The sequence below is a fragment of the Peromyscus eremicus genome, chromosome 4 (assembly GCF_949786415.1).
Source record: "Peromyscus eremicus chromosome 4, PerEre_H2_v1, whole genome shotgun sequence".
NCBI classification, from domain to species: Eukaryota; Metazoa; Chordata; class Mammalia; order Rodentia; family Cricetidae; genus Peromyscus; species Peromyscus eremicus.
Window position 1 is genome coordinate 142,464,783 of NC_081419.1, and position 71,865 is coordinate 142,536,647.

Genomic DNA, 71,865 nt, shown 5'->3' on the forward strand with positions numbered 1-71,865 from the left:
GAGGGGGGGGGAGAGAGAGAGAGAGAGAGAGAGAGAGAGAGAGAGAGAGAGAGAGAGAGAGGTGACAGGCAGTGGTTCTCAGCTGTGAGCGTGCAGCTGGGCCCACCTCTAGAATTCTCCGGGGGGTGGGGGGGTGGGAGGGTGCGCTATGGCAGAGTTGCCGATATTTTCCCATTTCTAACAAGGTCCCAGCTGCTGCTGCTGGTCTGGGGATGACACCTGATAATTTGTGCTTGATAAGAAATGAGGAAAGTGGTTCAGAAATGCTAAAGGTCAAAGGGCTGGAAGTTTCTAGATTATTCCAACCAACACTTACCCATCTGCTGGCCCTGGGAAGGTGAACAGTAAATCTTAGCTGCTCAACAGTTCCCACATTAAAAAAGAAAACCATGAAGTTTGGGAGAAAATTTTAACTTCACAGTAGCCGTGTCTGAAAGCGGAAATCCAAATGAGGTGTTAGACAATAAACAGGTAGCCAGCTAGTGAGTTACAAATTCTGGTTGTCTCTCTAGCTGTGTGGCCCCCTGAAGTCAGTTGCTCAACCTCTCTGTTTCTCAACTCCTACATCTGTAAAAAGGAAAATGTGGCTTCTATCATAAGTTCACTGCTACATATAAAAGAACTCCACGCACAAGTTGGCACACTTCCAATGTAAACTTAAAAAAACAGACAAAAAGCTGGGGGTTGTGAGGCCATGCCACTCTAGAATTGTGGGTCACCTTGGCAGACTAGGCTGGTGTCCCCCGATGTCTAGTGGCCCCTTTGTTATTTATCTGATATAACAGGCATTTACTAATTTTTAAAATGCTATTATTTATTTAATTACTTTTTTTTTTTTTGAGATAGGGTTTCTTTGCATAGCCCTGGCTATCCTTGAACTCAGAGATCTTCCTGCCTCTGCCTCCTGAGTGCTGGGATTAAAGGCGTGTGTCACCACCCGGACAGGGTCTCACTAAACAACCCTGGCTGGCCTGGAATCCCCTATATAGACCAGGCTAGCCTCAAACTTACAGCCGTCTGCCTGCCTCTGCTGAGATGTCTTGGCGTTGTGAGGCCTCTGGGCAATTAACAGTGGTTGGGCCTTGAGGGAATAGAAAGGTCTTTCGCTGGGTGACACTCACCTATGAACCACGGTGGGGAAGCGGGGACCTTGGGTTCCCCAGAGCGAGCTGTTTGCAGGGACCGGCAGCAGCTCAGCTCAGCGCCCCACACGGGACTTTGCATTCCTGCCCCTTTGCATTCCTGCCCCGGGTCGTTCAGAAATCTTCCCTACAGTGTTCTGCTTCCCCTCCCTCCTCCCACCCCCAGCAGGGAGGGTCCCCTAATTTAACCAGCCTGTGCCAGCTGGACTTCACGGTGGCTGGCTTACGGTGCCCCTTATTAGGTTTTAGAATATAAACTACTTGAAAGAGTCCTCGGCAAACCCCCCCCCCCATACACACACACACACACACACACACACACCAGCGCGCCTCCTGGGAGAGTAATGCTCACCCGAGCCGGGCCAATTCACCGGGCGAATCTTCCCAGAGGTTGATGGGGGATATGGAAACGGAGTTTGAGATCAGAAACGCACAGAGTACCCCCCGCCCCCCACACACACCCCGAGAAGCTGCAGGTGGAGAAGGGAATAAAGTCCATTTAAAATTCCTGTCCCCTCCCCTAGCTTCAGAAAGAAGAGACGGGAGGAATCTACAAAGTGCTCTAGGAGTGCCGAGCCCCAACCTCCCTGGGGGCACGTGCCCGAGGGTGACTGAGGAATTCATAGACTTATAAAGGCTCCCCTTTCCTTGGCTCTTCTGGAGTAGGGATCCTCTAGCGGGGGTGGGGGGCACGACCTAAGATACTCAGAAAGGAGTTGTCACTTCACCGCTCCCAACTGGTCCACCCGGCAGAGGAGGGGGGAGGGGGAGCGAGAGCCTTCTGGTTTCCACCGTGCTGCCCAATTCGCCATGGCTCCACGCACTTCCCAGGGGTATCCCGACCTCCATCCACCAGGCCCCAGCCTCTCAGCTGCCCTGACAACACTGTTCACCCAGTCACTCACCCCCTCACACATCCTTCAGGTCCTTGGAAGATTCCCTCTCCGGGAGGTGGATAACAAACGCACTTGAAATCCATCCCACCCTGGTCCTAAAGCCTCCTGGGTTCTGTCTTTGGGTGGAGAAGAGCTGGTATCTTGTCCTTGGCTCCAGCTTCGTCCCTCCCGGCTGTACGCATCCCTCCGGCCAGTGTGGGAGGTGAACCCGCGGTTCTCAGTGCTTTCCCGGAGAGGAGCAGCGGACCCGTGGAGGGTGTAAGCGACACGCGCGTCTAATTCACAAAGACCCGCTGGACGCGCCCAGGTCTGGGTCTCCAGGCTGGAGCTGGAAGCTTTGCACACCATCACACGCCCCCCCCCCGCCCCCGCCCTGACACCTGCGGGGGTCCGGGGACAGAGACTTCAGACAACTGTCTGCAAGTCCCAGGACTGGAGCTGGAAGCTTCGCGCACCATTCCACGTACTCCCCTCACCTGACATCTACAGGGGTGCAGGGACAGGGTCATTAGAGCAGCTGTCCTCAGGTCCTTGAGCTGAAGCTGGAAGCTTTTTGCACCCTTCCACTCACCCCAGTCTCCCCCTGCCTAGATATGATACTCATGGGGAGGTCCAGGGACTGGGGAGTGTTGGGGGACATCAGAGCAGCAGTTCCCTCGTCCAGGACTGGGGCTGGAAGCTTTGAGCACTATTCCACGCGCCCCTTCCTCCGTCCAGACCCGACCCCACACAGTTCCCGGGGTGGGGAGAGAAACTGGGGACGTCGGAGCCACTGTCCCAGGCGTCCGGGGGCTACTCACCCCGCTCCCCGGCTATGCGCGGGGCCGCTCTGCCCGGCTCGTTGCACTCGGGCTGCGGCTCCAGCGAGCGCAGATGCTGGGGCTTGGCTTGCTTGCGCCGCGACATGGCGCGAAGATGAGGCTCCCGGCGTGTCCCCAGCAGTGGCCTCGGAACAGCGCGCGTTTCCAGACTTCGGAGGCACACCCCCCCGACAGGCCGGATCGCGCATGTCCCGGCCCCGCCGCCCGTCAGCTCGGTAGGACGATTTATCAAGTGTCCTGACAGTCGCTTGGCCGGCAGCCAGGACCTCAGGGGTCCCGGGAACCCCGCTCCCACGCACGAGCTCCAGCTCCACCCCGGCCCCGCCACACCAGAATCTGCATTTTAACAAGCTCCCCAGGTGATGCGCGCGCACGCTCAGGTCGGAGAAACCCTGTCTGCATTTTAACGAGATCCCAGGTGATTCGTTGGCTCATTAAAATTGCAGAAGCGCCAGCCCTCTTCCGACTTTAATGTGCTCCCCGAGTCGCTGGGGAGCTCGTTAAAATGCAGATTCTGACTCGGTGAGTCTGGGGTGGGGCCCGCACGTCTGTGTTTCTAACGAGCTCCCACGTGAGGCCGTGGCCGCTGCCACGCGGGCTGGAGAGCTTTTACAGTCCCTCTTAATTGGTCCAGCTTGGGACCGCGATCCTAGAATATTTCTCACTAAACCTCGCAGGGGTTTTCTCATGCACAGGCAAGGTGGAGAAGAACCTGGGCTCATGGCGCGTCCGCTCACCTGCGCATCCGAATATACAGTTTAAGGAGAACAGAGTGTCTCCAGTTTGCAGGATGCACTCTTTCCTGCGGCCAGTTAAAAAAGAAAAAAGAAAAAAAAAAAAGTAGATGGGACTGGCCACATGGCTCAGCGGGCAAAACCACTTGCCACCAAACCTGATGACTTGAATTGAATCCTTTGTCCCACATGGTAGGAGAGAACTCATCCCTGTAAGATGTCCTCTGGCCTCCACAAATGGGACAAAACACACACACACACACACACACACACACACACACACACAAATGCAATAACAAATTAAAAAGCAGATTTTGAAAGTCCTGCATTCAGGAGGCGAGGCCTGTAACTTGTACTATTTTATCCTGCCCTCCGTTCCTGTCCCGGGACTCAGGACCTAGGACCACACAGGAGAGGCCTTTGGGGCCAGCCAGGGCGCAGGCCCCACCCACTGTGTGACTGAGGCGCGGTCCCGTCCCGGGGGTTTTGGCTAATTGACTTTTCGTGCTCAGACTAGCTGGGACCTTGTGGAGACCCGAGGGGGACCCCTCCTTCCACCTTCTGAACGACATCCAACAAGGATCGGGAAAGCCACCTACGTCCCCTCAAGGTGTTTACTTTCTTCAGATTGGGAAGTTACTTAAAACAGGGCTGTGCCCCAAGCCTGCCCAAACCTGAGAATCACGTGGTGGCCACCGCTCAAGAAGACCCAGCAGTACTCAGCGGCGAACTCTTGAGGTGGGGACCTGAGACTCGGTATTTTTACATCAAGGCAGATGTGACAAGTTGAACAAAGGTGGCTTTGCAGGCGCCGAGGGCTTAGCAGCCAGACGGACCCAGGGCCACGTGTTCGTGCGTGAGGGTATTTGGCACTGGCAGGGCTGGCTTTCTTAAGCTTCCTTTTGGATTCCAGTTGTCAATCTACTTAGGCATGTGTAAGTAATGCTGGGTGAAGTCACTTAAGGTTAAACTCCAAGACATAATTTAATAAAAGTTTTCTTTGGTATATGTGTGCAGCTGTACCTATGCAGAACGATTTAAATTTTTTTTTTTTCATTTTTTTTTCCCCCCGGAGCTGAGGACCGAACTCAGGGCCTTGCGCTTGCTAGGCAAGCACTCTACCACTGAGCTAAATCCCCAACCCCCTTAAAAATTTTTTAAAGATTTTATTTTTAAATTCTGTGTATGTGTGTGCGCCTGGTGGGTATGTGCATTTGAGTATACATGTCTCCAGAGGTCGGAGGCATTGGTTTCCCTGGAGCTGGAGTTACAGGGAGTCCTGAGTTGGGACTGAACTCTGGTTGTCTAGAAGAACAGGACATGCTCTGCACTGCTGAGCCATCTCTTTGATCTCATCCACACTCTTTACATCTTTTTTTTTAAATTAAAAAAACAGGTCAGGTGTAATGGCATGTGTCTTTATTTAATCCCAGTACTTGGGAGGTAGAGGCAGGAGATCTCTGTGTGTTCAAGGACAACCTGTCTACATAGTGAGTTCTAAGCTAGCCAGGGCTACATAATGAGATCCTGTCTCAATTTTTCCCCACACACACTTATTTATTTATTCATTCATTTACCTGTGTGTGTGTGTGTGTGTGTGTGTGCGCGCAGCGCGCGCGCGCGCGTGCATGCAGGCTAAAGGAAAACCTGAGAGTCGTTTCTCTCCTACCATGTGGGTTCTGTGAACCCAGTTCAGGTTGTCAGGGTGGTGTCTAGTCTCCCTTACCTGCTGAACCATCTCCCAGCCCATAAGCAGACAGACTTGAAAACACACACATGCTTTGGTTTAGTGTCTCCCAGGACTGTCTCAGGACCAGAAATCCTGAGAACAGAAATCCCCTCAGGAAACCTGGAAAAAGGGTACATTGAGGGTGACATCCAGAGACACTTGATACTATGTTATACTTACTCGGGCAATGGGATAAGCCCATTTCCTGTCCAGCCATCTCACAGGACCCAGAGATCCCCTTTTCATTCTTACTGCATAGTATCTGCTAAGATCTCTCGTCTTTCTTTTTTCTGTTTTTTTGAGACAGGATTATTTCTCTGTGTATCCCTGGCTGTCCTAGAACTCACTCTGTAGACCAGGCTGGCTTCAAATTCAGAGAACAGCCTGCCTCTGCCTCCTGAGTGCTGGGATTAACAGCGTGTGTCGTCATGCCTGGCTGGATCTCTTGAAATGCTGTCACTGTTTATAATCATGGTGTGAGGACACCATCCTCTACTCACTTGCTCTCCTGGGCAGCGGAACTTCTGCCAGGCCTGCCTGTGCTAGTGTGGACTGGGCTGCCAGCATGCAAGGTCTTCCCCAAGAGTGTCCTGGTTTCTCTTGAGTGAATGCAAGCACCACACTAGAATGCCAGAAGAGAGGATGGGAAAATGATCACACCAATCTCCCCGCATCCCAACAAGGGAGAGGAGACAGACCATGGCCTGACATCGTCTCCCACACACACTGCTACCAACTGTCTTAATTCTGTTAACTGTATTGATGAAAATGGTCACTCAACATCGCAATTTTCTCTGCATATTTGATTCTAAGAAAAGATAAAATGGAAATTATGTTTTCCACCAATATTAGGGCAAGAACTCCTTAGTATTTATTTGTTTATTGAGACAAGTCTCACCATGTAGCCCTGGCTGGCCTGGAACTCACTTTGATTGTACTCACTGAGATCTGTCTACTTCTGCCTCCTGAGTGCCAAGATTAAAGTTCCCTTTCATTCCCAGTGGCCAGGTCACTTAGGCATGTATAGGTAATGTACTTAGGCATGTATAGGTAATGTACCACCAGGACTGGAGAGACGGCTCAGCAGGTAAGAGCATGGGCCACTTTTCCAGAGGACCTGGGTTTGATTCCCAGCACCCACTGATGGCTCACAACTACCTATGACTCCACTTCCAGAGGATCTGATGACATCTTCTGGCTTCCTTGGGTACCAGAAATGTGACACACAGACATGTGCAGGTGACACACCCATACAAATTAAACAAAAATAATAAATAAAAAATTTAAAGGCATGTGCCACCATATCCAGCATTTGGTTTGATTTTGAAAGGATGCTATGCTATTTTACAAGCTATTTAAAGTTCTAGCCAGTCTGTCTGTCTGCCTTTCTATTCTCTCTGCTTTCCTTTCTTTTTGTTTTTGTTTGTTTGTTTTTTCGAGACAGAGTTTCTCTGTGAAACAGTCCTGGCTGTCCTGGATCTCACTCTGTAGACCAGGCTGGCTTCGAACTCACAGAGATCCACCTGGCTCTGCCTCCCAGTGCTGGAATTAAAGGCTTGGGCCACCACTGCTGGGCAATTATCAAGTTTTCTGCTCTCCTTTCTTTCTTTCTTTTTAAATTTTTTTAAATTTTATTTTATGTGCATTGGTGTAAAGGTGTCAGATCCCCTGGAATTGGATTTATAGACAGTTGTGAGCTGCCATGTGGGTGCTGGGAATTGAACCCAGGTCCTCAGGAAGAGCAGCCAGTGCTCTTAATCTCTGGGCCATCTCTCCAGCACCTCTGCTGTCCTTTCTTATCCTCTCTTTCTGACAGGGTCTCCTGTGTAGCTCAGGCGATCTTGGAATATGCAACCAACCTCTTACCTCAGTGCTCAGTACTGGAGTCTCAAGCCTGCTTGACATCTGGTCAAAGTTCTAGTCCTGCGTTTATTACTACATTTTATACTGAGTTTATTACCTTTTTTTTTTTTTTTTTTTTTCAAGACAGGGTTTCTCTGTGTAGCTCTAGCTGTCCTGGAACTCGCTCTATAGACCAGACTGGCCTCGAACTCACAGAGATCCGCCTGCCTCTGCCTCCTGAGTGCTGGGATTAAAGGCTTGGGCCACCACTGCTGGGCAATTACCAAGTTTTAATGACTTGATTTCAAGGATCATTACTAAAAATTGTGGAAAACAAACCCCAGGGCCTGTGCTCAGGAGCCATGGTTTTTACCTTTTGCCCAGTTTTCACATCAACTCTTTTTTTTGGTGGTTGTTTAAATCTAGCTGATAACTTTTGAGTGTGTATGTATGTGTGTGTGGTTCGTCTGCACATGTGTGTACATATGTTCAGAGGTCAGAGGAGGACATCGGGTGTCCTGCTCTGTCACTCACACTGGGCTGTCACTGAACCCGAAGCTAGGCCAGCAGGCAGCAAGCCTCAGCAGTCCATCCCTGTATCCTCTCTGCTCTCCCGATGCTGGAGCTGCAGATTTGTCCATGGACCATGCTCATTCTTACATGGGTGCTTGGATCTGAACTCAGGTCCTTCTGCTGTGCGGCAAGCACGCTTCCCCAATGAGCCATCTCCCCAGCCCGCAGCCGATACATTTTGATCCTTCCTGATAATCAGGGGCTTTTGCAAATTCAACTGAAGAGGAAGTTACTTCTGACCCTTGAAGGTTTTGAGATGACACCTAAGTAGACTGGGGAACTCTGCTACTGAGTCCCAACACGCAGAGGGGGTCTGTACAAGTGACAGCAACATCTCCCGGAGGTGGGTGGGGGCCCATGGCATGGCCAAGCCTGCATTTTCTCACTCCTAACAGCTGCTGGAGTTGCTTCCTCATTCCATTCCGGACAGACCCATCACCTCCCTCTTCCCTTCCTCCATAGAGAAAGCCAAGCCACTTGCACATAAATGATTGGTTGGCCAAAGGGTAATAGTGAGAGCCTATGGCTCTTCAGAACTCAAGGATTCTGTCAGGAGACAGACAGCACACTTCTGCCTTAGGAGAAGACTCTCCTGGTCCCTCTGTGGTGTGTGTTGCACATATATTAGTGTATGAGTGCACGTGCCCACTCAGGAGCGCGTGGAGCCAGAACAGGATGTCTAGTGTCTTCCTTTATCGTCCTTGACCTTCTTGTCTTGAGACAGGGTCTCTCAATAAGCCAAAACAAACAAACAAACAAACTAACAAACAAACAGAAAACCCCTCCTCATTTGGCCAGTGAACTCTCAGGATCAATCTGTCACACCCCCAATGTTGGGGTTACAGGTACCAGCTTTTTATGGTGCTGAAGATTCAAACCCAGGCCCTCACACTTGTAGCGCAGACAGTCCGACCACTGAGCCATCTCAGCTCCTGTGTGGTCTTTGAAAGCCGCCATTTGTTCCCCACTTTCCGTCGATGACACAATAATGCTGCTACAGTCAGGGTGACTGTGACGAGCAAGTTTGTGTGCGGAGGCAGCGACAGCGCTCTACATGTCACTAATTATTCGTAATGACAGGATCGTGTTATACTTCTCCACAATAATAGCTAACACTCAGCCGTAACTCAGTCCCACTTAACTAGACAAGACACTGTTTTTCATGGAATATACTCGAAGGAAGCAAGCACGGGAGGCCCTGTTCTTCTGAGTTGCAGATTCCCATATTTTCACACCAGCTTCAACCCACACACACCTTTGAGAACACAAAACCGATGGATTTCTGTGCTCACAGACGTTGAAAATGCTTCAGAATGTATCAAATGCAGACATCCAAAGGACAGGAAGCATACACATATAAACACACACAACAGTGTATGAAGCAGAACACAGATTTTGCACACACACTTAGAAATGAAGGAGGGGCCTGAGAGGTGGCCTGTGACTTGTCCCTAGGGATGAGAACAGGGGAAAAAAAGTGTAGTGAAGTTGTGATTGAGTGACTGACTTATTGGTATAAATCTTTTCACAATCGTCTAAGTTTTTAAAAAGATGGTTTTTGGGGCTGGAGAGATAGCTCAGAGGTTAAGAGCACTGACTGTTCTTCCAGAGGTCCTGAGTTCAATTCCCAGCAACCACATGGTGGCTCACAACCATCTGTAATGAGATCTGGCACCCTCTTCTGTATACATAATGAATAAATAAATCTTAAAAAAAAAAAAAGATGGTTTTTGTTTATTTTTTTTTTTTAAGGTTGGGGTGACTGGAAAGATGGCTCAGCAGTTAAGAGCACTGGCTAGTCTTCCAGAGGACCCAGGTTCAATTCCCAGCAACCACATGGCTGCTCACATCATCTGTGACTCCAGTTGTAGGGAATGATGCCTTAGTCTGTCCTCCTTAGGCACTGAATGCCCGTGATGCACACACACACACACACGCGCACACACACACACACACACACACACACACACACACACACACACGGGGGGGGGGGGGGAGGAGAGAGAGAGAGAGAGAGAGAGAGAGAGAGAGAGAGAGAGAACATCTACACACAGAAAAAATGTTTTTTAAAAATTTAAAAATATTTATTTTAGCTGTGTGTAGACGTCTGTGTGTCTGTGTGGGGGTATGTGCACAGGAATGCAGGTTCCCTGGAGGCCAGGAGAACGTGTCAGGTTCTGCTGGGGCTGAAGTTACAGGCAGCAGGAGCAGCACACTATGGGTGTTGGCAACTGAACTCAGGTCCTCTGCAAGAGCCATCTCTTCAGGCCTTAAGTTTTTCAAAAAACTTTAAAGTTTTCAAACAACAAAATTTGACTGACATGTAAAGATGATAACTATGCCACTTCAGGGCGACCCCTGCCTCCAAACAAACAAAAACTCAAGCCAAACCACCTTTGAGATTCGCTCCCACCTGAGGTGTGGCGCATGCTTGGATTCAGCAAATCCATCAGCTTCTCACTCCTCTGCCAGCCTCTTCCACTACCGCTGTTTTTTTTTTTGTTTTTTTTTTTGTTTTTTGGTAAGCTTTACTTACACATTTCATCACCTAAACAATATTCTGCACAGTCTTGCCTCCCTCATTGAGTGTTTTTCCTTCCCTGGAATCTGGTAGTCTGTGATTCAACATGTTGCCACAGGCAGCTGAGTCTGTTTTCATTCCCCCCATAATCCAGTGTGTGAACACACCACACTGTGTGCCTTGCCCTGCCAAAGGGCGCTCTCCAGCTTGGTAATTATGAGCAAGGCAAGTACATACATTCCTGCACGGGTTTCTTGGTCCATGGATATACGCTTGCTTCTCCATACCCTGAATCTGCACTGAATCACCAGCTCCCCAGGTGATTCAAACATAAGAAGCACAGAGATCAGAAATCTGCTTTTTAACAAGGTCCCCAGAGTGTCACGTTGGCTTTATTAGTTCACATTCTCATCCACACGTTATTTTAAATGAAACTAGTGGAGGGGCTTTGTAAAAGTCTTTACCCCCAAGCCTGACACAGAGTTCAATTGTCAGAAAACCCTCAGGAGAGAACCAACCCCACAAAGGTGTCCTCTGACCTCCACATGCACACTGTGGCATGCATGTACCCCACACTCCCACAAAATAACAAATAAATAAATAATTTTAAAAAGTGACTGCCCGGGCTGGTGATGTAGCTCAGTTGGTAGAGCGCTTGCCTAGCATGCCCAAAGCCCTGGATTCCATCCCCAGCATGGAATCTCCAACCCAGGAGATGGAGGCAGTGGGGATCATGAGTTCAAGGCTATCCTTGGCTACCTAGAGAATCCAAAGCCAACCTCAGCTACCGGAGACCTTGTCTCAAAAATAAAGAAACACAAAAAACACCGTCTCTGCCCCCTTTCCCCATACAGCACAGCCTTTAAGAGACTAGAAGGCATATCCTTAGCTAACAAGGGGAAAAGTGGGGAGCAGGTATGTGGGGCTTTGTGTGGTAGGCTCGACTTGATTAAATTGCCCTGTCCTCCTCTGTCCTGTCAGCTGAGGTAGGAATGTTTGTTTTCCTTCAAAATCATACCTTGAGAAGGAAAGTGATTAGGTCATGGGGGTGGGGCCCTACTGAATGGATTAGTGTCCTTCTAAAGGAGACCCCAGGGGCAGTGGGTATGCTCAAGGCACATTGTATAAGTGCATGGAATTTTCAAGAAATAATTAAAAATATCATTCAAAGTAAAGAAGAGACTTGAGAAACACCAGGTGAGGACGAAGTTGGAAGATGTGTCTGTGAGCAAACAATCTTTCCCACATGCCTGCATCTGCCCTGGGGCTTGCTTCAGCCTGACCTCCTGGTCTCTAGACTTATAAGAAATGATTTTCTGTTGTTTGGAAGCTAACCAGTCTATGGCACTTTACTGTATCGTACCTAAACAGACTAAGGTGCCCCACTTAGAATCTAGACGTATCTCAAGGCAGGCCCCTTGCCTGATTTGGGGAGGTGACATCATCACTCCTGGCCTGACAGAACATGGACGTCTTGACAGGACAGCAGAGGCAGAGGAGTGGTCATGCCCAGAAGGATGGAAAGAGTTACCACCTACAGAAGTTCATTGTGGGCTAGGCATGGCTTGAAAACACATTTTACTTGTACTTATATTTCCAGAATTTGGCTCCCATTTTGTGTGTGTGATGCTGGGAATTGAACCCAGGACCTTACACATTCTAGGCGAGGGCTCTACCACTGAGCTATGCTCCCAGCTCTTCCTTAACTTCCCTGAGCCCCAGGTTCTTCATCTGTAAAATGTTTTGTTTTTTTCCTTAAACGTTAAGAGGAAATGTATCTGGCTGGAGAGTTGGCTCAGTGGTTAGAGCACTGGCTGCTCTTTTAGAGGATCGGAGTTCGGTTCCCAGCACCCACATGGTGGCTCACAACTGTCTGTAACTCCAGTTCCAGGGGTCCTCTTCTGACCTCCATGGGCACTGCATGCATGTGGTGCATAAACATACATGCAGGCAAACCAAACACATACCGTTCTGTTTGTTTTTGAGACAGAATTTCTCTGTGCAGCCCTGGAACTCCCTCTGTAGACCCGCCTGCCTCTGCCTCCTGAGTGCTAGGATTAAAGGCGTGTGCCACTACTGCCTGGCTAAAAATATTTGATTTTAATAAAGAGAAAAATGTATGGAAGGACCAACAAACAGTAACTAATCCAGGACATTAGTTCCCATTCTTGCTGTGGACCATCAACCCTTCCTCTCCTTGCACTATAATACTTCCTGTGTCTGTTGTAAAACAGAGAAATAATCGTGGTGAGCTGTCTAATTTTAGTGGGCATGTACACTGTGCCAGGCACGCTAGAAATACTTTGGTAAAGAAGTCAGATTTGGGGGTTGGAGAGGCGGCTCAGAGGCTGAGAGCTCTTACTGTTCTGCAGGGGACCTCAGTTTAGTTTCTAACATCACATGGTGGCCTACAGCCATCAATAGCTCCAGGTCCAGGGCATCCAGTGCTGCCCTCTTCTGGTCTCCACAGGTACTGCATGCACATGGTGCACAGTTGTGCATGCAGTCAAAACACGTACACTTGAAATATAAGCAAATAAATATTTAAGGAAAAAAAAAGAGCTGGATGGCGGTGGTGCACACCTTTAATTCCAGCACTTTGGAGGCAGAACCAGGCGGATTTCTGTGAGTTTGAGGCCAGCCTGGTCCACAGAGCGAGATCCAGGACAGGCACCAAAGCTACATAGAGAAACCCTGTCTCGAAAAAACAAACAAACAAACAAAAGCAGGCCAATGGATTCCTAATCTTGTATGCTGTGGGATTTCCTGTGTTTTACACACATTAAAATAAGTAAGTCATTATTATTGCCCATATGAAAGTAGAGAATTTCTGGCCAAGAGCGGAGACCCAGAAGTAGTAAGAATTGATCAGCTATCAAGGACCCGAGAAAACGAAGGAGGGAGACAAACCCAGCCCCAAGGCAGGGCTCTCTGGGAGATTCCAACTTCGCATTTAAGGGTGTGTTGTCCCGTCCCTCACCCCCAGCTTGGCCTTCAACTTGCTACATGCTTCAGGTTAACCTTGAACTTCTGATCCTCCTGCTTTTAATTCCAGACCTCTGAGATCACAAGCATGCACCGTGGGGTGGGCGTGGGGATGATGGAGCCCAGATCTTCCCCATGTTAGACCAGCACACTACTGACTCAGCCCATAACCGGACAGTTTCAAACACCACTGTTTTGTGTTTTCCCAGTTTATTACTCAAAACAAATCATCTCTTCATATAAAAGTGAGATGATTGCACGACTACTTTTATTAAATGAATTCATGTTACTGACGGAAGAAAGTAGGAAGCTCTGGCCAAGATGTGACTAAGCAGTCCCACTCCAAGATGCCTTTTTTGGTTTTTTTTGAGACAGGGTCTCTCTGTGTAGCCCTGGCTCTCACTCTATGTCCTGGAACTCACTCTGTAGACCAGGCTGGCCTCGAACTCACAGAGATCCACCTGCCTCTGCCTCCCAAGTGCTGGGATTAAAGTCGTGTGCCACCACTTCCCAGCTCTAAACTGCTTTTTTGTTTTTGTTTTTCCTAATAGTGACCGACCTTTCCTTATCTGCCAGTCCTGGCGGACACTGGAACCTGAGACAACATTCCTAGACTTTTAACGTCTTTGGTCATTCTGGCTTGCTCTTTGGCGCCACCTAATGACCAAATGTCATTTCAAGTCAAAAGGGAAGTTTGGATTTCTCTCAGTGTGGCTCTTGCTTCTCAACAAGGTAGTGCTTCTCTCATTTAGACCCTGAACAGAGATGGACGTTTAAGAAACCACATCTTAGGAAACCCTGCCAAACCTTACTAGGCTCCTACACCCTATTTACATATAAACAGAAATGTCAGAACTGTCATGAGGTCTGAAGTTTCAAATAACAGCTGGATGCGAGCCACATGTTGTGAGCAGCGTGAAGGTTTGTAATCCCAGGAGGCCTGTAATCTGAGGAGGCAGAAGGCTAATCCTTCTGGGTCTTGAATTTGAGGCCAGCCTGCGCTACAGAGTGAGACCTTGTGTCTAAAACAAAACTAAGGTTGAGGAAGTTTGGGTCACTTTAGATATCCAATGTATTAGACGTAGCTGTGAAAGGGGGAAGTAGTTATGAGAAGACCCCAACCCCCAAGCCCTGCTGTTCCAACTTCCCTCTGGTTACAGAGTAGTTAAAGGGCTGGGGAGATGGATACATAGTCAAGAGTGTGTATGCTGCTCTTGCGAGGACCCAAGTTTGTTTCCCAGAACCCAAGCCAGCTCATAACCACTGATAACTCCAGCTCCAGGGGGATCTGACGCCCTCTCTGGCTTCTCTGTGTACCTGCACTCATGTGCGCGCACGCATATGCACACACACACACACACACACACACACACACATACACCCACACTAAATCTTTACAAAATAAACTTCACAACCTTTCCCCTCCCTAATCATATCTTGAACTGTAACAGAATATCACTCCTCAGTATATTTTAACCGGGTGGTAGGGCACTGTTCCTTTAGGACGTCCATCTCCAGCACTCTTGCTAGAAAATGGTCCATCATAGATTTGGATCTATGGAGGGACAAATAGGGATCTATGTAGTACACAAGTGCTCCAGACTCTCTCTCTCTGTCTCTCTGTCTCTGTCTGTGTGTATAATTCTAGAAAGGGGCTCCAGAAAAGTTAAGAAGTACCATCTACTATACAAACTGAAGGCAAGAGAAACCCCAAACCCAAACACCTTTATTCCAGTTGGAAAATCAAATCTGGAACATGGAAAATCAAACTGTAAACAAACAAACGCATCCAGTCCCTAATGCCGTGAATTCCAACTCCTATTGGAACCAGCCTTGGGAACTTTTAAGACAGAGGAACGGCTTGAAGGAGGAATTAGGTTGGTCTCCACGCTGTTTCCCTATTAAAAAAATTACATAAACCGTATAAAATACAATTTATTACAAGGGACCAGGAGCCTCTTACAACATTCCTCTTGTCGTTTCTCTGCCAGCACCCCTCCCCCTCCAGAATGTATCTGAAGCACTAATCGGGTATGGAATCAGCCGGGCAGAGCAGGGCAGGGTGTGCGGCCCCGTGGATGATGGAGTAAGTCTGCTTGGGCAGTTCTTGTTGAGAGGAGAACATGGGCGGCGCCGTGGTGGCCACGGCGATGCTCTGGCCTCCATCGCTCACCACTGTCACTTCCGCAGTGCCCTCCTGAATCAGCGCGTTAAGGCCTTCGAAGTCCGAGCACGTGATACCTGAACTGGCAATGAACGTCTGGTTTCCCGTGCCTTCCTGGGTCCCGGCTGGGGTGGTGGGGATCAGAGTCTGTTGTAGGGTGGCCCCCGCCGCCTGTTCATGGGTGGTCAGCAGAACAGTTGGCTGACTCAGGGTACCTGCTTCTCCAGGACACCCGGGGGGCTGAGGAGGGGTGATCAGACTGACCTGGCGTAGGATCTGCAGCCGGCCGTTCCCCGGGAGCTCCTCGGGGGTCTGGGCTACCAGGGTGGGGGGCACAATGTTGACAGCAGCGGCGGCCGCTTGGACGATGGTGTTCGCCTGAGGTACCTGGTGCCCCACGATGATCTTGACCCTCCCCTCGCCGAACTGAGACACCTGGCTGGACTGGAGGGGGACCTGGAGATGCCCCACGGTGAGGGGCGCAGCTGGCTGCTTGCTGGCGTCAAGGTGAAGCTGCACGACAGTCACATCCGAGTTCTTACTGTCGTGGTACTCACTGTGCTGCCTCTTGTGGCTGCGGAGGGAGTCCTCCCGCATGAAGGAGGCCTCACAGATGTCACAGTGGAACGTCTTCTTGGCATCCAGCTTGGTCACCTGCCGGCTGCTCTGCCTGCCGGTGTCCTTCCTCTCCGGGGCCTCGGTCTTGAGCATGTCGGCGTGGAACTTCTTCATGTGCTTGCTCAGGTTACTGGGCTGCTTGGTGTCGAAGCTGCAGTAGTTACACTTGAACGGGCGCTCCGTGCAATGGATGCGCTCGTGCACGCGCAGCGCGGCCTTGCTGGAACAGGAGTAGCTGCACTCCGGGCACTTCTCCGGGTGCTCCGACTGGTGCAGGCGGCTGTGCTTCCGCAGGGTGGACTTGCTGTCACCCAGGAAGTCGCAGTGCGGACACTTGAAGTTATTCCCGCTGTGCTTGATGCGGATGTGCGACTTGAGGTTCCCCTTCATGGTGCAGCGGACATTGCAGAACTCGCACTTGAAAGGCTTCTCCCCCGAGTGCACACGCATGTGCCTTTTCAAGTCTGAGCTGATTTTGAACTTGGCACTACAGAGCCAGCACTGGAAGGGGGCGTCCCCTGTCAACACAAGGTGAGTTTCCATAAGAACAGGCAGGTTAAAAAACGACAACAAGGATCAACAAGGATCCCCCCAGAAGCACACACCAGAAAACGGCTTATAGCAAGGCAGGAGGCTGGCCCCCTCCTCACCGCAGCTCCCAGCAGCCCTTGGGATTCTCTTCGGTACCCAAACCCCAGTCATCACCATGAGTGCCGGCACAGCCCCACCCCTAGAAAACCCAGAAGGAGGAGGGGGAAGGGTGATTTTTGAAAAGAGCCATTTAAATGTCCTAAATAGGATCTGCAATTCTACTCCTTACAGTTTTTTTTTTTTTTTTTTTTTTTTTGAGACAGGGTCTATGTAGTCCTGGCTGTTCTGGAACTCACTATGTAGACCAGGCTGGCCCCTAACTCACAGAGATCTGCCTGCCTCTGCCTCCTTAGTGCTGGGATCAAGGGCATGTACCACTATACCTGGGTTTCTTATAATTTTTAAAAATGATTTCATTTCTAATTTTATACACATGAGTGTGAGTGTAAGAGAGAGAGAGAGAGTGTGTGTGTGTGTGTGAGTGAGAGAGAGAGAGAGAGAGAGAGAGAGAGAGAGAGAAAGAGGAAGAGAGGAGGAGGAAGAGAGGGAGAGAGTATGTGCGTGCCAATGCAGGTGTCTGTGGAGGCCAAAAGAGAGGACTGGATCTCCTGTGAGCTGCCTGGTGGGCATGCTGGGAATTGAACCCAGGTCCTCTGGAAGAGAGACTGCTGAGCCGTCTCTTCAGCCTCTTTCATAGCCCAGTTGGAAGCCGATGGCTGCATGACTTTGCATCCTTCTGGATTTTGATTGAACTGAGCGTTGTCACAGACTTGTTAACACATTTCCAACGGGTCAGTGCCAGGCTGCATCCGTGAGAGGCCCCACCCCCACGTGATGGATACACCGAGGATAGTTCTTGTAGATTTTTATTAACAAAGGTGTGTTTATTTTTAAATTTTTTTCCTTAATTTTCTTTCTTTCTTTCTTTTTTTTTTTAGATTTATTTATTTATTTATTAAGTATACAGTGTTCTGTCTGCATGTATGTCTGCAGGCCAGAAAAGGGCACCAGATCTCATTACAGATGGTTGTGAGCCACCATGTGGTTGCTGGGAATTGAACTCAGGACCTCTGGAAGAACAGTCAGTGCTCTTAACCTCTGAGCCATCTCTCCAGCCCCCAGAGGTGTGTTTATTGCACAAGACTTATTTTTCCCTTACTGCCAGTCGTGTTCTCTGCTTGGGAAGAAGTTACAGAATCCAGCTGCTTGATGTTTTGGTTTTTTAATTTGTATTTGCTGAAAGATGAATGGGGAGAGTGAAATTGCAAACAGCTAAGCGGATGTGATATCCAGGTCCAGATTAGTGGAGGCAGCGGTCACCAAGCAAGCAGCTTGCTCTCCAGGGTAGTGTTTCCATGTGCACTGCTGTGTACGTGCTGTGTGTGTGTGTGTGTGTGTGTGTGTGTGTGTGTGTGTGTCTAAGGACAACCTGGGGTCACCCTCCCAGGAATGCTGTCCACCTCCTTTGAGACAGGGTCTCTCATTGGCCTGGAGTTCACAAACTGGGCCAGGCTGGCCACCGAGCCCCAGGGATCCACCTGTCCCTGCCAACCCAGTGCTGGGATCACAGCGGTGCACCACTGCTGACATTTTCATGTGACATCTAGGAGCTGAGCTCTTAAGCATTTCCCCAGCACTACGACGATTGTTTAAGCAAGTGAGCTAACAGCGGTTCAGAGTTTCAGGTTGGTCCTGGATGGTAGGAGCCAGCCAGGCACACTACAGGGTGGTCTTGTCCTTGCTGGCAACACCCCACAAGGTAGGAGCCCTTACTAGCTCTGTTCTGAGGACTACTATGCAAATGAGTGGGGTCCTGAGCCTGCATAACTCATTCATGGTCACCATCCAGCACTCAGCAGGGCTTGGCTCCAAGCCAGGCTGACTCCAAAGCCAGGCAACGAGTTGTACACGTAACCTGTGCTCACTTTCTCAGGGCGTGCTCTCTGAAGACCGTGATCATGCTTACGTGTTGGTAGCTGGCCAACGATGCCATCCTGAGCTGCCTAATGCATTCAACTAGAGCCTGCAGGGATTAGCAGAACACAATCCCAGAAAACCAAGATGCCTGAACCAAACAACAAACACTTCACATGGTTGGTTAACACTAGGCATGCTGACTCCTCAACTGGACGTGGGAAGCTCCAGCCTGGGGCCCGAACCCTGGTCACTGGTGGCTTTATAAATAAAGCTTATTGGACAGGGCCATTCTCCTCTGCCGAAGACTGAACCCAGGCTTCACCCATGCTAGGGCAGCACAGCTGTTTAAACCTGGTTACTGTCCCATGGCCGTTTTCCCGGTGAGTTCTTAGTGTCAACTCGACACAATCCAGAGTCACCTGAGTACCTCAGCTGAAGAACGGCCAGGCCTGTGAGGAACTGTCTCACAGAGGATTGACGGGGAGGGCCTAGGCCACTGCTGACATCACTACCCTAGGCAGGTGAATCTGAACTGTGTAAGAGAGCTGGGAGAGATAAGCCAGAGAGAGCCAGTCAGCAGCGTTCCTCCGATCTCCGCTTCAGCTCCTGCCCTGACTCTCCTCAGTGATGGGCTGTGACCGGGAAGGGCAAGCCCTTTCGCCTCTCAAGCTGCCTTAGGCCAGAATGTTCATCACAGCGACAGAAAGAAAAGAAAAGGAAAGCAACCCCGGATAGACAGTTGTGTGTCAGCGGCTACTTGGCCCCTAAAGCCCAAGGTATTTCCTAAGTAGCCTTTTTAATTAATAAAAATGGAGTGTGTGTGGGCATATGTGGACACCAGAGACCAACCCCAAGCACTGTTCCTCAGGAGCTGTCTACTTTGTGTTTTTGATTTTTTCGAGACAGGGTTTCTATGTAGCCCTGGCTGTCCTGGAACTGGTTCTGTAGACCAGGCTGGCCTTGAACTCGGAGATTCACCTTCCTCTGTCTCCCAAGTGCTGGGATTAAAGAGGTGGACTACCACCGCCAGGCCCTACTTTGTGACAGGGTCTCTCATTGGCCTGGGGCCCAACCAGTAGGCTAGGCTAGCTGCCAGTGAGCCTTGGGAATCCTCCTGACTCCGCTCCCATGACACCATTACAGGTGTCTGTCACTATGCCACTTTTTTCAGGAGTTCTAGGAATCAACTCAGGTCCTCATGCTTGAGTGGTAAGCACAGACTGAACCATATCCCCAGCCCCCAAGTGTTTTTCAGTAAACCTTAGCTTTTCCCCTGTCTTCAAACAACGTCGCCCCCTTGCGGCAGTTTGTCAAAGCTCACAGAACCCTTCTACAGGAAGCTTCAAATGCACAAAACAAGCTAAAAAAAAAAAAAAAAAAAAAAAAAACCAATAGGAATACAAAGAAACCAATTACATTGTTAAAACCTCTGAAAGAATCACATCAAGCAACTTGTACCTCAGCGGGGATTACACAGCCACCTAGCGGCGGGTCTCGGAACTACAGCAGCATCTAGACTGGTATTCACAAAATGTACAATCACCCAACTGCCATGATTGCTTTGAAACCCCGTGAGTTCTCCGGGCGACAAGTTCATAGCATTTGCTCAAAGCGGAATAACAGACATTTCCTTTTGTTCTTTTCTTCATCAATTCCATTAGTGACAAAATCCAGGGAAAACAGACAAACCCATAACCAAATCTCATAGCTAGGTTGCAGAGTTAACACCACTTTTCTAGAGGTTGAGATCTTTTGAGACAGGGTCTCTTGTAGCCCAGGCTAGCCTCTAACTTCTCATGTAGCTGAAGGTGACCTTGAAATTCCTGTTTTCACTCCCCCAAGTGCTGGGATTACAGGTGTACACCACTGTACCCCGCCTATTATTTCTTTCTTTCTTTCTTTCTTTTTTTTTTTTTTTTTTTTTGGTTTTTCGAGACAGGGTTTCTCTGTGTAGCTTTGCGCCTTTTCCTGGAACTCACTTGGTAGCCCAGGCTGGCCTCGAACTCACAGAGATCCGCCTGACTCTGCCTCCCGAGTGCTGGGATTAAAGGCGTGCGCCACCACCGCCCGGCTTATTCTTTCTTTTTTAAATCACAAATATTTAAAAAAATTATTTGATTATTTTGTGTGTATAGGTGTTCTGTCTGCATGTATGTATGTGCAATGCCCACAGAAGGAGGATGCAGATCCCCAGGACTGGAGTCACATGGTGGTGAGCCGTGACATGCACACTGTGGATCAGACCTGGTCCTCTGCAAGGGCAGCAGGTGCTCCTAACAGCCGAGCCATCTCTCTGCCCCCACGAATATTTCCCAACTTTCTTTTTAGTACATCTGGATGCTTTAAAATCACACTAATTACTTATTTATTTATTTATCGATTGAGTGATTGTGTGTGTGTGTGTGTGGTGTGTGTGAACATACGACAGCACATGTGTGGTACTCAGGACAACTTGTGGGAGTCTGTCTCTCTCTCATCATGTGGGTCCTGAGGACTGAGCTCATGAAAGCAAAGCCCTTTCAGCCACTGGGCATCTCTCTAGACCTAAATTTATCCCTTCCCTTCTTTCTTTCTTTCTTTTTTTCTTTTCTGTCCTTTTTTTTTTTTTTTTTTTTTTTTTAGACAAGGTTTCATTGTGTAGCCCTGGCTGTCCTGGAACTCACTCTGTAGACCAGGCTGGGCTTTAGCTTGAAGCAATCCACCTGCCTCAGACTCCCCAGTGTTGGGATTAAAGGTGTGCACCACCACTGCCCGGCTCTGAATTTATTTCTTAAATGGAGTGTTCTGGCCAAAGCTCTGGTGTAAGTTCTGCAGTACCAGTGACTACACCCTCCAGTGACTACACCCTCCGCCCCTAGCATCCCACGGAGCAGGGTTTAAGGATGCTGCGGAGTGAGTGATCAACAGGCAGTTGTATTGAGACCGACAGCGCTTTCCTAACTTCCGGTTGTAACTAAAATGACCGGCGGCACAGAGCCTCCGCTGGCCGGCAGGTGAAACAGTGCTATTGACGTGAAGTTGTCCAAGTGTCACAAGCAGATAGAAAACAAAACGAATACTCCACGGAGGCGACACATAACTGGTACACACTTCAAATGCTCGGAAACACACCTTTCTACAGCAATCTAGAGATGCCTCTAACATGACTGAGTTCAACCCCGCAAGCCCAAGTGGACCTCTGATGGTGGTGTGTGGATTGGGTACCCCTATGTAGCCCTGGTTGGCTCTGAACTCTTCAATTTCATCTTCCTTTTGTACATATATTTATTGGCGTCAGTGTCTTCCTCCATCACGCTCAGTGTCTTACTTACTGAGGCGGGGTCTCTCGATGAACTTGAGGCTTGCCTAGTCAGTCTGGCTAGTCACCTTGTTCCGGGGACCCCCCACCTCCTCCCGAGTGTGGGAATCACAGGCAGGCCACCATCCTTACCCACCCTGTGTTATGTCCTTGGCACGGCAAGCAGTTTATCTACTGAGCTATCTCCTTAGCCCAGGCTATGAACTCTTGATCCTCCTGCCTCAGCTGGGTACTTGGTTTTGGGGTGTGAGCCACCAGGCCTGGAAGAACCAGATTGAGGAAGTGGAGCTGAAAACAGAACAGACTCCAGACAAGAGGTTGGGGACCAGTTATGTCTGTCTGTGTCTTAGCCTGCTGCAAGAGGTCATGCAGATATCCCCAAATCTCCCACCCCCCATGCTTCTTTGTAGCCTCTGAGTCCTAAATAATTACACAAGCTCTTTGGACAAGGGCAGGGTGATTGATGTGCTGTGACCTACATCAGGCTCAAAAGTCACTGGATTTGGCCAATACTGTTCAGCAGGATCAACCAGACTTGACACAAAGGTTTATTTGTTGTTGTTGTTGTTGTTGTTTTGTTTGGTAGGGGGTTGTTGAGATAGGGTCTCATGTAGCCCAGGATGGCCTCAGACTGGTTACATAGCTGAGGCTGACCCTGAACTACTGATCCTCCTGCTTCTACCTCCTGAGTACCGGGATGACAGAAAACAAGTCCCGACAGGCACTTTGGAATGGCTCTGTCTTTGGGAGTGTCTTGCTCACACATCATGAGAAGGTTGCTTCTGGCTAGCCCGCTGGTCCCAGGAGAATTGAGACAGACGTGTGTGCACAGGTAGATCACTCCAGCCCAGGGTGCAGTGACTTCTTGTCACAGCCAGCAGCCTCTCAGACTTAAAACCCACCCGAGGACAGACAGTTACCTACAGGGGCCTCAGCTGATGCTCAGCATGTGGATAGAGGAGGCTGCTGCATTTATAGAGGTTTGGGGGAGGGGAAGTTATTAGGGAACCGAAACCTTGCCTCAAAGACGTAACTGACACTTTTTTTTCTTTTTTTTTTTTGGTGTTTCGAGACAGGGTTTCTCTGTGTAGCTTTGCGCCTTACCTGGAACTCACTTGGTAGCCCAGGCTGGCCTCGAACTCACAGAGATCCGCCTGGCTCTGCCTCCCGAGTGCTGGGATTAAAGGCGTGCGCCACCACCACCCGGCCGTAACTGACACTTAACAGCAAACATCTAGCAGTTAAACTTAGTCAACCCGCACACTGGGAAACAGACACCCAGGCAGCTCGGGTTTGGAGGGTACAATCAATGATTGGTACCAGAAGAGAAGTTCACCAAAGAGCCCAGTGGGCCCCGAGCAGAGTGTGGAGGGAAAGGCAATGATTTCCTAGACATAATCTGTCGTTGGCATCCTTGGAAGTCATCTCCTGCTAGCTTTTTAAAGTTTACTTCAGTCAGGCATGGTGGCACATGCCCTTAATCTTAGCACTTGGGAGGCAGAGGCAGGAGGATCTACATGGTGAAACCTTGTTTCCAAACAAAACAGAACACTGAAGTTTTTACTTATGTGCATGTATCTGTGAGTGCATGAAAAGTGTGTGTGTGTGTGTGTGTGTGTGTGTGTGTGTGCGCGCTGTGGATATCGTTCTATATAAATAAAACACTGATTGGCCAGTGGCCAGGCAGGAAGTATAGACGGGACAAGGAGAGAGAAGAATTCTGGGAAGTGGAAGGCTGAGTGGGAGAGACCTGCCAGCCACCACCATGACAAGCAAGATGTAAGGTATTGGTAAGCCACGAGCCACGTGGCAACTTATAGATTAATAGAAATGGGTTAATTTAAGATAAATGAAGTAGATAACAAGAAGCCTGCCACAGCCATACAGTTTATAAGTAATATAACGTCTGAGTGATTATTTTATACATGGGTTATGGGACTGCGGGGCTTGGTGGGACCTGGAGAGAAGCTCTCCAGCTACGTGTGTGTGTGTGTGTGTGTGTGTGTGTGTGTGTGTGTGTGTGTAACCATGGAGTCCAGATAAGGTCTATGGATTCCCTGAAGCTGGCCAGTTGTAAGCTGCCCGATGTTTGTGCTAGACTTTGGTTCTCTGGGAGAGTAGCAAGCACCCTTAACCACCGAGTCATCTCTCCAGCTCCCCTAGCTAGGTTTTTATAATTTATTTACTTTCATTTTATGTGCATTGGTATTTTGTTTGCATGTATGTCTGTGTGAGGGTGTCGGATCTCGACCTTACAGAAGTGAGCTGCCATGTGGGTGCTGGGAATTGAACCCGGGTCCTCTGGAAGAGCAGCCAGTGCTTTTAACCACGGAGCTCTCTAGTTTCCCTCCAACTGTCTTTTTAAAGTTAGACAAAAGCATGAGGACCAAAATCGTGTCCAAGAAAATAACCTCTAAATGAAGACCAATTAGAAAGTGAGATCCTAACGTCCAACCCAAAGGATTACCCTGGTGCCAGGAGGCCGCCCAGGTCCCGAGAATGTTAGAGGAAGAAACATCTACAGCTGAGTTGAGAAAGAGGAAGGATGCTCACTCCCCAGCTAGACTCAAATCATACAAATATACAGGAAACTCAAAGTATTTTTTCTCCTTTGGGGCAATGTTTCTTTCTGTAGCCCTGGCTGTCCTGGAACTCACTCTGTAGACCAGGCTGGCCTTGAACTCAGAGATCCTCCTGCCTCTGCCTCCTGAGTGCTGGGACTAAAGGTGTGCACCACCATTCCCAGCTCAGGAAACTAAAAAGTTTCAAAGGCAGATCCAGTAGCAAAAGGAACAACAGCCTACACTAAAACAAAAGAGAGAAAGCCCCTTCTCTGGCCTTTGCACATATGTGTACCTGCACAGCCCCCTCTGCAGGCAGCAAGCAGGAGGGACGGTTCCTCCCAAGTCTTTTTTTTTTTTTTTTTTTTTTTTTAAAGATTTATTTATTTATTATGTATACAGTGTTCTGTCTGCACATATCCCTGCAGGCCAGAAGAGGGCACCAGATTTCACTACAGATGGTTGTGAGCCACCATGTGGTTGCTGGGAATTGAACTCAGGACCTTTGGAAGAGCAAGCAGTGCTCTTAACCTCTGAGCCATCTCTCCAGCCCTCCTCCCAAGTCTTTAGAAGTGGTCCAGAACGTAAGCAGAAAGGATGTCCCAAGTGGGCAGGGCTATGAGCCAGAGCTAGACACTACCCACCCCCCAACCAACCCTGAACAAAGGGGGGATATGCCAAGAGAGATTTCAGTCACAGGTAGGGTTCTCATCTTCCCCTTTCCCCAAAACAGGATTATTGTCAATGGTTGGGGCTCCAGAATGTCACAACCAGACTTCTTATCCCTTTCTGACCTGACGGGCCTCACTCAATCCCTGTCTCTTGGCCTGATCCTATGGTTGGGTGAGATTTATGGGGGTCCTGGAGATGGTGTGAATGTCAGAAACGAGCCTGATGGTGGGACAAACGTGGTCTGTGACTGTTTGCATGAATGGTCCTAAATCTTCATCCCTCTCCTATCCCTAGGCTTTGCCATGCAATCTTGTTGTGGAATATTAGTTGAAGATGTATTACATTTGCTTATGCTGTGGGACATTTGTTTAATGATGCAAAGATGTGTTTATGTTGCATTTGTTTAACTCTGTGATGCTGTGTTACTGTGCCTGTCTAAAACACCTGATGGTCTAATAAAGAGCTGAATGGCCATTAGCAAGGCAGGAGAAAGGATAGGTAGGGCTGGCAGGCAGAGAGAATAAATAAGGAGGAGAAATCTGGGAGGAAAAGATCGAGGAACGAGAAAAGGGGGAGGAGGACTCCAGGGGCCAGCCATCCAGCTAGACAGCAAGTCATGGAGTAAGAAGTAAAGAAAGGTATGCAGAAATAGAGAAAGCTAAAAGCCCAGAGGCAAAAGATAGATGGATATTTTAAGAAAAACTGGCTAGAAACAAGCCAAGCTAAGGTGGGACATTTATAAGAAATAATACATCTCCATGCATAATTTATTTGGGAGCTGGGTGGTGGGCCCCCCAAAGAGCCAAGGAGTAAAAACCACCAACTACATAATCTGGTGGTGGCTTGTCCCCTGGGTGAGCTCAGTTCCATCCCTGACACCAGATACAACCTGTGACTCACTTTAGGCACCAATGTGCTGTTTGTGGACACATGCAATCAGAGGCCTCAGTGGGCTTCCACATTGGGCTTGCCTGCCTGTTCCTCTGTGGAGATCATGACAAAGCCAAGCCTGGGCTAGCCCACAGGTCTGAGAAGAGAATCAGAGATAGATGGGGTACAGCCTGATCACCCCAGGCGAGACCAGTGCACAGCCAAGAAACCCACATTCGGCTGCAGACGCCTTCTCACATGTGCGGTTAAGCTGAGCCAACATAATAGCAACACCAACCTGCTGACCTGAAGCATGTGAGTAACATTGGCTGCAATACCCCATCGGGACAGGGGATGGTCCTTACGAAGCACCACTGTGTCATTAGCTTGCTGATAGACATGCCAAAAAAAATTCCCACTATTACATAATCTTAGCAACCTGCTCTGCCCTAGCCCTTGGTGTGTGCTTTCTGATCAAGGCACACTATTCTGAACACGTCAGTGCATCATTTAAAAATGACCGAACTGACTGTAACTCGGACGATTATTAAAAACTCATTGTCTGTATCTATTTCTTGGAATACATTCCCTCAACCCCGCGGGTAAATAGTTACATAAAAACACAGGAGGTGGCCGGCGGCTTGACAACTGCCCGGTGTCACTGGGACAGGCTCTTTCAGCAGATGAAAAGGAAAAACAAAAGGTTGATTGACTACCCCCGCTCTATTAAAAATTGTTTCTTTGAGACAGGGTCCCATGTAGCCCAGGCTGGCCTGGTACTCTGTATGCCGCTGAGGATGACCTTGAACTCCTGATTCTACGGCCTCCACCTCTTGAATTCTGAGGTAACAAGTTCTTGCCCACCATGCCTGGTTTATGTGGTACTGGGGACTGAACCCAAGGTTTCACACATGCTAGGTAAGTACTCTACCAAAGGAGCCACATCCCCAGCCAGAATTAAAAATGATAATAATAACAACAATAATAATTTTTTTTTTCCAATTTAGTTTTTTAGAAACAGGGTTTCCTACAGCCCAGGTTGGCCTTGAACCTGATATGTGGCTGAGGATGATCTGATCCTCCTGCCTCCACCTCTCCAGTGCTGAAATTTCAGGTTCTCCACACCTGGTTTATGTGGTACTGGGGATGGAACCCAAGACTTTGTACTGTCAAGTCAGTCACGCCTTCAGGTCACGAATTAAAAAGAATTTACAAACATCAGTTAAGAGACCAGGTTGCATATAGCCCAGATTGTCCTCAAACCTCTGATTCTCCTTGCCTCTACTTCTCCAGCGTTGGGGTTACAGCCCTATGTATGCGGGGCAACGCTCTACCCACCAGCCACACCCCCAGCTCCTCTCTTTCCCCGCTGCCCACGGACTGGCAGGTGCCCACGGACTGGCAGGTGCCCACGGACTGGCAGGTGCCCACGGACTGGCAGGTGCCCACGGACTGGCAGGTGCCCACGGACTGGCAGGTGCCCGCGCTGGGATTCGAGGCGGCAGAGCACGGCTCACCTGTGTGCGAGCGCAGGTGCACGGTGAGCTGGCTGGAGTTGCGGCTGGCGTAGGGGCAGATCTGGCACTTGAAGGGCCGCTCGTCCGAGTGGATGCGCAGGTGCTTGTTGAGGCTGCTGCTGTCCGCCGCCGCGTAGTCGCACGTCTTGCACTTGTAGGGCTTGACGCCCGTGTGGCAGCGCATGTGCGTCTTCAGCTTGTCCTTCCGGCTGAAGCACTTCCCACACACCTCACACTTGTGGGGTTTGTCACCTTTGGCGCACACACAAGCCGCAGTGGGGGAAACAAGATGGGAAAGTTAACGTTTACTCCCGACAGGAGAGGACCAACCTGCAGGCTGCCCCGGGGTGGTTTAGAAACCCTGGGCATGGGGTAGAGCGGTGGTTCCTGCCGCTTTGCTTACTAGACTTTTCAAACGTTTTCCCTAAGATGAATATGAATTCCTTATGAACTAAGACACACAGCAACTAAAAAAACAAAACATTTTGTTGTTTCTGGACAGGGATCCCTATAGCTCAGGCTGGCCTCAAACTTGTTATGTAGCCCAGGCTGGCATTGAACTTCCCGAGCCCCTCAATTTCTGAGTGTTGGTATTACAGGCATGCCTCACTATGCCAGGTTTTAAAATAAGAATGTGGTAGTCTTTCTGCTTACCTTCTGGCTATTTCTGCCCCTTTACCTGTTCCCTGAGTCTTACAGGGCTGAGCACTTATCCACCCGACTTCTATCATCTTATTAATTTTGATTGTGTTTTTTTTTTTTTTTTTTCTTTTTGAGACAGGATCTCACTACGTAGCCGTGACTGTTCTGGAGCTTGCTCTGTAGACCAGGCTGGCCTCAAACTTATAAAGATCCTCCTGCCTCTGCCTCCCAAGAGCTGAGGTTAAAGGTGTGTGCCACCATACTTTTATCATATTTTCTTTTAGCACATTTTTTGATATTTAAATCGTTCCAATATTAATGTATTATTTTATACTATAGACACAGACACACTGAAGGACACTAATGTAACGTGAAACAGCCATCTCTCCTATCCATTCCTTTTCAGCCTTGGGCCAGAGTGGCCTGCCTTCTGAACTGCCTGAGCCCTCACGGTGGCCTGGGTGCTGTTCAGGTCTCCCTGCTAAGGCAGTTTAATCCGACCCCAGATGACACAGGTGAGCACGTGAGCAAACTCACTTTTGACATGGCGCGTCCTTATTATTAAGTACGTGTGTGCTGTCATTGTGGGCTGTGCATGCCACAGCATGTGCGGAGGTCAGGGGGCAACTTGCACACGTTGGTTCTCTCCCTCTGCCGTGTGGGTCTTGGGAATTGAACTCATTTATAATGTCTTTAGGCTTGTCAGCAAGCACCTTTACCCATGAGCCAACTCGCCAGCCAGTGGTGTGTGTTCGTGTGTGTGTGTGTGTGTGTGTGTGCATATGTGTACGTGTGTGTGTGTGGACGCACGCACGAGCATATGTGTACATGAGTGTGTGTTGTGTATGTAGAGAATAAACTAGGGTCTCAGGATTTCTAGGCAAGTGTCCTATGACTGGGCGATAGCCTCACCTCTTTTTAATTAATTTATCTTGGTGTATGTGTGTATTTTTCCTTTAGGACAAAAACCTCTGCCAGCTAATTTTTTTTCTTTTGAGACAGAGTCTCATGCATCCCAGGTTGGTTTTGAACTTGCTATGACCCTGAACTTCTGTCTCTACCTGCAGAGCACCGGGAATGCCAGCGTGCACCACCGCGTCCCACTGATGTCAACCTGAAGGGAACCCAGAAGTTCGTGCATGGTAGGCGAGTGCTCTACCACCGAGCCACCCCCTCACATTGATCCGGAAACTTCATTCTTTGAATGTCCTGCCTGTGGATTCTGTATTTCACCCTCTTTACAAAGCTGGGACTAGAATCCAGGACCTCCTGCTTTCCTGGCAGGTTCTCCGCCACTCCTCGCTGGCTTCGTTTGGTCATAGTCATTTCTGTCTTTTCCACATCATTAACAGCTAAGGCGGAGTGATTTTATTTTATGGATGGGCCATAAATTACTGAATCAATTTCCAGTGGCCAGGAAGAAGAATGGAGCAGACACACATGCACACACACACACACTCACATGTGCACACATACACACACTCACACACGCCCGCGCGCGCGCGCGCGCGCGCGCGCGCACACACACACATGTGTGACTGCACAAAGGTGATACTGAGATGGCTGTAAGGACTAAAGGCATCTACCATCAAGTCTGATGACCCCAGTTTAATTTCTGGGACCCACACGTGGCAGGAAAGAACAGATTATGATAGTTGACCTCTGACCTTCACAGGGACATGGTGTGCATGTGAGCATGTGCGCACACACACACACATGCACAAAATAAAGCTTAAAAATAATAAAGACATACAATATTAAACATACAAGAATACCTTATTTGCCTAATAAGAGATGATAAAATTGTTTGTCTGGAGCTGGGCACAGTGGTTCACGCCTTTAATCCCAGCACTTAGGAAGCAGAGGCAGGTAGAGCTCTGTGAGTTTGAGGCCAGCCTGGTCTATATAGTGAATTTTAGGACAGTGAGAGCTATATAGTGAGACTCTGTCTCCCAAAAACCCACTAAAAACAAACAAACAAAAAAACCCCCAAAGTAAGTCTTAGGCCCTATATCTGCAGGCAAAAATTCAGAATATTGCAGCGTGGACAATAAAGGTGACTTTGAGGTATACATTAGGAGGTGAGATGTCATAAGCAGGACTTTACTCCTACCCTGCCTTCTGTTTTTGTCTTTTTTCGGGGGGGCGGGAGGGAAGAGGGAGACAGGATCTTTTTCCATAGCCCTGGCTGTCCTGAAACTCACTATGTAGACCAGGCCAGTCTTGAACTCACAGAGATCTGTGTGCCTCTGCCTCTTAAGTGTTGGGATTATATTTGTAGGTCACCACACCAGTGAGATTTTCACTTTATCCTCTGTAGATCAAGTATGTACAGAGCCCGGTGCTGACACAGTGTGTCAAAGCTAATCACTATCATGTCAGAGTAAGGTTTGGAGATTTAGCTCAGTGGTAGAGCGCTTGCCTAGCAAGTGCAAGGCCCTGGGTTCGATCCTCAGCTCCAAAAAAAAAAAAAAAAAAAAAAAAAAAAGAATGCATCTGACTGATAGGGGTGGGGGGTGGGGTGGAGAGATGGCACAGAGGTTAAGAGCACTGGCTGCTCTTCCAGAGGTCCTGAGTCCAATTCCTGGCAACCACATGGTGGCTCACAATCATCTGTAATGAGATCTGGTGCCCTCTTTTGGCCTGCAGGCATACACGCAAGCAGAAGATTTTATACATAAAGAAGGAAAATACATCTAACAATTTCTTTCTTTCTTTTTTTATTTTTTTTCCGGAGTTGAGGACCAAATCCAGGGCAAGTGCTCTACCACTGAGCTAAATCCCCAACCCCCTGATAATTTCTTAAAGACGGTCATTTTGTTGAGCTGGGCTCTAACTCAGCTGGTAGAGCACTTGCCTTGCATGCACACGGCCCAGAGTTTGGCCCTCAACATTGCAAAAATAAAATCATTTTATCGAAACTGTTAGCAGTTGAGTTACAAATTCCTGGCCGGGTCATCTCTCAGCACTGTCTGCTGCCTGGTGTTGCCTGTGCCCACTGGATTATCAGTTTTCACCAGGGTAGTGCCTGTGGGTGGTGCAGAGGCCGGCTTCCAACAGCTCTGCTGGGCAGAAACCGCATGGCTTCCTCGCCACCAACCCCAACCACCCTCCTTACAAGTGGCCAGTGAAACCCTCAAGTCACCCTGCTGTGCAGTGGTGTCTTCAGAAGATGGATAGGAATGGACCTATGATTGCTGCACTATGCAATGTTGGACATCTCACAGCAACAATAAAGTAACCAATATGCCTTCGTTTACACTCTGACCTAGTTTTCCCAATTGACATGGATAATGAGTGCAATTTACTTGAGGAACTCTTAACCCCCTGAGCCCATATGGGGAGAGTCACTACTTGCTTATGAAATTTGGGTAATTAGAATAAATCCACGGGACCTGGCAGTGTGAGGTCTAGTGGACAGGATGGGAACCCCAGTGCCACTCATGGGTCACAGCTGACAACTGTTAGCTATGTGCGTTTCCACACGGCAGATGAAATATGAGAGGACCCATTACTCCCTGGCTTCCGCATGCTTCCCTTTTGAATTTACACCCCTGTGTCACTTGACCAGGAACCGCTCAGACTTTCTCGAAAGCTGTCCAGCAGCAAGTCTTTATCCAAAACATCTGGAAAACATCAGCACGCAAGCTGGCCTCTGTATCTACAGGAGTCTGCACCTGTACGACCAACCGGCATCGGATCAAACAATGTTTGAAGCATAAGCAATAGCCACATTGAGGAGACAGACAGGAGCTCTGTGTGGGGTTGGCATTCTGGCAGGAAGGGTCAGCCAGCCACAGTGCAGCGCGGTATCTGGAGGGCGAATGTGGGCCCTGTGCATACACCGCTTCACCGTCTCTAGGGATGTTTACATCTTAGTTTCTGGCATCTTTGGGGACCGGGAGCTCCCTGAAAGCAATCCCCTGAAGATCTAAAAGGATGACCATATTAAGAAAATTAAAATACCCCACTTTGTTTTCCTTTTTCTATGCGTTGATGTTTTTTCTCTCCTTTAAAAATCTGATTACAGGGCTGGAGAGATGGCTCAGAGGTTAAGAGCACTGACTGCTCTTCCAGAGGTCCTGAGTTCAATTCCCAGCAACCACATGGTAGCTCACAACCATCTATAATGGGATCTGGCGCCCTCTTCTGGCCTGCAGACATACATGCAGGCAGAACATTGTATACATAATAAATAAATCTTTAAAAAAAAATCTGATTACATTAAAAACTGTGTGGTGTGTTGGTGTGCATGTGTTCACACTTGAGCATGTGGGTCACAAAGTGCACATGGAGGTCAGAGAACAATGCCCTAAAGTTCCAAAGTTGGTTCTCTCCTTCCACCACATGGGTCCCCAGGATTGAGCTCAGGGCATCAGGCTTGGCGGTACATTCCTTTTCCTGCTGAGCCCTCCTCCTGGCCCTTCCTTCTGTTCTAAAACACCACATCATGCTCCCCTTTTGATGTTGCAAAGATAACACACACCCTTTGTGTCACAGGTAAAGATGGCAGATGTATGAGAGCTACTATCCTTGACCAGGTGTGGTGGTGTGCACCTATGACCCCAGTGAGGCAGGGGTATGGAGAAGTGGAAGCAAGCCTAGGCTACATAGTGAGATCTTTTCCAAACAATTAACATCAACAACAAATCAAATAAACAACCAAAACAAAACATGCATCCTCTGGTTTGCTCCCCAGCACTGAAAACAAACAAATAAAACGAAACCTTCTTCTCTCTCTACTAATGTGATGTGCATACACAGACGTTTACATCTCCAACATGGACGCTGTCTGCATCTGATGCTAATTAATCATGGCACGTCACTTCTCACATGGCTATGGCAGTTCCTGGCCTTCTGGCTTAGCGCTCACTTTCTCCACGGGAGGGTTTTTATTGCTTTGGATATGTTTCTGCCAAAATCACGTGTACAAACAGTATCTTTTTTTTTTTTTTTTAAAGATTTTTTTTTTTAAATTTATTTATTCATTATGTATACAGAAGAGGGCGCCAGATCTCATTACAGATGGCTGTGAGCCAACATGTGGTTGCTGGGAATTGAACTCAGGACCTCTGGAAGTGCAGTCAGTGCTCTTAACCTCTGAGCCATCTCTCCAGCCCCACAAACAGTATCTTTATCTACTTTCTACCCTTGCTCCTTTGACTTCTGTGAAGCTTGGCCCTTGTCATATGTCCGACATCTCTGGGTCCCCAGCTCCTTGCTGGGTGGGTGTTCAGGGTACCCTAGCTAATGACATGTCACTTACCCGTGTGGATCTTCAGATGTCGCTCCATGTCCTTCATGCCGTAGGCAGTCTTGAACTGGCACCCTGAAAAAGTCAAAAGATAAAGTCCAGAGGGATCTGAAGTGGCAGAGACTTGCCTCACCATGGGGAGATGGCCAGCAACACAGGAAAGACACTGATGTCACAGGCCAGACACAGTACGGCATCGCTGTGGCATAACCTCAAAACCAAAAGGAGCCATCAGAATGAGGCATGAACTCACACTTCACAACAGTGGTTCTCAGCCTGTGGGTCACGACCCCGTGTGTGTGTGTGTGTGTGTGTGTGTGTGTGTGTGTGGCCAGTCACATATCAGATATTTACATTACGATTCATCACAGTAGCAAAATTACAGTTATGAAGTAGCAGAGAGATAACTTTATGGCTGGGAGGGGTCAGCACAGCATGAGGAACTGTATTAAAGGGTCGCAGCGTTAGGAAGACTGAGAACCCCTGCTTTACAACATGGCCCGTAGACTAGAAAGATGCTGTCGTGAACGGAAGAGACAGACAAATGCTTGACGGTCCTGTTCAGAGAAGACTGAAGATCCATAAGAACCAGTGTAAGGAGGGCTGGAGATGGTGCAGCGGTTAGCGCACTGGCTGCTTTTCCGGGGGACCCAGGTTTGGTGCGCAGCACCCACACAGAGGCTCACAACCACCCATGACTCTAGTTCCAGGGGGTTCCACGCTCTCTGAGTCAGTGGGTACCAGACACATGGGGGGTATAGACTTTCATGCAGGTGAAATACTCATAAATTTTAAGGAATAAAAAGAATTCACGAAGAAGCTGGGTACTGTAGCTTAGGCCTCTAATTCCAACACTAGGAGGCTGAGGCAGGAGAATCATGAGTTTGAGGCCCACCAAAGCTGTATAGTGAATTCCAGGTCTGCTTGAGCTACACAGTCAGGACCCAGTCTCCCCAACATTAAATCCTAAGAACCCTGTCTGCACTCAGAGCCCCCTTTACCCGGATAGCAGCAGCCGAGCCTCTTCTGCGCAGGGGGCGCGGTGGGCTTTTTGGCGCGTGACTTGGCGGGGAGGGAGATCACGGTGGCTGTCTGGTTTTCGTTGCTTTCCGTGGGCAGGTAAGTTTGATAGCCATGTTCAAAGACGAATTCTGGAGCTGAAACTAAAGGGCGCAGTGGTCATTAATTTTCCACAGGATGATGTAATGCATCCCAGGATGACGTAATGCGTTCCAGCTGATGAGGCACGCGTTTGTGGAAAGAATTTCCTTTCTCATTCAAAAGTCAAGTGTGTGAGCTGTAGGGGTGGCTCAGTGGTTAAGAACACTGGCAGCTGCTCTTCCAGAGGACCCAGGTTCAATTCCCAGCACCCACACAGTGTGGCTCACAACCTTCCATAACTCCAGCTCCAGGGCAAAGGAGGCCCTCTTCTGGTCTCCTTTGATACCAGGCAGGCTTGTGATACATAGACATACGCAGGGAAAAATACATACATTATGTGACAGTTTTTATTTGCACTTAAAAAAAAAAAACTATTAAAGCTAATAAAAAAAAAAAATCCAGTGGCCAGGTGTGGTGGTGTACACCTTTAATCCCAGCACTTAGGGAACAGAGGCAGGTGGATCTCTGTGAGTTCTAGGTCAGCCTGGTCTACATATGGAGTACCAGACAGCTACAGCTATAAATAGAGACCCTGCCTCAACCCTCAAATTCCTAGTAAACCACAAGTGCTTTTGAGGGTGGTGGCAAAATGCCTTTAATTCCAGCACTCAGAGTTCAAGGCCAGCCTGGTCTACACAGTGAGTTCCAGGCAGTCAGAGCTACACGAGACCCAGTCTCAACAAACTGACCAAGAAACAACAACCACAACACAAAACAAATGCTGGCCTGGGGCTCTAAAACACCAATCAAGACTTTGGTCTTTTTGGACAGGTTCTCACATAGCCCAGGCTGGCCTCTAAATCGTTATGTAGCTGAGGCTGGCTTTGAACTCCTGCATCCTGTGAGCTGGGATTACAGGCATACACCACCACCCTAGTCTTGGATTCCTTTTTTCTTTCTGCTGTTAAAGATTGATTTTATTTACTTGTGTGTGTGGGCCTCTGCAGAAGCCAGAGGCCATCCCTAAGAGCTGGAGTTAAAGGTGTCTGCAAGCCACTTGGCTTGCTATGTGGGTGCTGGGACCCGAACTCCTGTCCTCACAAATTTAGCAGCAAGTACTCTTAAAGTGCAGCCCTGGCTTCAGACCTCTCGAATGAGTACTAAATGTCCCTAAAGCTGATGCCACACAGGCATTGTTAACTACAGGCAGATGTACAAGGCACTCCGCTAAGAGTCTCAGAGTCCTAAAAATCCAGGACTTCTCTCAAAAGTCATCGGCACCCTGGAAGTCTCACTGCAATTTGGAGGTAAAAAGAAACAAAAAAAATGTAAACGCAAAAGAAAACAAAAAGACTCCAAATGAGCTATCATTAAAAAGATAAGAGAGGGCCGGGCGGTGGTGGCGCACGCCTTTAATCCCAGCACTCGGGAGGCAGAGCCAGGCGGATCTCTGTGAGTTCGAGGCCAGCCTGGACTACCAAGTGAGTTCCAGGAAAGGCGCAAAGCTACACAGAGAAACCCTGTCTCAAAAAACCAAAAAAAAAAAAAAAAAAAAAAAAAAAAAAAAAAAAAAAAAAGATAAGAGAGGTAGTCTTGAACTTTTTTCTGCTTATAATGTTTTTTTTTTTTTTTTTGGTGCTCATTTTGTGAACGACGTTCTTGGTTTAGGGCTTGTAAAAAAAGGTCTTGTCTCCTTTGCTAAGATGGCGCTTGCCCATGGGAGGCCTAATTCCAAGTGAAGGCAATCTGTGTTCACCGGAGACAGGCAAGGCAGAGAGGTCCCATCTTTACCACTTTATTTCCAGAATATACTGACTTGAATCAACCCAGACTGCCATCACTACGTAGCTCTATGTGCCAAAGAAACTCACACCATAGGCCATTTCCTCCAAGCCCACAGTCCCAGCCAAATGAGAAACAGCAGACAAACCCCAGCAGAAGGTGGTTGGCAAAATATTCACCTCAGCCCGGTGGTGGTGGCGCACACCTTTAATTCCAGCACTTGGGAGGCAGAGGTAGGCGGATTTCTGTAAGTTCAAGGCCAGCCTGGTCTATATTGTGAATTCCAGGACAGCCAGGGCTACATAGAGAAACCCTGTATCGAAAAACCAAAAACCTTCACCTCCGAAACCGTCCAGGTCATTGAAAATGAAACCGGAGAAACTGCCACAGTCAGGAGGGATCCAAGGAGACGTCACAATACAGAGCAGTGTGTCCTGAACCTTCACTGTTAGAGATTTATTTATATTTTATGTACATGAGTGTTTTACTTGCATGTATGTCTGTGTAGCATGTGTGTGCCTGGTGCCGTTGCAGGTCACTGGATCCCATGAAGTGTGGAATTACAAATGGTTGTGAACCACCATGTGGGTGCTGGGAACTGAACCCTGGTCCTCTGTCTGTAAGAGCAGCCAGTGCTCCTAACCACTGAGCCATCCCTCCAGATACTGATTTTAACATGTGGTTTCCTCCTCCTCCTCCTCAGGATGGTTTTCTTGAAGGGTAGCTGGCCTGGCTTGATTTTTGTTTTTAAATCATGCCTCCTCATTAAGGTCCTCACCTTCACTTCCGGTGCCCACAGCATCCCATTCCGGGTTCCTCACCGGGAACAACCAATTACCTATATGGACTTCAATCTCCACTCCTGAAACCATCTGGGGAGACATGGTTTCAGCTGAATCCCAGCAGTGGCCAGGTGGACCCCTTTAAAAAAAAATCATGAGGGGGCTGGAGAGATAGCTCAGTGGTTAAGAACACTGACTGCTCTGGCAGAGGACCTGGGTTCAGTTCCCAGCACCCACGTGTCGGCTCACAACCATTGGTAATTCTAGTTCTAGGGGTATGCATACAGTATAAACTCAGAGGCACACATATGTGCACATTAATAAAGGACAAATTAAACTCCTGTTAAAAAACCTGTGCGTGCAGTTTTGTTAAACCTGTGAGTTAAAAAACTCAGCTCCCAGCACACACCACCTCTCCACTGTCACATTTCTTAAACACACACTCTGATCTCTAGTGAGAGTCCAGGTAGGCTCACCTGGACCTTTCTAGCATCCTCATGACGCTGTCACTGATTCATGTCAGATGACACCCGGGTTCTGACAGTTTTTGGCATCTGAGCAAACTCAGTTTCCAGTTTTCTCAATGGGGAAATGTCGTGGGATGTCTGCCCAGTTAAAGCCAGCCGTTGGGTCCTGACAACCACTGCCCCATCTTCACGCCCAGGCTCTCTGAACAGCCCACTTGTCTGCGTGCTCATGGCTACAAAAGCCAGTGAGTGTTCAGAGCTCAGTGAGCTGCTCTGCAGGAGCTGGGAAGGTAAGAATGTTGGGAGCAGTGCAGGCGCTGGAGGCCTGGCTTGTCAAACTTCAGAGGGAAGCAAAGACTTTACCGGGCCTTCTGTGTGAAGAATCCGTGGTTCTGGTTAGCGGGGCTGAAGAATCAGCTGTGATTAGTAAGGGACCAGAACCATTATAGTGAAACCTTTGCTTTGCTGGGATACTCGATGCTGGTCGGCTGGAGCTGAAAATTCAGCAGTGATTAAGAAGAGACCAGCATGGCTGAGGTGAAAACTTCTGGGAAGTGATCCCTCAGGGTCCGCACACAGAAGCTATGTTCCAGACACGACCAAGGTTGTACCTTGTGCTGACCCGTGAACTTGGTAGTGTTAGGAGTCACCTAGGCGCTGATGGTTTTGAAGGTGTGAAAGGGTCATGGAGAGCAGCTGAGTGTTGGCTCTCAGTGGCAGGGCTGGAGTCCCTGAAGAGAGCCCAGGAGAGGCTATTGAAAGAGAAACCCTGTCTTGAAAAACCAAAAAAAAAAAAGCAAGTGCAGCCCTGTAGCAGCAGAAGACTCCAGCATTTTGGAGACGCCAGTACCATGGGATGACCACCCAGAACAGCAGTAGCAGTGGAGTGGAGCCAGCCGGAGCCTAGAGGATGAGCTGTGTGTGCTGTAGAGGGCGGAGCTGGAGAAGGGACCCAAGCCCCTTGGAGGAGCCCAGAAGACCGTGAGAGAATCCCAGACAATTGGACATTGAGTTATTTACAGTGCTGGAGTTTGGGATTGCTTTGTTCAGATTGTGACGTGCCCTGGTTCTTCCCTGGAGTGGTATTTGCTCCGCCCATGACCTTGGGCTAAAGGGCCCATAGGAGGCGGTGCTTCCTGCCATTAAGGCGTTGGAGAAGGGTCACATGTTCCTTCTCCCTGCTCCTGCCTGTGAGGTGGATTCACTCCAGGTCAGATCCGAGGACGACTTCAGCTGTCTACTCCGATCTGTATTTGTGAGTCTATTTTCTCAATTTATATCTTAATAAATCCTGTTAGCCATTTAATAGACTCATGTGGATTGATCGTAATAATTCCCTCTTTTAAGTATTTAACTTAATTTTGATTTTTTTTGGTTGTCCACTCCCCTCCCCACCCAGACCAGGCTGGCCTTGAACTCAGGTCCGCCTGCCTCCTGTGCCTCTACCTCCTTTAATGCTGGGATTAAAGGTGTGTGCCACCACTGCCCAGCTTAATTTTGATTTTTACAGGAGTCTACAGCTGAAAGACTTTGAACTTTTATTTTAAAAGTTTTGGGATTTTGAAAGAGATTGAACTTTTATTGTGTTTGAATTTGTAAGGACTGTGGGACTTTTAAAGTTATTTATGTTTTATATTGTGATATTAATATTAATGAGTTACCTTGGGGATAAATGATAAAGGAAAGGTTCTAAATGTGTTTGTGTGTCAAGTTGACAAGAGGTCGGTCGTACTGGCCAGTTTCATGTCCACTTGACACAAGCTAGAGCCATCAGAGAGGAGGGAGCCTCAGCTGAGAAAAGGCCTCCAGACTGGGCGGTAAGCAAGCCTGTAGGGCATTTCCTTAATTAGTGATTGCTGGGGGAGGCCACATTGTGGGTGGTGCCATGCCTGGGCTGGTGGTTCTGGTACTAGAACAACGGTTCTCAACCTTCCTAACGCTGCGACCCTTTAATACAGTTCACGTTGTGCTGACCCCCGACCATCAAATTATTTTTGTTGCTACTTCATAACTGTAATTTTGCTACTGTGATGAGTTGTAATGTAAATAAGTATCTGTGTTTTCTAATGATCTTAGGTGATCCTGCGAAAGGGGTCACAACCCACAGGTTGAGAACCACTGTTCTCTAAGCCTGCAGGCTGAGCAAACCATGAGGAGCAAGCCGGTAAGCAGAATTCCTCCATGGCTTCTGCACCAGCTCTTGCCTCCAGGGTCCTGCCCGGCTTGAGTTCCTGTCCTGACTTCTTTGACGGTGAACTGTGATGTGGCAGCAGAACCCGAATAAACCCTTTCCTCCCCAAGTTGCTTTGGTCATGGTGTTTCATCACAGCAATAACTGTAAGATACTGAGCCTCAGTTTACTCCCCTGTCAATGGGAATGTCTCCATGTCCACTTCATAAGGTTGAATCTGGTGGCTCAGTGTTTGACCAGCAACTCCAGCCACTAAAACTGGACTGATCTGGACTTGGAACGCCTTTCATTAAACTCCTAACTGGATCTTGGGGAAGGGTGGCGGGGGGTAGGAATACTCCCCATTTGTGGGACTGAGGGTTCCCCTGAGACATGGGACTAAAACCAGGCTGGTGGGGCTTGCTGCTGTGACCTTCCACTTTCGTCCCACAGCCGTCTGAACTGGGAGGTCCCTGTGGTGGAAAAATCCCCAGAGTGGGGTGTGTAGGGCAGTGTATGTGTGACCTCCACAGGTCAGCTCACAGGATGCTTGAAACCCTCCTGAAAGGCAAGCATGGGCCTCCTGAGTCGGGGCTTCTGGTGGGCTTATCCTACTGTCCCCCTCTTCTGAGGAACCTTCCAGTTCCTCAGGGGGGACATGGCGATATTCTAGCTATGACCCCTTCTTGGAGTCATGATTTGAACATCTCTCTCATTCCAGAGGCCACTCTTCCATTCTCTTGTGGCCACTACTGCTCTCTGAATGTCAAGATTAGATGCAGATGGAAGCATGGGGGGCGGGGGATGGGCAGGTAAAACCCAGCAGGGACAGCTGGGCACAGCTGGGTTCATTCTGGGGATGGCGCTAATCATGAGATCCATGAGTCACCTAGAGGCACAGTCACAGGCTAAAGAGTCTGCAAGTGTGAGCTGCGAGTCTCGGTTTCTTTCTTTTTCTTTATTACATTTCTTCTTTTCGTGTGTATGTATGTGCTACTGCATATATGGAGAAGTCAGATAACCTGTGAGAATTAGTTTTCTCCTTCCACCATGTGGGTCCTCAGGGTTAAATTCAGGTTGTCAGGCCTGACAGCAGGTGCTCTTACCTATTTTGCTGGCCCTGGCCTCAGTGTTTTTTGACTGGAGAATGGGCCTTTTCCTTCCTCTCTCTTAGGGTGGCTGTGAGGGTTAGAGACGAGGTGTGGAAAGCTGCTAATGTACTTGTCACGTGACTCCATGGCTCCTGGGCAGCAAGGGACTGCCAAGACAAAGCCTGGTTCATCAAGGGAAGTATCAGGATGAGGGCGTGGGAGCCTTCAGGAACCATCACTGACATGGGTAGGACTGAAGCCTTGGGCCAAGTGAGGGACTCTCCGACCTGCCAGAGCCGTGGGTCCCCCTGGGAGCTTATTATGGTGATGCTGGAGTCTCCATCCCAGAAATCCTGATTCCTCCCGAGGTGGAGCCTGGGTGCTGGTGTCTAATAAGTTCCCCAAGGACCCTGATCTGCAAGCGGGTCCCCGAAATGACAGCTAACGGAGCAGCCAAGTCCAAAGTGGTGGTGGGGGTGAGTGGAGTCCAGAAAAGTGTGGCAGCGAAAGGCAAGCAGGATCCTGCTGGGTTGTCTGGAGAGGGACAGCTAAGTCGGGCAGAGGCCAGACACTTGAGGTTATTAGCACCTCAGGCAGTCGCCACTTTATCTGTGAGACTGCACTGTGAGGGCTCACAGACCCCGGCAGCCATCCCTGTGCTCTAGTGGTCTATTACAGAATTCCTGTGGCAGCCCAGGCATGAGGCTGTGGCCCGAGCTATCAGACTGTAGGTGGGACATGAGACTTGCGGTCTGTCTCTGGGGCTTAGATTGTCATCTGCACCATTCAGGAGATGGCTCCCTGAGCTGGGTACCAAGAAGACCCCATGCCTGGCCTGAGACCACACAGGGACAGTTCTAGGCAGAGGAGCACCACCTGCCAGGGCTCTAGGGTGCTAAGAAATGGGGTTCACTGGAAAAACTGCAAGGGAAAACATGTGCACTCTGGCTGCACATGTGGAGGGCATGGGTGTGCTGGGGAAACTGTGTGTGTAGACTGTCACCAGGTGGCACCAGCCAGGCAAGGCAGGGAAAGGCATTTCCAGCAGAAGGAACAGAGAAGCAAACGGCTCAGAGGTCAGTGTTGAAAAACCTCAGGCAGTGTAGTCCAAAGCCTTCCTTCCGCACTGCAGAATCCCTCAGAGTTCCTCTTGCAGTTCTTCCTGGGGCCTTGTATTTTGAAGTCGGGAGGCTAAACTCTCTTCAGGGAGATGTTCATGAGGAAAAGGGATGAAACACTTGTTCCAGGACAGCCCCGGATCTGTGGGTCTTCCTGGATCCCTCTCTTCCCTACAGGCAGTCTCTCCTTGTCTAGCTGAGATACAAGCAGGTCACAGCAGGCCACTAGCAAGGTGATTTCTTTCTTTTTCGAGACAGGGTTTCTCTGGTTAGTAGTCCTTCTCTGTATAGAGGACCAGGCTGGCCTCAAGCTTGGAGACATCTGTCTGCCTCTGCCTCCCTGGTGCTGGGATTAAAGGTGTGTGCCACCGCCTGCTGGTTTCCAAGGTGATTTCTAGTCTCCACATTTTCTTGATCGCTTCCTTTAAGGTTTAATTTATTTTCCTATTCTAAAATCTCTCCAGACACATATTTTGGGAGCATTAAAAATACTCAAGTAATCCTGCTTATCGCCCAAAACTGTTTTATGTGTTTGTGTGTAGGTCTGAGTGTAGTATATGTGCCATGTTCAGGCATGTGTGTGGGCCTGAGTGTGGTATGTGTGCCATGTTCAGGCATGGGTGTGGGCCTGAGTGTAATATGTATACTACATTTGTGCACGTGCCCTCAGAAAGCCAGAGGGAGGGAACTGGATCCCCTGGAACTAGTCAGACAATTGTGATCTGCCATGTGAGTGCTGGTCCTCCGCAAGAACAGCCAGTGCTCTTAACCACTGAGATGTCCCTGTAGCCTCAAGCCCCAAATTTTAAACAGCACACAAATAATTTATAAAGAGGGAAGTTGGCTGATCCTCAGCTCCAGCGGATCTAGCTGACAAATGGTCTTTGAGAGTAAGCTAGAAGCCTGTAGGCTCGGTCAGGCTGATTGATGTATTTTGTTCGGCCAATGATGTCTTAAAAACTGAGACCATTTGGGCTGTTGAGACGGTTCAGCTGGTAAAGGTGCTTGCTGCCAAGTCTGACCACCTGGGTTCCATCCCCAGTCCTCACATGGTAGAGAGAACCAACTCTAAAGTTGTCCTCTCACCCCTCACCTGTGATATGGCACGCATGCATGGACACACACAGAAATAAACATATTTTAACTTTTGTTTTAATTGGGAAAACTCATATCTTTTTTGCAGCTAAAAAATCAAAAGACAGAGCTGGCCAGACCCAAAGAACACCTGCTCTGTGCATGATCTTTCCAGTTTACCACAGTCTGTGCCATGCCCTAACATCCCCTACAGGCTCTCACTGACTGTGCCTCCTGTTCAGAAGCACTTACTGGGCGTGACAGTGTTCCACGTGCACACACCTGTCCTGCTCTCATAGGGACATGGTCCCTCTTTCTGAGGCTCGGGTACATTGCACTGTATGATGTCTGACATGGTTTACCTATCTCTCTCCTAAGTATCACATATAAAACTGACTGTCTCCACAGGATAAACTGTAATGAACAGTCTTCATTTGCTATCAAGTTTTACAGGATAAACACTTAGAAATGCGGGCTGGAGAGATGGCTTAGAGGTTAAGAGCACCGACTGCTCTTCCAGAGGTCCTGAGTTCAATTCCCAGCACCCACATGGCGGATCACAGCCATCTGTAATGAGATCTGGCGCCCTCTTCTGTATACATAATAAATAAATCTCAAAAAAATACTTAGAAATACACCCATTAAACATATTTCGGTATATTTTATTAAGTAATCCTTTCACATTTATTTGTGTGTGTATGTACGTGCACGTACACACATCACAGTGCATGTGTGTGGAGGTCGGAAGACAACCCTCGGGAATGGACTCTTCCCTTTTGCCAAGATCAACCTCAAGGCATCAGGCTTGCTGGCAGCCACCTCAACCCGCTGAGCCTTCTCTTCTGCTCAGTATGCCAGTACATTTTAAAACAGAGATCTAAAATTGAGGAATTAATTTGAAAGGTGTCACAAAACTGTCCAGGGTATAGGAATTGACATCCTCAGAGCACGCATGCCTGGTTTTCATCTGCTTTGCTCCCATCCCACAGGGACCACCGTCCTGATGTCCTCGGCACACCCTTCCTTCTGTCACCTGCCATCCTTTCCCGACTCTGTTGCTTCTTTTCCTCCGCTTTTGTTGGTTTTTAAACATTCGTTATATAGGAAGGACGTTTATATGCGTGAGCTGCCAACTTTTTTTCAACATGTTCATCTTTAGACTCTATTTCTGGGGAGAAAATAAGTAACCTCATTGCAGTCACATTTAGAATTCTCTTTCTCTTGGGAGGGTCGTCCAATCACGAAGGAATGAAATACACCCATTAAAATGGAGTACCCAGCATCTCACAGACTGGCACTTTACTTTTTTCAAGACAGGGTTTCTCTGTGTACCAGTTGTCTTGGAACTCACTCTCTAGACCAGGCTGGTCTCGAACCCAGAGATCCACCTGGCTCTGCCTCCTGAGTGCTGGGATTAAAGGCATGTGCCACCACTGTCCGGCTGGTACTTTACATTTTTAAAGTTGCCGCCTGTCCCTTTAAGGTGGGTTATATATGTGTTAAGCGTAGGTAGGGGTGTGTATGTGTGTACTTGTCATTGTGTGGATAATATGTACTCCAGAACATAAAATATAAATATTTTTATTTATATATACACGTGTGTGTCAATGTGTGTGTATGCACGTGTGTGTGTATGTGTGCACACGTGTGCAGGTGCCCTTTGAGGCCAGAAGAGGGCTTTGGATCCCCTGGAGCTGGAGTTAACTGGCATTTACAAGCTGTCCACAGTGGGTCCTCTGCAAGAGCAGCAAGCACTCTTAACCACCGACCCATCTCTCCAGCCCCATACTCCAGATCTGTAAAATACATTTTTTTCTCTTTTTGATTTTTTCTGAGACAGGGTTTCTCTGTGTAGCCCTGGCTGTCCTTGGACTCATAGAGATCTACCTGCCTCTGCCTCCTAAGTGCTGGGATTAAAGGCACCACCACTGGGCTGTAGAATACATTTTTTTAAATTGATTTTCCCCCAGACTGTCCTTGAACTCACTGTATAGCCAGAGATGACCTTGAACTCCCGATGCTTCTACTGGGATTACCAGCCTAGGCCCTGTACGTGGCTGTATTCAACCTTTTGATGCCTCTGTAACTTGACAAAATGCTCTGTAACTGGACAGAAGAGCATGTGCTTTTTGCATTCTTGGTAGAAGAAGGAGGGGAGACACATATTCACTTACAGATTAAAAAAACAAAATAAGAAGGGCATGGTGGTGCACACCTTTAATCTCTGTAGACCAACCTGGTCTACAGAGTGAAATCCAGGACAGCCAAGGCTACACAGAGAAACCCTGTCTCAAAACAAAACCAAAACCAAAACCCAAAAAAAAAAAAAAAAAAAAAAAATCCCAAACAAGATAAAACCCATGATGTTCCCGTTATTTTCACAGAAATGATGCCAAGCCAGGGTTCATGTGCATACCTACCTCAAATATCTGCGAGAACCTGCTTCTCAGCATCCAGAGGTTTGGCTTAGAAACCTGGCCTTTGTCTGTTTTGCTTACACACATGACATTCTCACTATTCACACTCATGGTTTGAATTTAGAAGCCTCCAAACCCGGCCCAGCAGCTGCTTCCCAGCAGGCGAGGGGCTAGGCCCTGGGCAGGCCTTCCTAACAGAGGTGGGAGATGCAGCCAGCCACCTCTGCCCATTCCTTCCCCGTCCCCGCCTAGCTGTACCTGTGATGGTCTGGGTCTCTGAGCTGATGGTCCTTGTGGTGGTCTGGGTGGCAGGCACCGTCTCCTCTGACACAAACTGGACCGTGCTGGGGGCTGTCACGGGGGTGCTGGTCAGCTGGCAGCCACTCTGCTTGTGGGCTACGAAGGCATCCAGGTTGCTGAACTGCTGCTTACAGATACCACAGATGTGGATGTCTGGTGTCAGCTCTACCAGGACCGTGGTGCCTCCTGGGACTCCATGGGACAAAGGAAAAGTCACATTTTAATTCCAGACCAGTGTCATGTCAAGAGGCAGACATGGCTAGTGGACGGCCTATGTCTCTTCTTTCTTGGAAACCTACTCCAAATTCTGTGCAAGCAGCTGTGTTCCCATAGGCTGGGGTTTATGTTTACAAGAGAGTTCTTTCAGAGCTGGAGAGACAGTGTAAATGGAAGTTTCTTGTCCCAACTGCCTGTTCCCAAATAACCTCTCTGAGGCTTATATTAATTGTAAATGCTCGGCCAATAGCTCAGGCTTATAACTAACTAGCCCTTATATTTTAAGTTAACCCGTATTCCTTATTTCTGCTCTGCCATGTGGTGGTCTCTTTATTAGCATGGCACTTTCATATCCTGCTCCCTCTGTGTCTGCTGGCAACTCATGACTCTGCCCTTCTCCTTCTCATCATCCTTAGTTTGGTTGCCCGACCCATACTTCCTGCCTGGCTACTGGCCAATCAGCATTTTATTAAACCAATTGGAGTGACAAATCTTTACAGTGTATAAGAAGATTATTCCACAGCAAGAGAGTCCACAAACTGCTTGCCTTGCATACATGAAGCCCTGAGTTCAATCCCTAGAACCCCCATGTAAAAAGCTGGGTGTGGGGTGTCAGTTTGTAATCTCAGCCTAGGGGAGGAGGCAGGAGGATTCCAGTGCTTGCTGGCCAGGTGGCCTAGCCTACTTGGCAAGTTTCAGGCTAGGCAGAAACGCTGTCTCAAAACATAAGGAATGGTGTCTGAGGACACCAGCAGGGTTGTCCTCTGGCCTCCACGCATATGTGTGCGCACACACAAGGATGTACACTCCAGTGCATCCACATCCACACAACCAATAAAAAAGGAAGTTCTTCTGATGTGCAGGACTGCCCAGCCCTTCCCAGGCCCTGAGGCCATCTCCTGCCCCAACAGAAAGGTCATTATGGAAACTACCCCCATCCCAATACACATTTCCAAACACCTCATCACCTTGGAACCCATAGTTCACATCGGTGGTCCCTGACTGATGTGTGGACTCCTCCAGCACACACACCACAAAGGGCGCAGGAAAGGCCAGCTGTGGCTTCCTCTTTATCTGTTGACACAGATGTGATGCTGGCACTTCTGCAGACACTTTATAACTACAAGGAAAATGCTAGAATCCCTGATTCTTGTTCTCACTTCCCTGGTCCCTGAATGCAACCCCAGTATAAACGAATTGGAATGGTTCAGGTTTTTCTGACACTTGTAGACTAAATTCACTCTTAACTGACAGGAACATCATTTTTCTATAGCAATGAGAGAGAGTTAATACTATATTGAGAGTTTCGAGGTAACTAACACAGTACCTGGTTCTATATTAGAAAGTAATATAGCTTCAGATGCATCTCAGTGGGTAGAGGGCTTGCCTTACATATCTGAGGCCCCAAGTTCGATCCCCAGTACCTCCTAAAAATAGAGTGGTGTGCAGGCCCAGTAATGCAACCCCAGCCACTCCGGAGAAGGAGGCTGGAGGACTAACTCCTGGGTCTTGACCACTTTGAAACACCTAGACCTTGTTTCAGAACAACAGCAAAAGAAAGCATTACATAAACGTCTGTTAAATAAGATAACAATTGGGCAGAAGAGATGGCTGCTCTTCCAGAGGTCCTGAGTTCAATTCCCAGCAACCACATGATGGCTCACAACCATCTATAATGGGATCCGATGCCTTCTTCTGGCATGCAGGCCATACATGCACACAGAGCATGCATATACATAAATAAATACATCTTAAAAAAATAACAATTAGGGGCTGGAGAGATGGCTCAGAGGTTAAGAGCGCTGACTGCTCTTCCAGAGGTCCTGAGTTCAACTCCTAGCAACCACATGGTGGCTCACAACCATCTGTAACAAGATCTGGTGCCCTCTTCTGGCCTGCAGTCATACATGCTGTATACCTAATAAATGAATAAATCTTTAAAAAAAAATAACAATTAGTAAGTCTCAACATGAGAAATTTAATTTTTATTCTTAAATTTTTCTTTTGTGGAGTTGTAGGGATGGCTCAGTATTACTGCTCTTATAGAGATATAAGTTCAGTTTGCAGAACTCATTCATGCTCTGCAGCTCATAACCAGCAACTCCAGCTCCAGGGGATCTGATGCCCTCTTCTGGCCTCCATGAGCACTTGCACTCAAAAGCACATACCTATCCCTATATACACATAATTAAAAACAGAAATAAAATCTTAATTTTTTCTCTTGCACTATAATAAAACACAAAATAAAAAATAGTAAAAACTGGCAGAAAAAAAACTCATAATGTTTTCATTTGTACCTTTCATGGACATTACAAACACATTTTCTACTATTTATGCTTAAAATTTCAATTTTTTCATTTTATTGTGAAGCTAATCTTTTCCCTACATAATACCACATAAGCATTAACATTCTTCATACATGTAATTGTTCAGTGGGAACATGTCCATGTATCATATAATAATGCCTGTAACCAGGGAAGTTAAACACTACTAGACACAGTGTCTGTACAATGCAATTTTCTGAAAATTATAAGCTGTTTCGATTCTGTCCATTTTCTTTCAGGACTACGACAAGGCATTTGTGTGTTGTGGTGTCCTGTGGTAGACATCCCGGGGAAAGTGATGCTGGGGGAGGGACACTTTGTAAGTCACCTTGCAGAAGCCTTTAGAAGTCAACAGATGGCAGGAACAAGGCCTTCCTCCTCTGACTGCTGCGGCCCGGTGGCTACAGGGACAGTCCCAATACTACGAAAACAGTGAGAATGTAGCCATATTTGCACAGCTAAGGGTGTCTTCATGGTGGAATAATATTGGTGTCCAGGATGAAGCAGTTTCGGTACTAAGTTATGCTTCTGGTACTCACAAAAGGAACAAGTCACAACGGGGTCTTTTCTTAGCATCAACAGTGACTTTAGCCCCGGGTTTTCCAATGAGGGTAAGACGAGTCTCTCCTTAGGACTCCTGAAGTAGGACTGAGCTAATGCCTGTAAGGGGGCAGATCCCCGATGCAAAGCAGGTCACGTGGTGGGGTTCTCCCTCTTTAAACACAACCTTAAGTGCATGTCACTGGGGGACACTGAGACACGATGGGGTGGGGACCGGGGTTCAGGGAAACCTCTCCGTTTCATTAGTCATGCAGGGCACACCCAGGCAAGTTGGGACCCAGTGGCTCCAAGAACAGCAGTTAGCAAACTGAGTCAGGTGTAGGCAAACCCTGGCCAGGGCTTTTCAAACTTCCGGTGCTCCAGGCAGTAGGGGAAGACCTCAGATTCTGGCCCCACCCCCGGAGACCTGCGGGGGCGGACCCAGCAGCCTTGTTTTAAACATGCTGGCGCTCCAGGAGGTTACCTCCCGATCAGTTATTGGCCCAACTCTGGGAAACAAAGGCACAGGGGGATACTAAGAACTTGGAGGGGGTAAAATAAAAGCTGATGTGATGTCAGGAAAGTAACAGAGAATCCCAAACTCAGAGCAAGCCACCCCAGCGTGGTCTTCCTTACATCCCCCCAACCGGGAGTGCAGGGAGAGCTTTGCAAACCCTCCCGCAAGCCTTTCAGCGATGCTCCAACTTGAGCCACTGAGGCAGAAGTTTCCCTACCAGGTCACCCCACTTTCTCCTTCCCTCCACTGTGCCCCAAACTCTGCCAGGCGGGTTGAGGAGGAGGTGACGGTCTCTGCTTCGCGCGGCCTCCCCAGGCCATGCCTCCCGGGGGTGGGGTGGGGTTGTGGTGCAGCAGGAGTTCCGCTCCCAGCCCAGCAGCTGTCTGGGATGGGGTTGGGGAGGGGCGTGCAAGGTGCGCGGTCACCAGGATCCCGCAGCCCCGGGCCTGCTGGTTGTGCCCAGGGCCCGGCACCAGCTACATCCGCCCAGCACTTACTTTGCACTGATCCTGAGAAGCTGTCGCTCGCGTTCATGGCCGCAGACCTGGGGCGCCGCTCCCGGGGCCCCCTGGCTCGCTCTACATGGTGCAAAGACTTTGCTCTTGCATTTTTCCCCGCACACCCCCCCAACCCTGCCTGTCTGCTCCCAACTCTGCGAGGCGGGGACGGATGTACAGCCCGCGCCACTTCCGCTGCCTAGAGGGCGCTGGCCCCGTGAGCCCCGCCGGGTTCCCATGCTGTGCTCTCCCGGGGACACGGGGAGGAACCTGGGTACCCAGGTCCGAGCGCCCCGATCCCATCACTCTACCCCAGGCACTCTGGGGGCTCTGTGGCCACCCTGCGCCTTTGCACCTTGCCCTCCTGGGGACCCTCATTTTGCCGCAGATACCAGAAGAATGAACCACCGGCCTAGGAGAGGGGAGCTCTGGACCAGGGCGTCCCCTTTGGGCAGATCCAACAGTTTAGCACCCGGGCGGGGCCTCTGCTCTGCTTGAGGATGAACAGGGTGGGGATGGGGCCCGGTGAGATGGCTCTGTGGGAGTCGGAGGGCACAAGTCTCCAAGCCTGACTTCCCGCCATTTCTGGGACCCTCTTGATAGACTCATGCATCCACACACATATAAAACACACATATTTTAAAAAAGAGAATAGTGATGGAGTGGATTTGAGAAGTCACTGGGGCCTCTGTTCCTGGGGGCTTCCAACTTCATCCTGTACAGAGAAAGCCTGGAGGGTGTGTTAGAATTGCTTGCGGGGGTACGGGGCGGGGGAGTGGGGGGGGGGCGGACACGGACCTGGAGAAAAAGGTCAGATGTTAAGAGCATGTGTTACTTTTGCAAGAGGGCCCAAGTTCTGGTCCCAGGACTCAAGTTGGGTGGCTCACAACTGTGACTCCAGCTCCAGGGAATCCAGCACCCTCTTCTGGCCTCAGTGGGTACCCACATCATGTACTGCAAGGAAGAACTGAAGAACTGACCGCTAAACCCACCCTGGAGGTTCCGGAGTGCCTGGTGTCAGTATCCCACTTTCCTTATTTCTTAATGCTCTCTCACCCTCCGCTTCTGCATGTTTCCTCCCTGTGCGACCTTCTAACCTTGTCCCAGCTCACCTGGATAGGTACCTCATACTCTCCCAGGGAACTTGCTGAGGCCACACACACATGTTTGGGTGCCACCCAGATTGCTGGAAGGGAACATCAGGGTCTGTGGTCCAGGCATGTACAGAGCAGAGACATGCCCCAGGTGACTCTAGCTGGAATCTTGAATGAGGACCAAGGGAAATTCCCCTTCTAAAATGGATTTGCTAATGTTTACATTAACATAAATGTCAGCAAAGACACATTTGAAACTTAAAATCACGGCTAAGCCCCTGTAATGGGGATGATCAAGATTGAACCTGGGGGCCACTGGGCAGTAGGTACACAACCACTTATTTTCCTGAGAGGTGGCCTGGAGTCTCGCCTGGCATCAAACTTGGTCGGGGTAATACACCTGTGGTTTTCAGTATGGTCGTCAGATGACTTCACACAAAGCAAAGACGCACAAGCCTGCCTCTCTCTTGTAAGGCTAAATGAACATGGAAATAGCCAAACCTTACTGTGGGACACACAGTGAAAAGCAAGTTCTTCTCCAGTGTTTCCCAGCACCTCTCCTCCCTCGCCCCAGTTTTCCTGTGTTATACTGACTGGGACCCCAGATTTTCTCCCAGGAATCAAATCTTTTTTTTTTTTTTTTTTTTTTTTTTTGAGACAGGGTTTCTCTGTGTAGCTTTGTGCCTTTTCCTGGATCTCGCTCTGTAGACCAGACCAGGCTGGCCTCGAACTCACAAAGATCCACCTGCCTCTGCCTCCCAAGTGCTGGGATTAAAGGCATGCGCCACCACCGCCTGGCTTCAGGAATCAAATCTTGATACCACTTTCTTTTTTTTCTTCCCCTCCCTTATGATGACCAGTTTCTTAGGTGTGCCTTTAAACTCTCTTACAGATACACAGAGGCCGTATGCAAATTCAGATTTTTATTTTAAACCAAATGACTACAATGAGGAGAGATTCCCCTGTGTGCTTTTTTTTTTTTTTTTTCATGACAATGAGACCAGGGAAACACTTCCTAATGATTCTAGCTTTGCCTCAAGGAGTCAAGGAGAGTTTAGATTTCTCTCTTACAGTCTCTAATCTGTGGTGGTCAGAGGACATCTTACAGGTTGCTTTGGGGATCCCATGATCCCACCTCTGAGGCTGGAACTCCAAATGAATCTCCATACCCCTCCTCAAGCTTTCACACTTAACCGCTGAGCAATCTCTGCAACTGATTTAAAGATGTAGCCCAGGCTGGCCTCAAAGTCATGATCCTCCTGCCTCAGCTTCTTAACGTATTCTGCTGGTTTGATCCACCACAACTGCCATACTGTTGTATATTGTACTCTTAAAATAGCAAAAAGTCAAAGAGAAAGTTTTAGAAATGAATAATAATGCCACATCACAAATCTAGTTGCAAAATGCCAGGTTCACCATTTTTTTTTCTTTTTGGTTTGGTTATTTTTGAGATATTGCCTCACTGTGTGGTCCAGGTTAGCCTCAAATTTGCAATGCTTCTGCCTCAGCATCCCCAGGGCTGGGCTTACAGGTGTGTGCTATCACACTTAGCTCAATATGCCAGAGGCTACCATGAGAACTTACTCTTGTTTCCATGGACACATCTTTCCCTGTCAGATTTGATGCTTGGCGTGACTGGGCATTTCTTGGTTGATGATCTTGTCACCTTTTCAGCGAGCACCATCAATGAACGGCGGGCTAGCACAGAAAGGCTGTGTAAAAACAGCAAGCTGCTTTTGGAACACTCTTCCATAAACATCCAGCATGAACATTTTTTTGAAAATTTATTTATTTTTATTTAATGTGCATTGGTGTTTTACCTGCATGTATGTATGTGTGACAGTGGTGGAGCCCCTGGAACTGGAGTTACAGACAATTGTGAGCTGCCACATGGGTGCTGGGAATTGAATCTGGGTCCTCTGGAAGAGCAGTCAGTGCTCTTAACCGCTGAGCCATCTCTCCAGCCCCTGAACATTTCTTTAGAAAGATCTACAAGCAGACATGGCCTGTGCTTTCACTGACAAATGTTGGAATTTCTTGTCATCATTCAAATAGTTACAAATCCAGTCAGACCTACAGATAGAATATCATGTATTCACCATAATGCTGCTGCTGGTGCTGGAACACCAGCGTGGATCACGTGGACAGCGTGATTACACATGCTCTGTAGCTAGCTCCCATGTCCTAGAAGGGCACAGATGGGAGTGTACAGAAATAACTAGGTGACATTAAGCCAGACATTGGGACATCTATCACCAGTTACAACCAGGTCCCCAAACAGGGCCTCCATGGTCTGGGAACCATTTTCCTTGGCAGCTGGAACACAAACCCCTCCAGCAGCTCCACTGACCTCCACCACTGTAGCCAATGAAGCCCCGTATTCTCCCTCTGTGGGCCCCTCCTGCAAGTGGGCCACTTTTGACCACACTCAATGCAGGGGACACTCTCAGTGCTGCTCAGGGGAGGACCCACCTGAAGACTGATACTGATGTTTGGATGGAGTGGCTGTCGTTAGTCTGTGTGCCAGGATTCTTCTTAAAAATATTTTGTTGTTGTTGTTTTTGGGCAGAGGTGACACAGGCATGTCTTTAATCCCAGGAGGCAGGGGCAGGCAGATCTCAGAGTTTGAGGCCAGCCTGGTCTACAGAGTGAGTTCCAGGACAGCCAGGGCTACACAGAGAAACCCTGTCTCGAAAAACCAGAACCAAAACTGAAAACCACCAAAACCAAAACAAAACACAAAGCAAAACAAAAAACTGTTAGCTGGAAAGAGTATCATTCACCTTTAATCCCATGCTTGGGAGGCAGAGGAAGGCAGATCTCTGGTCTACCTTGTGAGTTCCAGGCTAGCCAGGGTTATACAGTAATACCCTATTGATAAGTAAACAGTGCTGGTTGGTGGTTACCGGCGCAAAAGTCATGAGCCATGGCCATGACTACTAGAGTTACAGAGAGCTTTATTAGAAGGGAAAGGGAGGGAGAGAGAGGGGAGGCAGGCCTGGGGGGGAGGGAGAGATGGTGGGAGCAGAGAGGGAACAGAGAGAGAGGTTGGGGTCCGCGTTCAGCTTTTTTAAGGTGTAGATTGTGCGACCGTGCCACATGCACGGAGTTGCCAACACCCCTTGATGACGTAAGACTCAAGACCCTGAGCTGTGCATGTGCCGGAGTGAGGGCAGGATCCTAACACCTATCTCAAAAGAAAAAAAAGTTAAAATGTTTTAATTAATGTATATTGAGTGTACATTATAGTGGATTTCATTGTGACAGTTTTATACACATGCATATAACATAGTTTGACTTTATTTACCCTCCTCCCCCATCCTGCTGATCCCCTACCTCTTCTCAATTACCCCTCTTCAACTCTCCCGTGTTTTTTTTTTTTTTTTTTTTTCTGAAGGTGGCATCTGATGACCTTCATTGGTGTTGCTTACAGCAGGTGGGTGAGAAGTTATTTACAGGAGCATGTACACCTTACCAGTGTCTACAACACTGGATAAAGTATTTCTCCCAACCCCCAGCAACTTAACTGCCTGAACATCCTCAGGGAGGGGTGGGACCTCATGAGCTCTCCCCATATCCACGTTGAATTGTTGAGGGGGTCAGTCTTGTACAGGTAGCCGCAGGTGCTGTGTGTTCAAGAGTGTGAGGGAGGACCAGCTGGGTGGTGGTGGCTCACACCTTTAATCCCAGCACTTGGGAGGCAGAGCCAGGCGGATCTCTCTGAGTTTGAGGCCAGCCTGGTCTACAGAGAGAGATCCAGAACAGGCTCCAAAAGCTACACAGAGAAACCCTGTCTCAGGGTTGGGGTGGGGTGTGAGGGGAGAGTGTAAGGACCACAGCACACCCAGAAGACTGCATCCTCCACACTTGCCCATCCTCTTCCCTCTCTTATGACCTCTCTCCCCGCTCATCTGTTCAGTTCCAGCCTTGGATGCAGTTGCTAGAGGGAGGCCCAAGTTTTAACTGGTTTTGTACAATGGAGGGAACTTGCAGTTCTACTAAACTGTCAGAGATGGTTCCAGGTATGATATCATAGGAATGACCCTTTCTTAGTTCTGATTTAGAAAAACAGGCTCCATCACGGTCAACATTTAAATTTAGTTTCAACCTTCACCTGTGTTCAAAGGGCACCCAGTTTAGGGAGTTCCTCTAGATGTTATGAAAAAGGGTTTTTTCCACTCTCAATTCTCAGACCTCAAAGGAATTTCAGGGTGTTTTTTAGACAAACGTTCAGTGTTTGCATCACGTAAACAGTGGTGCCGGCTGAGCCAGACTGTGTACTCTGATCACCTGTCCTTCGCGTGGTACTTTTCATTGCCATTGGAGGTGACAACATCTTGTTTGTTTGCTTATTTTCTGTGCAGTCATTCATCTGAATTACTCACTGCTGGCTGTGCAAACGTCTCTCACCGTATCCAAACACAAGCCAGTATCTGTTGATTTTGTGTTTTTAATAAAGCCAGTTCTGTAGCTGGAAGTTTCTCTGGTCCTGCCTAGCTTTCCTTTTAAGAGGTCTCCTATAAGGGCAGGAAGCACCACCTCCTTTGGGCCCTATAGCCCAAGGTCATGGGCAGAGCAAATACCACTACACAGTTCCTTGGTCTAGAGAGGGCAGTTGAGTGGCATTTGTCTTGAGATACTGTTTTCAGCATCACCCTGAAGTTTCTATTTATTTAATGTGTGTGTGTGTATATATGTGTTTACATGTGCATGTATATATGTGAGCGTGTATCTGTGTGTGCCCATGTGTGTGCCTATATGTATGTATGTATGTATGTATGTGTACCATGTGGGTGCAGGTGCTCACATAGGCCCGAAGAGGGAGTTGAATCCCCTGGAGCGAAGTTACAGGTAGTTGTGAGGCACCCAACATGGGAACACACTGGGAAATGAACTCAGGTCCTCTGGGAGAGCAGCAAACCTACCTCCTGCCCCCACAGTCCATGGAGGCTTTTTATTTATGTGTTTTACGTCTATAGAAAAAGAGTCCCAGGATTTTCCCTCCTGTGTGTTTTCTCAGCTGAGGTTGTCAGCGCAGTGAAGCCGAACTGACCAGATGGGAGCAGGTTGTTCTGCCATTTTTCTAGGTCTTCAAGTTGCACATCAAATCAAGGGCTTATCAGTCCACACTTGTTCAACCTGCCTGGGAGGTTCATGACAATTTTCCCAGCTCTGTGGTCACCAATGATTTGAAAATTCACTGATGTAACCATGCTTCATCATCACAGTTAGGAACCCAACGATGACTTTGGAATTGGGCCTGATGAGGACCTGACATTTGCCTCTCTTCTTAGCATTATGATGCTCTTGAGTGCATCAGGCAGGACATTCCTGTGAACTATGGCACAGAAAGATGGCGGAAAGGGGGTGGGAGTGCCAAATGCAAACACTCTTAACCACTGAGCCCTCTCTTCAGCCCCTGCTATTCACATTTTAAGAGTTAGCATCTTGCTCCTATTCTGTGGGTGTGGAGTTTAATCTCTCTGAGGTAGCTAAAGTGCCGGGGGTCCTCACCTATCCAGTGTGCTCTGGCTCCCTCCCTGTGATCTGACTTGCACCCGTGGGGTCTTTGGCCTTTGCCTTTCAGGGGCCCTCAAGGGTCCTGTGCACCTGTCCAGCCTTATTATAGAAAACAGCTGCAAGGAGGTGATTGACAGTTCTGAGAACATGATGAGTGTGTGGTGGGGGTGTTAATCTCAAGCCTGGGCATGGGTGAAGAAGGACCAATTCCAGGTTGTCTCTTCCTTTATAGTTTTCCTTTTTTATATTTGTTTGTTTATCATTTATTTATTTATTTATTTATTTATTTATTTATTTATTTATTTATATGAGACAGGGTTTCTCTGTGTAAACAATCCTAGCTGTCCTGGAACTCACTTTGTAGACCAGGCTGGCCATGAACTCACAGAGATATTTTATTGATTTACTTAGTGTGTGTATGTGAATTCATGTGGGCCATGGTGCACATATGGAGGTCAGAGGCCAACTTTTAGGGGTTCTCTCCCTCCACAATGTGGGTCCCAGGGATTGAAATCAGATATTTTGTAACACGAATTGCTAAACAGTCTTATTACTAAAAACCCAGAGCCAGATATTGAAGTGAAAGCTGAAAGATCAGAGAAACAAAACAAACAAGCCTACGAAATCCTCCGCCAAAGGAGAGTGAGTTCCTGTTTCCTCACGCCTTGTCTACCTTTCTCTGTCTGCCCTGCCATATTACTCCTGAGGTTAAAGGTGTGTGTGCTTCCCAAGCAAAGGCATGTGATCTCAAGCGCTGGAATTAAAGGTGTGTGCCACCACTGTCTGACCTCTATGTCTAATCTAGTGGCTGGCTCTGTTCTCTGATCCTCAGGCAAGTTTATTAGAATACACAATATATCACCACACTGTTTAAATGAACAGATATGATGGGAAGAAAATTAAAAAGATACTTTGAAAATTTAGAAGCCCAAGAGCAAACCTATGCTCTGTGAGGTATGATGTTGAAAACCAGGAGATTCTGTAAAATAAAAATTTAATAATGACCGGGCCATATTTTCAGTCTCCCATAGTAGGAGAATGAAAAAAGCCCAGATAATGGGCTGGAGAGATGGAGAGATGGCTCAGTGGTTAAGAGCACAGGCTGCTTGTCCAGAGGTCCTGAGTTCAATTCCCAGCAACCGCATGGTGGCTCACAACAATCTGTAATGAGATCTGGTGCCCTCTTCTGGCCTGCAGGCATACATGCAGGCAGAACACTATATGCATAATAAATTAATAAATCTAAAAAAAAAATCTTTAAGAAAAAGGCCCAGATTAAAGGCAGAGTAGTCTCTATATCAAGTGATTAAAAGTGGAATTTTGCAGTTATTTTTATGATCACAGGAAAGGTACACTTTATGGGTTTATGATCAGACAGTTAACATACCATGAAACATCTTATGGTCGGTTACTTCTCAGAACAATGGAAACAATTTGCAGTGTGTAATTCACAAGATTATTGGGAGAGAACCAGTGAAAAAAGTTGACCTCTAGCTGAGGACATGACCGAGGTGTAGCACTGTTTAACGAAAAAGAAAATGGAGCCAGCTGTCCCTTAACGTGTGGAGGCGAGATCTAGGGCTAAAAGGAGGGGTGTACCAGTGGGAATCCATGCTCAGGCTCCTTCTCTGACAGTACCAAAGGCTAGACCGTTTCCTGTTGCCCGTCCTCCCTCCAAGAAGCGAAGAAAGTTATCTGTCAAGGTCTGCGTGCTGCGAGCTGCTGATTATATCATCCCACTTTGCTGAATGCATGGCGGCACACGCGTGGGACCCCGGCACTCAGGGCTGAGAGGACCGTAAGGTCCAGGCCTGCCTAATACGTATGTATGTGTTTAGTTGCCTTCAGTGTCGTTACAAGGCTCTTCAGAGGTGAGTGAGGGAAGCCGGGAAGATGACAGACATGGGAGAGGAAAAGAGGACAGCCGGAGACAGAAGGCAGGAGGTGGGAAGAGGAGAGAGAGGAGGGGAAAGACCAGATGAGCCTGTTGTTGGAAGCTCTGCCTCAGTCCCTTCCTCCTTCTCCAAACCCTGCCCCTCAGAACGCCCGCCAAGCACGGTCCTCCCCGTGAGCTCAAGACGGTGCCTGCAGGGTAGACCTGCATAGACTCGCCATGTAATTTCTCCTCCTCCTGTTTCCTGAGATACCTGGGAATGCTTTGCTCGGATTAAACCTGGTCCTTTACCCTTTAATTTGGCTCTATTTGGCTTATTGCATCTGCGGAGAAACCTAATACTGGGTGTTCAAAATACTTATCATCCGGTACTGAGCCCGGGTAGGGTGGGTTCTCCCCCGTGGGTTGCCAGTCACGTGGGTTCATTCCTCGCAGGGCTCCCAGCAATGTGGAAAACCACTCTACCTCCCACCCCGCCTCTGCCACACTGGACCCACTTTTTCTCGGTAAGTCACCCATTTCCAAACCAAAAGCCTGTAAGGGATCCCGGATCTCTTTTGACCCCTTCTGAGTCAAAGGCTTCCGGGGTTATCCGTGGGTCGAGGAAGGGCAGGGTAACTCCGGCCTGCTTCCGGAGCAGGGACAGTCCCTGCTGTTAGTGATTTGGGCGTGTTATGAATCCATCACCTGCTCCTTGGGGTTTCCTGTGTGGGAGGTGTTCTGCATGGAGGGCAATCCCATATACCGCTCCTGGACATAAGTTTATAGATGCAGTCCTGTATCCTTCCGGGACCGGAAAAAGGCTTGTGAATGGGGACTGGCAGGTCCAAGTTTGATCCCTAGACACCCTTGAGGAGTCTCCTACAAAATTTATCCAAAATTGGGGCTGTCTCACACCATACGTTGGTTTGAGCTTCCGCATCCAGGAAGCTTTGCATTCTGTCCCTTTTCCTGTTCGCCGTTTGTCTGCATCTCCGCCCCTCCCACCCTGTTCGCTTGCCTCCCTGCTTCCGGTGCCTTCGCTCCACCTTTCTCCGTGATGACCTTTCGCAAGTCACTCTCCCAGTTTCCCGGATGAACTGACTCTGCTGTTCCTCCTCTTTTCTCTTCCGGGCCGAAGGGTGCCCACTTTAACTTTACTCCCCAGGGACCCTGGTGTTTGGTCTGGCCACACTGGGATTCTTTCCACAATAGGTCCTTTCTCTTGGTTCCTACCCGCTCTCCCCCCTAAACTGCATCAACGACGGCTTTCATTTACACATAGTAACAAACGGAAGAACAAGTCATTCATGCTTCATGCCCAGCGCACGGCTATTGGCTCGCTTCTCCCAACAGCCTAGGAGACCCACAGCTTAAGCTCCTGCCGGTTGTATTCTCCACATGGCTCTGGCTCTTTTGGCCTGCAGACCCACATTCCAGGGTCTCTACGGTTCTACTTCCTCACTCCTAAGGAGTCTTTTATTCCTATGGTTTCTTACATGCTACTTTATACTGTAAACTCTTACTTCAGGGCCCTGTCTGTGTCACTGTGCATGAGGAGGAGAAGCCCTTCTGACCTGACTGGAGTGAGGCAAATGGAGGGAGCAAATGAAATGAAAGCTCCTACCTTAGCTGGAAACTCTCTCCCATTAGGTACCCCTGAAAGTACAACTAAGTGATGAGGTCTGGTGAGGTGGGAAAGGCTGTCCCCTTACCCCGACAACAGGGAAACGATAAGGAGAGGTGGGACCCCAAAACTCCCTCAGGACTGAGTAAGTGGCTCGGTGTCCAAAAGGAGGAAATGGATTGCAATGGCTACCCTGGTTCCCTGTGAACCTGTGGCCAAGCCTAGGAGGTCTGCTGGAAGTCTTTCTTTGATGTCCCCATGCCACAAGGTGCATGAGGACAGTCAGCTGACCAGTGTCCCTCTCAGTGGCACTTTGAACAAGTCTCAGTTGATGGTCCGAGTGGGGTAGGGCATGAATAAGCCCATGTGGCCTTTTTTAGCACACTTAAAACAGGGACCTGGAAGCCTTTATTACAACTGCTCAGATAGCGTGTGCCAGCATTTGGCAATTCTGTTCATGGGCTTTCTTATCTCTCCCATGGTACCTTAAATGTCACAGCTGAGACTTCTGCCTGTGGGGTCAGGGGCCTCTCTCCAGATGCTTAAGTTAGCCCTGATGTCAGGAAGCTCTGGGAGACATGAGACAGATTTTATTCCGTATCTTGAATTACTTTTTTTTTTTTAGCTTTTGGTAGTTTGCTGGTTTTAGGGCAGCCTTATGGAGGCCCACCAGGAGGCAAGTTATAAAGTGGTCTTTAGCTAGAGAGCCATCCAGATTATTATAATCCCAGTGTGTGTCCTGATTGTAAACTCATTTGCGTGCATCCTAGCCTGCTTCCAGTCCTGTCCTTGCTTCTCTGGGCAGCTCAAGAATGGGTGACAGTAAGACTGGAGGTGGGAGCCAGAGTCGGGCAGGAGCGGCCCACATGATCCTGGAGAGCAGAACAGAGGTCAGATAAGTGGAGGTTCGTTGGAGTCAGAGATTCCTCAGGTTCAGGTTGCACGTGGGCAGGAGAGAAAGACTCAGAAAGGGAGAGTTCAGAGCTTAGGTAAAAGTGTGGGGATAAGGTAACTCTTTTCATTTGCCCGTTCACTGGCAGAAGTTAGATAATTCCCTGAAATATTGGGCTCTAAGCAGCCAATACATGGCCATATTTAGTGGTATCTAGGGATATTTAAGGCATTTCTCAGAGGAGGAGTGTGACCAAGAGGAGGAAGCCTTTATGTCCCATGACTGCAGCTGAGAGAAAAAATAAAAAATTAAAATAACAAATAGGATCCAAGACCCCAGTCTCAGGCGTCCCTGAGGCTAGGGAAAGGTCTGTGAATCAGTACAAGTTACCCCATCCTTCATCAAGCGGTGGGTAAGGGCTGGAGGCGTATATACCCAGAGGAGCCCCCAGGTGTGGTGATATTTTATTTGTGATTTCATAAATAAAGCTTGCCTAGAGATCAAGGGGAAAAGGCCAGCCATTTTAAATAAACAAAGAAATCAGGCAGCACATGCCCTTAGCAGGCAGGATCTCTGTGTGTTCAAGGCCACACTAGGGAACAGAGCCAAGCGTGGTGACACAGGCCTTTAATCCCAGTACCAACCATAGAGACTTGGAGGTCGTACAGGCAGACAGACAGTAACAGCTGTATAGAAAGAGGAAGTGAGGTAGCTGGGCTAAGAGCCCATGAGAGGGCAGAAAAACAAGGCATATAAGCCTGGGTAGACAGGAAATTGTTATCTTCTTTGAAAGCTGCAGAGTTGGTGAGGTGAGGTTAGCTCGTGGCTTTCCATATTTCCCTGATCTCTCTAAGGCTTTAACCCAAATTTCTGGCTCCATGTTTTTTATTTAATAAGACCATTTAGAAATTTGGTTACACCCGGGGGTCTGACAGCATTCAATGCTTTGTCAAGAAAGAATAAATTGTGGTGTATGCAGGAACCCCGGGGGTCTGACATCGAGAAATATATGTCAGGCGACAGTTGTGGAAAATGGTGAGGGATTGGAAAGGGAGAACTCACCAATCCGAGCAGCCAGTGTTGTGCATAGCAGTCTGACGTTGGGCAAATGAAAAAGTGGGCAGTCGTAGACAGAGCAAAACCTCAGTACAGGGTCCCGGATACAGAGTGCTGGAAGAGCCTGCTTTGCATGGCACCATTGTTGGTTTTAATGCGGCAGCGCTGTTATTCATTAAACGGCACTGTTACCATGTGAGAAAGGCTACGAGCCACGGCAAAACCCACTATCAGAGCTTTATTAGAAGAGAGGGACAGAAAAGAGTGTGACCAGGCCTGTGGAAGAGACGTGTGTGTGTGTGTGTGGGGGGGGGGGAGCAGAAGCGGGGAGGAGTCTGTGATCCGATTCGTATGGATTCCCCTGCACATGTACATGCAAATGATGTGATCACACAGGGCACAGATTATGTAGGATGTAAGGCCCCTTACTTGGCTACTGAACTGCACATGTGCGGTCAGGTAGCTGGGGGAGTGGCCAGGAATTCCAATAGGTTTAATGAGGTATTAAAGCTGAACTTCCATGCATTCATGTACTGGGACGTATCTTGCTGGCAGCCAGATTTTGTAATGTAAGAGTAATCCCCTTGGTATTGATTTTAGAAACACAAAATTGTTAATGCTATGAAAACTGGGTTTTGCCTTCTAGAGATACTGAACTGCTTATGCCTAACAGATGATGATCCTCCTGATCCTCAAATGCTTCAGAGATCTGAGAACATAGCATTAAAAAAAAAAAAAAAAAAAAAAAGGCTTCTCATGATAGAGACATGCCAGCTCCTGGCAGCATCCCCTATCTCCTTTAAGGACGATGGATGGCCTCAAAAGAACTTCCACCTGGAGCTTTCTTTAAATGTAGCAAAGCCAGCCACAGAGCGGAAAACTGCCTTGCATCTTAACTGCTACCAAGACCCTGTCCAGACTGTGGATAAGCAGGACACTGGGGGATTGATTGTCCCATATTGCCAAGACAAGGTAGGCCAGTCTCCCCCAAATTCCTACTCCACAGGAAAAGTCTGTCAGATCTTCTGGGCCTGGCAGCTAAAGACTGATACTGCCTTAGGACCTCTGGCCCCAGTGACCATGGAGAAACCTGGGTAGCTGCCTAGGTACCTGGAAAGCTGTCTTACTTCTGCTTACAAAGGTAAAATTTATCCTTCTCAGGTCTGATGGTGTTTGATGATTAGGGTACTGATAGATTTACCAATTTAACATCTCTTCCCCCGACCCCACAAGGCTACAACCACCTTGGTAGCTCATTAGTTTATCAGTTAAGTTTTCCTCTTAAAAATACAGACAGGTTTGCCTTGTTCACAGGCTTCATAGCAAAGGATAAACAGGCTTCATAATTTTAGCATTGATAAATGGAGTTTTGATAAACTAATAGAGCCCTGACTACAAACAGTTTTCAGAAGTTCTTAAATTTCTATGGACTTTACCGGTCCCAGCTTTTAGGACTGCATAGAGGCTTTTTCAGCATTACTGTATTGTCTCCAGCCACAAATGGCAAAACTCTGCTGAAATACCAACTCCTCCCCCTCTGAAACAGGTTAGCATTAAAGAGGGTATGGAAGCCTGCAGGCATGTTCAAGTCTGTTCCTCCTCCCCTGTTCCTTGGTCTCCTTCCCCTCTTTCAGTAAACTTCCTCTGGTTGTCTTCTAGGTATAGACTTAAAGGTATGTTTTATCAGCTAAAAGCAGGCCCTAGGAAAAATGTTCATGCCGTTTAACCCAAAGACATAGCTGTGCTGATATATTGAGTCCCTCAATACGTTATGCACCCTAATAAAGCTTACTTGAGGATCATCGGAAAAGCCAGCCACTATATTAAACATAGAAGTCAGGCAGTGGTAGCATACGCCTTTAATCCTAGCATGGACGGAGAGAGGAAGTAAGATGGCAGAACAGAAAGGCCTATAGGCATGGGTATACAGGAAGTAGGTCTCTTTGGAAGCCAAGGAGTTGATGAGGTGAGGTTGGCTGTGGCTTGTCCTATTCTTCCGATTTCTCAGTTTTTCACCCCAATATCCGGCTCTGGGTTTTTCATTAATAAGACCATTTAGCAATTCATCTTACATCTGGTGCCCTAATGTTTGTGACATGAATTCACTAAAAAGCCGCTTGTGGCCTTACAGGCCCCCAGCTCAGGCCTGAACTACAAATGGCTGGAGTCTCCACCCCACATGGACTGGAGTCTCTTTGGCTTCTTCTCTCCTGGTGGGTTGTGGGCTCTTTCTGGATTCCTATCTTGGACTGCTGCCACACTAGGTAGCTACTTTGAAACTCCCTCGGACTTCTGTTCTACATAGTTGGCAGATTGGTGAGTCAATTAAGATATCTTAAAGGGAGGAATTAGTTAAAAGAATTTTTTTCCCATATTAAAAAATGAGAAACATTTTTACAATGGAGGGAATTTGGTCTCTGATAACACATTAGGTGGTCTGAAAATGGAACAATTAAATGAGAGGATTATTAATGTTTATGGGATTTACATAATGTCAGTTATAAATACTATTTGTTTGATCATTTTTATTTTAGCATTAAAAAGGTTGGTTATTTTGAGTGCCAAGATAAAGGTTTTAGAAAAACTATTTAAAACAAATTATAGAGATATTCAGACCCAGATAGAAGAATTTAGAGGTGAACCTATTTCAACATTGAATTATACAGTTACAGAAACTCAAATGTTCAAGGCTGTGTACAAGCTAACTGGACTCCAGTGGAAATGTTAGATGTGAGGAGATTTAAAGAAGCTCTAGTACCATAAGGTATGCATTCTCCATTTGTAAAGCATATTTTAAACTCATGGTCAACTTGTAATAGAATTATCCTTCAGGACTGGAAAGAATTGGTTACAGCTGAGAAGGCGATTATGCTGATATACAAAGACAATCTTTATATGATGACCACACCCTAATTCTACGCTGCATGGCAGCCATGAATGCCTGGGACAGAATTGAAGTAGGAAAGAAAATTGAGTCATTTACAAAATTGTAGAAGAAACCCCTTTCCAGAGCAATTAAATAACCAAATGCCTATTGCAAACAGTTATACAGGGCTCAAAAGAAACCTTCATGGATTTCTTACAAAGGCTGTCTTCAGCAGTAAATAGAATGGTACCAAATTTGGAAGCTAGACAGATAATAATTGAGTCTCTGGCTTTTGAGAATGCTAATGAAGCATACAAAGGGGTAATTAGGTCATTAAAGGCAAGATCAGCACTCTTGGAGGAATGGATCAGAGATACCATTAATATTGAATCTCATGACCATGATGATACTTGGATAGGAAAGGTGATTTCCAGAGGGTTAAAGAAAAATAATAATGTCAGATGCTTTAATTGTGGTAAACAAGGCCACCTAAAAAGGGACTGTAAACAGGGCATTCCTAGAAACAATGTTTCTTCAAGGAACAGTGGCAACAGAATGCCCCTACCTTCTGGATTATGCAGAAGGTGTGGTAAATGCAAACATTGGACTAATGAATGTATCAACAAGGGACAGACAAGGTAATCCTTTATCTTTGCCATCAGGAAACTCCCTGAGGGGCCTCTTTCAGGCCCCCATGGCAAATTCAGTTCAGTCCTTTCCTGCCATCGTAGAAGAAACCCCTTTCCAGAGCAATTAAATAACCAAATGCCTATTGCAAAAAACCATGCTGCTTGGGGTGATAGAACAGCTATAGCAGAGAGAACAGAAAATTCAAGAGAAACCATAAAGGAAATTTTTTGGCAAACTTCTATAAATGAATAAAGATCAAAATAAAAAATACAAATAAATGACATTGAGGGTCTTGTAGACATAGGTGCGGATGTAACAATAATTGCACCAGAATCTTGGCATCCAAATTGGCCTTTTCAGGAGATAAATGTTCAGCTGTTAGGGATTGGAACATTATCTCAAGTGAAACAGAGTGCAAGATGGGTCAAATGTATAGGACCAGAAGGACAGAGAAGAAAATTAAAACCATATGTGGCTAATATAGCTATGAATTTACAAGGTCGGACCTATTACAACAATAGAACACCCAGATTAACATTCCTCCAACCTCAGAAACACACCATAAACTAACACATGTTTCTGAGAGGAATATTAAGAGGTATTATAAAGAACAGTCACTGGCCATCCACATTGTACAAGAACAGGGCACAACAGCTGCTGGTCTTTCTAAGACACCAACAGCTCTACCTTTAAAATGGTCAACAGACAAGCCTGTATGGGTTCAGCAATGGCCTCTAACAACAGAGAAACTGCAGGCCTTAGAATAGCTGGTACATGCCGGGCGGTGGTGTCGCACGCCTTTAATCCCAGCACTCGGGAGGCAGAGCCAGGCGGATCTCTGTGAGTTCGAGGCCAGCCTGGGCTACCAAGTGAGTTCCAGGAAAGGCACAAAGCTACACAGAGAAACCCTGTCTCGAAAAACCAAAAAAAAAAAAAAAAAAAAAAAAAAGAATAGCTGGTACAAGAGCAGTTAATGCTCAGCATATTGAAGAATCAAACCCTTGGAATTCTCCTGTATTTGTTATTAAAAAGAAATCTGGTAACAGACCAGTGGAGAATGGTAACAGACCTAAGAGCAATTAACAAAGTAATTCAGCCAACTGGCTCTCTACAATCTGGAATTTCTTTTCTTACTCTGTTACCTAAAGGATGACCTTTTATAGTTATTGATTTAAAAGACTGTTTCTTTTCAATACCCTTACAAGAAAAAGACAGAAAAAGATTTGCCTTCATGGTCCCCACTTATAATAATTCTCGGCCAGTTAAGAGATATCAATGAAGAGTTCTCCCATAGGGAATGTTAAATAGCTCAACAATATCAATGTACAACAGCCATCTATAATTTATCATTTCATGGATGATATTTTTTTTCCAAGTCAGGGTTTCTCTGTGTAGTTTTGGTGCCTGTCCTGGATCTCACTCTGTTGACCAGGCTGGCCTCAAACTCACAGATATCTACCTGGCTCTGCCTCCTGAGTGCTGGGATTAAAGGCATGTGCCACCATCACCTGGCATATGGATGAAATTTTACTAGCTGATTCAAATGCAGATACCTTAGAAAGAATGTTTGAAGAAGTAAAGAAAAATTTCCCTTGATTGGGATTAAAAATTGCTCCTGAAAAGATACAGAGGAGATTCTATTAATTATTTAGGATATAAAATAGGTCTACAAAAAATTAGACCCCAAAAGGTGCAAATTAGGAGAGATCGATTATGGACTCTTAATGACTCTCAAAGATTATTTGGAGACATTTCCCATCTATGAGCTATTGGGGTAAAAAAATGATGAACTGAGTAATTTGTTCAAAACCTTAGAAGGTGACAAGGACTTAAATAGTCCAAGAGAATTATCAGCTGAAGCTGAGAGAGAATTGGCCTAGGTAGAAAAGAAAGTACAGGAAGGACATGTGGATCATGTGGATCCAAAGCTGGATTGCATTTTGATTATTTTACTCTCTAGGAATTCTCCTACAGGAATTTTAATGAAGAGTGAAGATATTATATTGGAATGGATAGTTCTCCCAAATAAACAGTAAAAAATTAAAAACTTATGTGGAAAAGATCTCTGAGTTGATTTTAAAAGGAAAATTGAGACTTCATCAATTAGCAGGAATAGACCCAGCAGAAATTATAGTACCTTTAACTAATGATGAGATTGACAAATTATGGGAGGAAATTGAACCTTGGCAAAGAGCTTTTAGTAATTTTTTTGGGAGAGATTAATAGCAAATATCCCAAAAGTGATAGAATTCAATTTTGTTCCCCCCCCCCCCCACAGGGTTTCTCTGTGTAGTTTTGAAGCCTGTCCTGGAACTTGCTCTATAGATCAGGCTGGCCTTGAACTCATAGAAACCTGCCTGCTTCTGCCTTCCAAGTGCTGGGTTTAAAGGCGTACGATACCACAGCCCGGCAGAATTTAGCTTATAAAGAGAGCTGATTGGATCCTGTCTTGCATTGTAGAGGAAACACCAATATCTGGAGCCCTTACATTTTATACAGATGCAAACAAACAATGAAAGGCAGGTTACAAATAAGAAAATTTAAGTAAAGTTGTTCAAAGTCCTTAAAATTCTGTTCAAAAATCAGAATTATATTCTATTCTGAACGTATTAATGAATTTTTCAGAACCTCTCAACATAGTTACTGACTCTCAGTATGCTGAAAGCGTGGTCTTACATATTGAGACTGCAGAATTTATCCCTAATGAGTCAGAATTAACTTTGTTATTTATTCAATTATAAGATATAATCAGATATAAATCATCCCTCATCTATAACTCACATCCAATACCATATGGGTCTGCCAGGCCCTCTAGCACAAGGTAATGATGAGATCAGTAAGCTATTGATAGGAAATGTGCTGGAGGCCTCAGAATTTCATAAAAATCATCATGTCAATAGTAAGGGTTTAAAAAAGGATTTTTCCATAACCTGGCAACAAGCCAAGGAAATTGTAAGGAAATGTCCAATTTGTTCTTTTTACAATCAGACTCCACTACCACCAGGATGTAAGCCAAACGGTACTCAGGAATGAACTCTGGCAGATGGATGTATTTTACTTTGCAGAATTTGGAAAATTGAAATATGTACACCACACCATTGATACTTATTCAGGATTTCAATGGGCAACTGCTCTGAGTTCAGAAAAGGCTGATTCTGTAATCATGCATTTGCTAGAAGTTATGACCATCTTGGGTATACCTGCACAAGTTGAAACTGACAATACTTCAGCATATGTCTCTGTTAAAATGAAACAATTTTTTGCTTATTGCAATATAAAGCATATTACAGGTATACCATATAATCCTACAGGCCAAGCAGTCATAGAAAGATCAAATTGAACTCTAAAGGATATGCTAAATAAACAGTAAGGGGTAACAAAAAACCCCAGAAATAAATTACATAATGTTCTTTTACTTTGAATTTTCTCAATGCTAATGAGAAAGGAACAACAGCTGTGGAGAGACATTGGATGACAGAAAAAACTACAGAATTAAATCAGCCTATATACTTTAAGGATGTGCTGACCTCATAATGGAAACCAGGATATGTATCATGTTGGGGATGAGGTTTTGCTTTTGTTTCTACAGGAAAAGAAAAGATGTCAATATCATCAAAATTGATAAGGTTTCGATTTGAACAAGAGATACCTCTTAATTAGAAGAGGTGATAGTTCATCAACCAGCATGACCATTTAATTTAAATTAATTTATACAACTAACAATTGCTTTTCATTTAATCAGATATAACTTGCCAAAAGGGAACCTCCCCAAAGTTAGGCTTCAGGAATGGTTTTTATTTTTGTCTTTCAGGAGAATGAAGGCTAAGGAATCTGAAGAACACTGGACAAATGAGACATCTTAAGAAAAAGGAAAAATCATACAGAAAAAATGTCCCAAGAAAAAGAGTAAATTGGCCTATTGGTATATCACATATAAAATTTTATAAGTCTTCCTAAATGTTTGTTTCTGCTGTTCTCTACAGACACTTAACACAAATGGTATTTATGTTGTCCCAGTTCATTTAAAAATTAAAGCTATCTTTGGAGTTGGAATGTCACTCTCTCCTTCTCTAAACCCAGGCTGGCCTCGAACTCCCAGAGCATGCTTCTTACAAGGAAAACCCAAAATCTCTGTATCATGTCCGAAGAGCCAGCTGATATGGGACAGGAGAAAATGAAAAAAATTAAGGGACTATTCTACTGCTACTAGTCTCAGTTCTTTTGTTCTATTTTGATTCTTTAAAACTTTATTTAAGATATGAATTTTATATCAAAATTTATAAGATTAATATATATATTTTAAACTTTTGTCATGATATTAGTGGTCATGTAGAGAGTACTAACTAATTCTAGAAAAAAGGCTTCATCTAGCTGCCTGTACTTGTTTTTGTGTTTGAGTCTCTATCAGTTTTCTGCAAGGAATCAAGCCCATGCCTAACAGCAAATTTAAAGTATCCAAAAAGATGATGGGGCCCCAGTACGATGATTCCATCAGGATGATGATAATACCACTAAGTTGACAAACATCACCCAAAGGTCAACTTTGGACTACAAACTGCTCAGGACTATTTTGAGATGGCTAGCTGAGATGATCCAGCCTCACAGACTACTCGAACAAGGACTTGAGATAAGCCCTGAACTTTGGCATTATGCAGAGACTGGAAAACAAATGAAATAGCTACCTCTCCCAGAACTTGATAATTAACCCAAAATTTTTCTTTTCAGGATCCCCTAAAGATTCCTTCACCCCCAAACAGCAGAAAGTAATTTTAGGAACACAACACCCACATTCTCAAGAGGTGGGGTGGGTGATTTTTGGTCATTTTATGGGTTTTGGATAATTGTCATTGTTTAGGATGGTTGGTTACAAGTTGTTATTGTTAAGGTCAGGAAAAATACTAAACAAAGGAAATTAGATTCAGGGTTCTTACTTGAAAAAAAAAAGATTTAGCTAATAGGTAGATTATTGAATCTTCTCTGGAAAAAAAAGATATAGAGATGGTGGATAAAAGGTAGATTATTGAATCTATTCTGAAAAGAAAAAAGAGAGAATAAGGTAGATTATTGAATCTACTTTTATTTTTTTATTTTTTATTTTTATTTTTATTTTTTTGTTTTTCAAGACAAGGTTTCTCTGTGTAGTTTTGCGCCTTTCCTGGAACTCACTTGGTAGCCCAGACTGGCCTCGAACTCCCAGAGATCCGCCTGGCTCTGCCTCCCGAGTGCTGGGATTAAAGGCGTGCGCCACCACCACCCGGCCTTGAATCTACTTTTAAAAGGCAACAACTAGTTTTAAAATATTTTACATTGGATTGGGTTTTTGTATATTGTATACAAATTATGTATATTGCTACAAATTTGAGGTTGATTTATATAGATATGATAAAATAAAAAGATAGATTGTTGAGCTGGGCAGTGGTGGTGCATATCTTTAATCCCAGCACTTGGAGGCAGAGGCAGGCGGATCTCTGTGAGTTCGAGGCCAACCTGGGCTACAAAGTGAGTCCAGGAAAGGCACAAAGCTGCACAGAGAATCCTTGTCTCAAAAAACCAAAAAAAAAAAAAAAAGTAGATTATTGAATCTACTTTTAAAAGGCAAGTATTAGTTTTAAATTGGATTGGATTTTTGTATATTGTATACAAATTATGTATGTTGATACCAATTTGAGATTGATTTTGCTAGAAAATACTGTATATATATTTCTAATCTTGTTCAAGGTATACCTATACTGTTCATTTAACAAGGTAATGCAATTTGCTAATCCTTGAGAGTTATTATTACTGACTAATTAGGATACAAAGAAATGAAAGTTAGTAGTTAGTCATTACAATCGAACTTGTAGTCATATTAGGTATGTTTTCCAGGTCAAACAGAGATATATTTTAGATAGACAGGTCATCTTCAAACCCTTCAGAGATCTATGGAATATGGCATTTAAGATGTTTTAATAACATAGATTTTTTTCTTTTTTTTTCTATGACTGTTGGACATGTCTGCTCCTGGCAGCACCAATTTACTTCAGAGAAGATGATGAACATTGAAGAAACTCCATGTGGAGTTTACTTTTACTGTGGCAAAAGTTAGCCACTGGGCAAGAAAGTGCCCTTGCCTCGACTGCTGACAGTATGCTGTCCAAAATGGACAAGCAGGACACAAAACAAAGGACTGCTGATCCTTGCCAAGAGAAGGTAGGAAGGCTCTTTAGAAAATCCTGCTTCACAGATGAGTCTGTCAGATATGCTAAACCTGTAGGCTGAAGATGATGCCCCAACATTGCAGAGAAACCTCAGGTGACTGTCCAGGCAGCCAGCTGTTTCTGTCATAACTCAAATTTTTTGGAGTCTCTTGTTTATACTTCCTGTCTTACTAGGTAATATTATTTCCTTCTCGGGTCTCTGAGGGAGTTGAGGATTAGATAGTTACAGTTTTCCTTGTTAACAATTTCAGAAAGAAACTCACTAAAGAGGTGTAAAGTGTATAAGTTTGAAAGACATCAAAAGATAGTTTTGGGTTGCTAATGCAAATTAGATAGTAGTTGAATTAGACACAATCCTTTGGATTAA

The 71,865-nt window shown here is 47.1% G+C and overlaps 1 protein-coding gene across 1 annotated transcript; it reads right to left on the bottom strand.

Annotated features, from left to right (window-relative positions):
* Positions 1 to 14,956: 14,956 nt before the first annotated feature.
* On the bottom strand, positions 14,957 to 49,896 carry Zfp64 (ZFP64 zinc finger protein). Its single transcript, XM_059261975.1, has 6 exons — positions 49,744 to 49,896; positions 45,608 to 45,841; positions 34,349 to 34,510; positions 33,360 to 33,422; positions 27,452 to 27,703; positions 14,957 to 16,543 (listed from the first exon to the last, which is right to left on the bottom strand). The coding sequence occupies exons 1-6, from the start codon at positions 49,778 to 49,780 to the stop codon at positions 15,267 to 15,269; spliced, it is 2,025 nt and encodes a 674-aa protein (XP_059117958.1). The 5' UTR covers positions 49,781 to 49,896; the 3' UTR covers positions 14,957 to 15,266.
* Between the last annotated feature and the right edge of the window lie 21,969 nt (positions 49,897 to 71,865).

Bases quoted from the DNA above. Each gene is read 5' to 3' on its own strand.
- Zfp64 (XM_059261975.1), bottom strand. From the start codon at position 49,780: ATGAACGCGAGCGACAGCTTCTCAGGATCAGTGCAAA. The intron at 45,842-49,743 runs GTAAGTGCTGGG...TGTCCCATGGAG, and splicing joins CTTCTCAGGATCAGTGCAAA to TCCCAGGAGGCACCACGGTC. The intron at 33,423-34,348 runs GTAAAGGGGGCT...TGACTTTTTCAG, and splicing joins GCTCGGCTGCTGCTATCCGG to GGTGCCAGTTCAAGACTGCC.